Source organism: Embiotoca jacksoni, unplaced genomic scaffold (genome assembly GCF_022577435.1).
Source record: "Embiotoca jacksoni isolate LCO1_2020_lvr unplaced genomic scaffold, fEmbJac1.0.p SCAF_3, whole genome shotgun sequence".
Classification (NCBI taxonomy): domain Eukaryota; kingdom Metazoa; phylum Chordata; class Actinopteri; family Embiotocidae; genus Embiotoca; species Embiotoca jacksoni.
In genome coordinates this window covers 25,060,697-25,132,785 of record NW_027185381.1, presented here as the reverse complement: position 1 = coordinate 25,132,785, position 72,089 = coordinate 25,060,697, and the positions used below count along the sequence as shown (strand labels likewise).

Sequence of the window (72,089 nt, the reverse complement as noted above, 5' to 3'; positions counted from 1 at the left end):
CATGTGTTGTTGGATTTTTTTTTTTTTTTTTTTTAATTGCGCTTTTCATTGTGTCGCCATGGTGATCTGTAAAATCGATAATTTCTTTTTTAGGATTACTTAGCAAATTATGTTGCAGTTGTTTGGTTTTTTTTCCTGTTTTAAGAAGAATGTCATCACCAAAGTTGTGTTTTCTGTAGACGTTTTCTCCAACTTTTTTTTTTTTTTTTTTTTTTTTACAGGCCTTTTTCTTTTATTTTTTGACTTTTTCTTTTGCCTCTGTATCACGTGACTATTTTGTAAGAAACCACCTTTACAATAAAAAAAAACTTTAAATGTGCAATTCCTGTTGTTATTGAACTGGTTTTGTTAATGAATCTTAAACTTTTTTTTTTTTTTTTTTTGCATTTTAGACTTCAGTTTAGTTTAAGGAGGAAAAATACCAACAAACACAGAAAAGTCGGCGGGAATATCGCTGTTAAAAAGAAGTAAGAACACACGAAAAAAAATACCCGTCACACAAACAGATTTTTTTAAAACGGGTGAAATAAAGAAAAAAAAATAGAAGCAGAAATAAAGGTATATTTAATACACTGTATAAAGTGTATAAACGGTCTAAAGTGTAGCCTACTGGACATACAGTACGCAATAAGATATTACATTAGTCCTATTGATTTATCAGCCAATATTGTCCTATAACAGATACATCAGTATATGTGTGTATGTTGGCTGATATGAAAACTTGTGGGAATTTTTTCTGTTTTTTATTTATATATATATATATATATATATATATATCATTATTATATTCCCAGTGCAGTTCACTGTTTCAGTGCACTGATGTCATTTTGCACAACAAAGTTCATCAATAAAATGGAAAATATGAGGCCTCAATCACATATCTTTGTCACAGATGAAAATTTGATAGCTACATTTCGGGCAATATAACAAAACTTGATTTACTTCCTAATACTGGTATCAGCAGTATTGTCAGGCTCTAGTAAACAATCAAACAGTTGACAGCTGAAGTATATTAAGTGCAAAGAACCCAGATGCAGTGTACGAGTACAATTATATGTACAATGAATATTACGTTACAGTATGGGAGCAGTCACGTGATCATGGAGGAGTCCGCTTTTCTTTTTTGTGTGTTGTACTGACGGTTTCACGCCACTAGATGGAGACACAAGACCGGCTAAATCCTGTCAGTGATGATGTTTCGATATCTATCCTGGAAGTGAAATAAATATGTACCCTACCAGACTAAAGGGAATGCCTCGTTTTATCATCAGAAAATGGACATACTATACAATACCTATATAATCTATTGAAAGATGTATTGAAATATTTGCAGCTGACTTTAAGAAGAACAGTCAACATAAAAACAACAGAGATATCCTGATTTTTCTTTAGTTGTTTTTATGGACCGATGTAAAAAACAAAACAAAAAACAACAACACTACATTTCCCATAATGCAACTCACGTCTCGCCTCTTTTGCTGAACCTACATCAAATGCCCTTGCCTTCAAAAACCCACACCCTCGGCTCACACTGCACGCCCAACCTGACATATCCCAGATGACATCACTATGACAACAGCAGTCCAAAAATCCCCACACAATCGATTACTCAGCATCTTTTAAACACTACGCACTTCTGGTGACTCGTGAATATATATATATAAAAAAAAAAGTGGCCTTCCCCTTTAATAACCCAAACAAAAAGGCACAGGGGACCACAACGCAAGAATTGCACGTCGACTCGTAAACATAATAAACCGAAGACTAATATGTCGAAAGCTCCGCCTCCTTGTTTAAGCGACGAGACTTCCGAGTGTCACGAAGTCAGCCCACACATCACGGGTAAAGGATGCTCATGAATAATAGACGGCCAGATGAAGTACAACAGACGTTTTTAATCTACTGATGATCAATATTGAATGATGTTTTGCAGCCGCCGGGGGGCGGCGGCGGCGTTTCAGCTCGTACGGCGAGAGCGACAATTATTAGACGCGCTTTCGGCTTCAGATGTGATGCACGATAACGACTGCAGCCGCTTCTCCTTGGAAAAAATACAAACTAAACCAAAACCTCAGAGACCGGAAACCTTATCCGAGGATGAGCCTCCTGAAGCGAGTCAAGGACTTTTTGATAACACTGTTCAGATATTCAATAATTCAACCTTTTTGACCTTTCAAAAACTCGTGCTATTTTTTTTGTTGTATTTTTTATTTTATCTCATGAAAAATAGCGTATGTTGGGGTAATGGGTTGCTGCACAAATGTATGGAAAGCGATGCATAAGATATTGACTACGGGATGTTTAATCAAAGGGTGCTGATGAAATATCGAATTCACCACGGGAGGGGTGTGTGTGTGTGTGTGTGTGTGTGTGTGTGTGTGTGTGTGTGTGTGTGTGTGTGTGTGAGTACAGCGTATGGGAGGTTAAAACAGTGTTCTCTGAAGCAGATGAAATTACATATTTATAAGATTTCGTACACATGAAAGCTGGGGACCGACTGAGGACACTGCGCTTCCCCACCTTATACCGGAAACCTGACTGCACCAGGCATGTCAATCAAACCAGGACCCCCCCCCCCCTCCAGCTTTCTAGTACTTTCTAGCTTTAAAAAAAAAAAAAAAAAAAAAAAAACAGAAGTTCCCAAAACGTGAACTCATCCCTTTAACCAGCAATTAGTTAGAAGTGACCGTTATGCTTTAGAGTTTCTGAAACATGTTCTTTAAATCGTGCTTTAGTTGCCAGCTGTCGCCATCCACAATAAAAGTCATATAAAGAAGATTGCGTTTAATTCCGGATTGATTTTTGTGAAGAGACAGGCTGGTTTTGTTGTATTGTTTACAAGGTAAATAAGAAAAACAAAAACAAAAAAACAACAGAAACATGGTCAGAAAATCTACCCAAGAAAGTTTGGTATCCAATATTTGATGTTTTGATGCTCCATTCTGCACCGGAGAAGTCAGGAAGGGTTATGAATAGCAGTGTATATGTATATATACATATATATGTTTGTTTTTTGTGTGTGTATAAAACATGATGTGTAAAATATTGACAAAGTGCCATTTCTATTTTTCTGTATCTGTATGATCACAGGACGATGTGTCGTTGATGTGTGACTCATGTATGAGAGCGATTCATCACTAAATCACTTTGATTTAAAAAAAAAAAAAAAAAAAACACACCCACCTACATGCTATTCTTGGCATCACCATCGGAGCTCAGTAATAATAATATTAATAAGTATTATTATAATATAAATAATAATAAAACACCTATTTGTTTCTGTGCTCTGTTGTTCTGCATCCAATGTCTTTTTTTGTTTCTTTCAAACGCTCTCGACGTATTTAAGTTGTTTTAGATCACGTCTTGATATCTGACACTAACATTTAACTTTTAAAGTCTTGATTTAAACGGCTACATTATTGTGCTCATTTGTAGGTGATGTTTGACTTTAATCGTTGTTGACGAGGCTACTCTGTTTTTTTATTTAATGCTCATACATAGTGTCTTCTTTGTATGGGATAGTAGTAAAAAATACTGAATTTATCGATTATTGATCTATTTATTTACTTATTAAAGAGTATTTGCACGAGGACTTTTAGCATTGCTTTATTACGAATGTTAATTGATCCCTGATTATTTATTTATATATTTGCTTATATCACTTTTCTGCCACCTCTTCATTTGCTGTTTTTTTTTTTTCTTATAGGGATGAGAGGTAGCCGTGGCAACTGATTTGAATAACATTTGAATGTTACATGACAATAAACGTGACCATCACTTTTGCAGAGTGCACTGTGTTCAGATTTCGATGGCCATATTGCGTCATACCGTCACGTCTGGTTTTATATTTATTTTAATTTTATATGATTATTATACATCGGACGTGCTGCCATAAAGCATGCAAAGTCTACAATGCTTGCAGATATAAATGTTTCACTGCAATTAAGAGTACCAGTCGGTCCCCTGAACGCAACTGCGTCGAATCAGGTGTTTCTAATAGCACCGGAGGGCACGCGGCGGAGCGGCGCCGTCACTGACCGCGCGAGGAGCATTCAGGCACGCATTAACTGCGCCGGGAAAACCGGGAAACTTAAGTTATTTGCCGGTAAATTATCAAAGGTTCGGGCATAACTGGTCACTTACCGCAGGTCGACTCTCCTCTCAGCCTGTTTCCCGCGGCTTCCCGTTCAAACGGAGGGCAGCGGGCCAATCAGCCGTTTTAATACGCCCGAAGCGGTGCGCCGTTTTTGTGACGTCATCAGTACGTTTATTCAAAAATAATAATAATTTAAAAAAAAAAAACTGTTGCTGAAATTATACACGAATGAACAAGTGCTCAAGCACAGATGTCTGTTGTACGTAACATGAAATATACAGGTCAGGAATGTCCTAAAATACGCAGAAAAATCACCTGATTTTACATAATAATAATAATAATAATAAACTTTATTTGTATGGCATCTTTCATGCAAAGAAATGCAGCTCAAAGGGCTTTACAGCAAGAGAATTACATGCAGTGTTTCACATAAAAACAGATATAAAGGAACATTTAAAAAAAAAAAATACAGAAATGAGATGCATAAGATATGATTTTTTTTTTAATCATTAATCACTGTTTCACCTAATACCAGCGTTTCATCTTGCGTCTTTAACGCTCTCCTCCCACTTTTGCTCCGCCACGTCTGCTTCGTTCCCAACGGAAAAAACTGGGACACAGAAATAGTAAGATGACACAGCAAAAAAAAAAAAAAAAGAAGAAGAACATAGACCAGAAAATTAAAAATAGAACGTAAACATTTGAGGTTACGTAAACTCGACGCAGCGGATTCAACGCTGGTGAGAAACAAGTTGGATGAGAGTCGATGGAATATTGCAGCTTGCACTTTGAATGAGCTGCTATTACTCACAAGATGAGTTATTTATAAATGTATTTTTGCCAATATTATGAGAACATTTTGTGCTTCTGCTGTCACTTAAATACTTTTATGCTTTGATTAAAAAAATATTTTAAAAAAAGATTGTAGTGCTCAGAAAGTTACAGAATCATAAAACAAAAGTCTATGGACAGATGTTAAATAATGACAGATGAATTTAAAAAAGGCTGGAGTGGAATAATACAAAAATACTGGAGTCAAAATGAACATGCTTGTAATATTTAGCAGGTACGATCTTCACCGTCTTAGTTCACCGTCACTGATATCGTATTAAACACTGAAGTGCAGCGTGTGTGTCTTCGGTTGAGCTGTTATTTGGTAAAACCAGTGAATAATTTTTGCCCTGGTGACTAGAAATTCATCCCGTGGGGAACATGAATTTTTTTGTCGCAAATTGAGGGTAAATACGGGAAGTAATTGAGACGTCTTACTAAAAAAGACACAAATGAAGCCTCGTGATGGCAGAAAAGGAAGTGAGGGGATTAGTATGCATCCTCCCGGGACCATGACTGTAATTGTGTACAAATCTAATAGATAAGTAATCACTGACTTGCTGGTGCTGCCAGATATGGAGTCACCAAAGTTATGAGGATTCGACCTCTTGGCAGTCTTGATAGAAATTTCATGGCAGACCATCTCCAGCTGTTGTTGACACATATTTCACTAAGAGCCAAAACATACAAGTTGCATTAGGTGGGATCGTCAGCAAGATTCATCCTCTGGTGATCATGAATCTTCCACCCCAATTTCCAGTTAATCCACTAGGGGGCACTGTGTCAGTTTTTAGTTTCTTCAGGTTAAGAGTGATTGGATGGGTCCGGTTTAGGACTTTTACCCAGCAGATGAGTGTCTGAGTCCATTATAACACAATGTATGTTTTTTTTTTTTATAGTTTTATTTACAATAATTTCCCCAGGAAATCTTTTCCTAACACCAAGCAACTGTTTTTCTTTTCCGAACCTTAACCAAACCTGGTTTAGTCTAAGCTAAACCTTTATTTCCACGCCTTGACGAGGCCAAAACACGACACCGACACGGTACCACGTAGTGGACTGACAGGTGTGTTACACAATTTTGGCGGGAAATCAGGTTTGAATATCTGTATATATATTTTCAACTTAATCCGTTTGACAGCTGTTGAGATATTTCACGCTGAACCAAGCGCGAACAAATTCTCCTTATCAGGTCCATGCGGTGAAAAAAAAAAAGGTTCATCCTTAGAGTCTGATAAACATGTTAGAACATAAAGAACCTGCATATGTTTTGGACGGTGCAACTCTCATCATCCATCTTCATCTTCTGCAGCCGAGCGTTTTCTCCGAAGCTTTCGGCACCTTCGCGGAGCTTCATAATTCAGCTGTCAAGCTGAATTACTGACGAGGTTAGAGGACCGCAGTTTAACATGCGAATCCAACCCGCGATCCCCAGAGCAGCCCGTGTTCGAACAGCCGGTCTAGGCTCATACATGTAAGGGGATGTGAGGATTCCTTGAAGTCTCTGTTTTATTGAGGTGAGGGTGGAGGGGGCGGAGGAGGGGGGGGGGGGTAAATCTACAGGAGGCCTCTTATTTGATAAAAAAATAAAAAAAAAATAAAAAAAATCAAAGATGAATGTTTCCAAAAGAATGCTTTAGGGATGAAAACTCTAAAAGAAAACTTGGGCTACGTATTCATTTTAACTGAATTCATCCAACGTGTAAGAACCTGCTGAATGTAGGATATCATCGGTCAAAAAGTTAACTTAGTAAAATTGTGAGAAAATAATGAGGACAAAGTGGCATAAATCAATGCAGAAAAATATTTAGCGCTTTTACCACATCATGCTGCCAACATATCGTTCCCAATGTTTTTCTCGTACCAAGATATTTCTTTATTGATTTCCGTCCAGGAAAAAAAGAGAGTAGAGTTCAGCCACAAAGGCTGAATTGGTTTGTGAATTGGAGGTTGCGTTTCCGAACCTTTACGAGGCTTTGCGATAGCTTTCTTGAATGCGCATCGTTTCATTGCATTCAAGTTTGTGTTTAGTCCATCTTGGTGTCATTTTTTTGTGTTATATTATCACGTTATCTCACGTTTTCTGCATCTTTTTTTCCGCACCGAGATCTCAAACAAGTCCGTTAACTCGCTGCTCTGCCACGGGAACGAAGAGAATGGCTCTCGATAGCGGCACCATTAACCCGACCGAGCAAATTACAGGATGTGCACGTGTGCACGTGTTCGCCCCGATGCGGTTGCAGACTAAATTGACCTCGTTTGCTGCTCTTCCAAATAAGTGCTTCTTACTGGTGAGATGATCCCAGTACGACCATCCCATCCCATCATCCCTCCCTCCCCCCCCCCCCCCTCTTTTTCCCCCTCTTGTTCTTTCTGAGATCAAACACACACACACACACACACACACACACACACACACACACACACACTCAGTGGGAAATGTCTCCATTGAGATGAGATGGTGAAAAATGGGGCAACGTTTACCCTATTTTTCTGGCACCGAGGTTCCCGGTCACAACAGACGGTGTTCGTTCATTCAGTCACTTCTTAACAGTATCGCACACGCAAAAACAAAGAAATGTTAGTTTTTTGCTGGTTTTTGAGGTTAGTTCTAACTCTTAATCAAGCAACCAAGTTGAGCATTAACATTCACACAACCTTACGGGGGGGGACTGAGCCGCAAAAAAATGTCAAAACGCAATCCACTGAAATCCAGTGTTTAGACCGAGTCTGTGTCTCGTGTTTATTTATCGGGTTCGAGTCTCACGAGTAATTAAAAAGTTGAGCCGCTCCTTCGTCTGATTTCTGCTTGCTTGACCGACTGAATTAAACGGGTCTCTTGCCGGTTGAACGCGGTATCCTCCGTGATCTGTTTAAAACGGGAATGGGGGTGATAAACAGCACAAAGCAACAGCGTGTGGGAGTTTATTCAAATTAAAGCTGGAACCGAACACCTACATGTCCGCACGAGCAGAATCGACAACAGACCTGACTGTAACTAGTTACAAGTGTTTACGACGAGGGGCATCCAAATATGTCTCCGTGGTAACCTCTGTGAATCAAACTGCAGATGTATTATCATTTCAGGTGGATTTGTGGTGTACGTTAGAAGTATAGGCCCCTCGGGTGTTTGAATATCACCATGAAAGAAGAGCGAGAAAAACATTCACTTGGTACCGAGGAGGAGCTAGTTAGATTCAGGGCGTCGAAGGTCAAAGGTCAAGGTCGCTCTGAGCTCCCGTCCCCTGTCATCCGTCCGTCCAGTTCTTGGGAACCCAGTATGTTAAGAACGCTTCGAGGGAATTTCTTTAATATTGGCAAAACCATTCACCTCGTACCGACGATAAACTGTTACAATTTTGGTGGTCAAAGGTCAACGGTTGTCCCACCACACCGTACTTCACCAAACGTCTGGCGGGAATTTCCTCAAATGTGTCACAAATGTTTAATTCATCTGGGGGATGAACTGATAAGATTTTGGTGGTCAGAAAGGTCAAAGGTCACGGTCACTATGAGTTTACATCCGTTTCCCACAATGAACACGTCATCTCAGGAACGACGGAAGTTTCATTGCATCGATTCGAACAAATAATTGATTGGCCTCCACAACAGTACAGCACAGCTGGAGTACAGGTGTATTAATAATGGCCGCATTTCACTCCGGGGAGGTCCTGTTGTTACGCATGCTGGTTCCCTATCGGGACACTTCGTTGAACCGAGCCATTATTAATACACTGCTTGTTTTTTCTGATGAGGCGAGTCAAAATGCCCGTTATCAAAAATGATCCAGCAAAATATCTATAATGAAAGCAGCCGCAGCCCCGCCGGCATGTCTGAGGGTGAAGTTTAACATTTTAATATCAGTCCTGGATAGCAACTGAGTAAAGAAAAAAAAAAATTCAACCGACAAAATCCAGTTTAGCCCGCGGCAAAGCTTCCCGACCCGTCCTGGGACGGTGCGGGGGCTTTAGATGTTTTCATGAGGCTCGTCTCGTCTCCGAGCGCCCACAGCGGCCATCACGGGGCGAGAGTGGAGCGATCACACGAGGAACAAAACATCCGCAGAGCAACAGCACGCATCTCGCAAAAAGTGCTTCGCAGCAGTTTATTTTATTTATTTATTTTTTTCCAAATTGCCTCGGAGAGCTCGAGAGGGATAAATGAAGTGAACCAATACGCAGCCTGAAGACGCCTCACCGTTGGATCGTTTCACCGCCGCTTGTTGATAAGTCGAACCGCCTCCGAGACGCACTTCTTCCTGGTTGATGCCGCCGCGATCGGCCGCGTCAGCGTTCCCTCTGGTTCGAGCACTTTTCAGTTCCCTCTGCGCTTTTTGCTCGCTCTCAAATGGACGCGTCGTCCCTTTGTGTTCGTAACACAGGCAGAATATCGTCCCGAACGTCGCTTCAGACTCCACATCATCGCTGCTTTATAGTCTCCGTGTTGCCTCGGCGACTTCTCGTCTCGTTCCCGTCCTCCTTGTGTTGTTATAACTCTCCACCACAAGACAACGAGGGAGAAATCTTGCTGAACGGCTTCATATGTTTTTCCTTTTTTTTGCTTTTCTTCTGCTCAGCGATTTGGCACAAAGTAACGGACGACGAGGGTGTTGTCGCAGGTCAAGCTGCAAAGTGCCTCTTTCGGCACGGCTCGACAAAAAGGGCCTTTTTTTTTTGTTGTTGTTGTCCTTTCGGAAACATGGGTCGCTGTCGTAAACCGTGATGCCGATTCACAGCGACAACGAGGGGCAAAGCAGGAAGAGCATGTTTGAGTGCGTGTCCTAATGGTTTACTCTTTAATTGCACGGTAACGGCCTGTCCGTCACGCGTCGCGCTCTCTGCGTGTTATTGAACGATCAGGCTCCTTGTTCCTTCCTTTGTAATCCGGCAGACGGTTTAGCAACAGAACACCAAGAAAAATACTGACGGAGCAGCATATGTATGAAGGTGTTTCTGTGTCTTTATTGTGCAAGCAACAACAACAACAAAAAAAGACAGCGACAAATGTAAATATAGATTGTTTTTAATACCCTTTCCACGATTGTTGTAGTTTTTCGGTATGAGGATGAGTTGTTGATACCGAGGCAGATGAGTCTGCAGGCAGCCTTAAAGGTTATTCATCAAAAGCGGAGGTCAAGTCCTGATGAAGATTTCACCACCCGAATCCACACTCACGTAATTCAGCCTGGCACTTGAGAAAAGACACGAACACTACAAATCATCTCTGGTTCCTTTGCAAAATAGGTTCCCATTGTAGAAAGTGTGTGTGTGTGTGTGTGTGTGTGTGTGTGTGTGTGTGTGTGTCGTCTGGAGAATACTGATGATGTTGTGGTTGGAGCTGCCAGATTGTGCTGCAGCTGCTGGTAAAACTGGATCCGAGAGAGCGAAAATGAGACACCTGCAAAAAGATACATGAATGCGGGAGCGACAGAGGAAAGTGCAGAAGAGCAAAAAGCCAACGTGAACGTGGAGAAATAATATCAAATGTGCAAGGAGCTGCTCTTATGTGACAAATTCACAGAGATCGCAATTCATTTCGCTGATCGCATAATCGTCAGAATTCTCTGATTGACCCGTATTAAAAAAAACAGAATTTAAGTAACAGAAATACTACTATTACTAATATTCCCATCACTATTTCCACGTTGATTTCCAACATCTGAGGTTTGAACGATCAGCAACCCACATCTTGCCATCTTGCTAGTCCGGAGGGGTTTGGAGCCGGAAGCGACCATATTTGGACGAGCAAGCGAGCGGGTCTGACTCGATCTGATTGGAAACCCGGCGATACTACGTCCCGCCCACCGACAGCGGAAACCTGACTGCGCAGGCCTGTCAATCAAACAGACCCCGGCTTTTTGAGGCTTATTTTTCCAATTAATGACGGGATTATTTTCAGATGGACCGTCAGAACACTAATAAGAAGGAGGGACTTAATAATACAACACAATAAGAACTTTTGAAAAGGAAATGATTTACTTAAATTTCATGAGACGAGTCTACGGAGGCTTTTTGGAGCCGACCTCTTGTGGCACTCGGTGGTATTGCAGTTTAAGGCACTTTTGCACTGGCCTCATTTTTCAGACCCGGAAGCTACGAACACTTTTATACAGTCAACGGGTTTGACTCTTGTTGCAGCTCAGATGTTGCACCGGACACATTTTGATCGTTCATCCACATTAACATCATGGAACGGGTTGCAAAGCTAAACACCACAGCCAACCAATGGCCCCTCTTCTTCGTACAGTCTGTCTATTTGGGCATAAAATAAACAGATAAACATTTTAGCTGTACAACAATTGGTCACCATGAATGTCATTATCGTGACAGCTTCACTACATACAGCGTTTTAGTGTCTTTTAGCTACTTGCTGCGTTTTTTTTACGACCCGTAGTTTTACCGTTTCCCCTCGCTCTCCTCTTCCTTGTTTCTAGCAGCAGCAGGCAGCCATTTTAAGTAATAAACAAAAAAAAGCTACAACTAGCAGACGAAGTTAGCTAGCCATATGACGAAACTCGGAATATCGGACTTCGTCGGGAGAAAACTCGCCGATCGACTCGAGATGCGCCAATCACAGGTTGTTAAAAACAATGCCAACTGATGAAGCTTTATTGTTCCCAAACACCGGAGCAGCGGTCTCCGAGGAGCGCCGCCGGCGTACTCGCTCACGGACACGAAGGTTATTCCGCCCTTCTCGGGTCCGATCTCAGCAGCGCGGCACCACTGAAGGTGGGTACGTGTGTCACAAGCCCTTCGCAGGTCTTTCAATCACGGCGGCCCGTCCGGGGAGAGCTCGCAGCACAGGTGTGAAGAGGAAGGACAAAAAGGCCCGACGGGCGAATAGGTGCGCCGATATCCGTCTCGTTCAACCCCTCTCCGAAGCAATTCTCTCTCTCAGTCTCACACTCCACATAAATGAATCCACGATATATATATAGATATATATCTATATATATATAGAAATATTTATTAATAACATCTGAATGGACAATTTACACAGTCTGCCTTAGGTTTGTAATACATCTTGTGTTTTACAATATGATTAGTACCTCACAACAAAAGAGAGATTTTTTTTTTTTTTTAAATGACTCGGGGGGGGGGGGGATGCATGCATTGTACCTACAAACACAGAAGAAGAAGTTTTGTTATTTGTGAACAGTGTCCAATACAAAGACGTAAACAATACTGGTATTAAATTCTGGATTTCCAAAAAAACAAACACCGGCTTATTGAAACCAACCCGTCGGGATGTGGTCCCAATGGAAAGAAAAACGACAGGAAGTGTCGTTTCAATGGGATTCCAGCGCGGAAACATTCAGTTCACTCGTTTCACGGCAAAGGGGAGGACCGATCACTATCGACGACGCGGTTCAGAGCGATCACCTTCATTATATTCGCACTAAAACACAAACGGCAAAGCCCCGATCGAAAAAGGCACGAGGGATTACCCATTAGCTCCAGAAGAGTGATGTTAGCCGTGCTGCTACGTCTCCAATCACCGGGGGGGGGGGGGGGATAATTGTGGTTTACGACAACGAGGGTTTTATTTTTTTGTAGATTTGGCATCCGGGAACGTGGTGACATCACTTTATTCAGAATAGTTAGACCATTTCTTTTTGGTTAGGTAAATCAAATGTAAGCTTTAAAATTCACCTTTTTTTTTTTGTTTTCTCCTCAGACCTCGTGAGATCGACGGCGCGTGTCGATTAGTTGCACGTAATTTGATTTGTAACCCCTTAAAGTGACACTAATTGCTATTTCTATAACACATGTAATGTTGCCAGACGTAATGGAAAACGTCTTTAAAAAACAAATAACCACCTACAGTAACGCTGCTGGAGGTGGAAACATTTGCGGTCCAGATTTTTCCTGTTTGTTTTCACTGCTATCGTCTGCTTCATTTCCAGCAGCAGCAGCAGCAGGCAGCTGTTTCCAGTGTGGGGGGGGGGGGGGGGGGGGGGGGGGGGGGCTCCAAAAACTGTCTGAATGTGCTCCCTAACCACCATCAAATGGCACATTTACAATGTAAACAAGCATTTATCAGCAAAAGTACCAGATGTTTCCCAAAGGATGAATATATAAGTCAGAGCAGCAGGTGGAATGATCAATACAAAGGGACTGATGATAAGGTTGCTCCTCATCTGTTGTTTGTGGAAATAGGAAAAAAGTTTTGTGACACATCATTGTTTTGTTTCGAGCTTTTTCTGCTGCCTGCTGGCGGCAAAACAAGCTACAACCAAATAAAGAAATAGTTATATGCAATTTTATGATAATAAGCATACCGTGCATCACAGTTTCTTTTTTTTTTTCGAAACTTAAAAGAAGCACGGGCTCAAGGTTAGCCAATCTTGACTTTTTCTCAGGCTGACTTTGTGCCTTCAGAGCTTCTAATGAGAATCGTTACTGCGGTGAAATTGCAGCTATTTTGGTAAATTGCAAGCTCCTGCAAATATTCCAAACATTGGTGTTTTTTGCATAAAAAAAAAAAATGATATTATGATATTATGATCAGGTCATGGAGGGACTGATTATTACCAAATATTTTGTGCGCAAATTCTAGTTGTAAATACTATTTTATATTAATTGTCAGCTTGTATTTTGCGTTTACCTCAAACTAACTAAAAACTTAGCATAAGAGCACCCATTGGTTTCTTGGTTATTTCTTTTTGGTAATTTAATCATTTCAAGATATTGAATTACCGACGTGAATAATAAAATCTACAAAAATAAGACCCAAGTCGTAATGAACCGAAAGATCCACAATAAAGAATCGTTATTAAATTTGCCTCATAGGAGATGACTGGAAAATCCACTTATGACTCGTGTTTCTGACATTTTGACCACACCCTGTCAACAAAGTATGACAATTTAACATGCACTAAATAAAACACTTTATGTTCGCTCTCTCGGCTGTTTTACATGTCCTTGGAGCACGTCCTCTTCCGTTTGCTTCTTTACGGGAAGTGTTCCGCGACAAAGTCATCCAACTGAAGTGAAACCAAGGTGAACACCGAAAGTCTCCTTTGTTTCGTGTCTTCTCCGGCCGTGTGAACCGATGCATGACAGTTTTTTTTAATGTCCAACACAACAGTTAAATGTTCGAAAGAGCTGAAACTGCGTTGATCCGAACAGGGACCGCTAATTTCTGTAACTCACCTGGATTACTTCTTACGACGGAGCAAATACTTTGAAAGCTGATCGCTCACACAAATCGACAGTTACGCCTCCATGGGTTCGCCTGCAAATACATGATTTTGGTCCAAACTTCAGTTTACTAAAAGTGAAAAAAAAAAAAGCAGTTTTATCTATTAAGATAATCTCATCCTACACTCTCAATAGCGTCAGTAACAGCTCAACATGACAAATTAAAGAATCAAAGTAGTTCACTTGGAATGTAGTTAAGTGTTTTTTTTGTTGTTGTTGTTTTTTTTGTTTGTGAAGACACAAGAGGAAATAAGAAGTGGGGGATTAACCTTTGTAGCAGTCGTAGCACACAAGAACACCCGGTTCACTCTAATGACTCAGCTGTTAGTCACACCTTGTACTACCTGCAGGTCCATCGTCCATCGTTCTACCGACCTGAGGCTCTTTATGTCTGTGTGTGTGTGTGTGTGTGTGTGTGTGTGTGTGTGTGTGTGTGTGTGTGTGTGTGTGTGTGAGTGTGTGTGTGTGGGTGTGTGTGTGGTCACGGTGACGGTGGTGTCTTCAGGGAGTTGCTGGATCCTCTTTGGCTTCCGCTCACCGTCGCTCCCTGCCCGACCCACTGGACCACAACAAACAAAGAGAGTTGGTTAGTTACAGACAGATGTGGAACACATGTCTGGAAACCACAGTTTTGGTCTCAGGCTCTACTGCTGGTGACGGCTCGGGGGAGGGGGAGGGTAAGGGGGTGGATTTTCCATTGGGCGAAATTTGTGGCTGGTACCTGGTACTATGTTTGGTATCACCTACGTCGAGCTTCCAAACGAGCTCTGCCCGTACAAGCCGGTATCACAGCAAAGCGTGAAATAGACACGCCATGTCCGCTACGGAAAAGAAAAAAAAAACCCCGCTTAGACAGGCCAAAAGCGTGGCTATTTCACGTTTTGCTGTCGTGGACCAGCGTGTCCATTTCACGCTTTGCCTTGATGCTGGCTTGGGAAAACCTGGAGTCAGCTACTGTTCCAGCAGAGGAGAACTTGCTGGATCTTTAGCAGCATGTGACGGCTGGAAGTTTGGATTTCAAACTTGTGGTGAAAAGGAGCCTCGTTTTGAACGTGTCTGGGGGACCTTCATGAAAATCAACGAGTTTCTTGAAAAAACTGCCGTTTCTATTGTGGGTGCGCCTTTGACTTGGACAAGTGCGGCGGGGGTGGCGTGGTAGAAGTTGGCGGATAACGGACTGACAACACCCGACCCACATATCAAATGAGTCACACCGCTGAAAGTTCCGCGGCCTCAGATTTAACCCGGCTCAGCTCTATTCCAGTGTATTTAAAACCAGGGTAAATATGTACGAGCGGCTTATCGCTGCTTAAAGGCGGCCGAACCTGTCAGAAGAATCACGCACGGCCGCGGTGTCGTTTCAACCGTCTAGGAATTCTCTCTGAATAAATCTCGGATGTTCTGACAGTGATGCAATTAATCACCGTCAGAGCAGGAGAGACAGCGCCTCGTTCTCACCGACCGCGCGGAAACTGTCTAAACCGAATGCGCGTATCGAACTGTGTTTTACTTGTCATTCCCCGAATTAGTATTTTAAAGTGACGCAACATTACCGCTTACACCCCGACAGACGAGAGGGTGAATAAAACATGAGTCGTGCAAAATCTGCAAAAAACAGATTTCACCTCACAAGTAAATTAATTTAACATGATGGCTTTTATGAGAATGAGCTGGTTTTGCTTTTGAAATTTTCAGCTCTAAATGTCGAGTCTGAAGACAAATTAACACGTGTTCTTTGAAAAAGGGGCGAGAAAACATTAAACCTCTTACAAAATGCTACAAAATCAAAGGGAGTCTCTTTTTTTTTCTCTCTCTCTCTCTCTGAAACTGGATTTAAGATTTTGATCTGGTCCTCTTTGATCTGAATTTTAACCGCAGGCTGACAGCGCTGGCAACCGCGGCGATACGTTTCTCTTTTGTTTGTTTTTTTTCACCTGAGCCAGGCCAGCGAGACTGAAATAATAAATTTTAAAAAACGGAGATATGAGCTGGAAGTTGGCTCGGGAGCGCAGACGAACCTCGCTCGGTGAGTGCAGTGAGCCTCTCCGGGATTCAGACGCTCATTCGTGCGACAAAGTGGAGGCAACTGAGCTCTCGGCTTCCTTTACTTTCCACTCAATAGCATCAGAACTGGCTTGAAATGACTCGGGGGAATTCGAGCGCATGTTGTTGTTGTTGGTCATGGTTTTGGGGTATGTGTGTGTGTGTGTGTGTGTGTGTGTGTGTGTGTGTGTGTGTGTGTGTGTGTGTGTGTGTGTGTTTACAGCCTTGGCTAAAGAGATCAAGCCGGTGAATTATTGATGCTCGCAGTCTGTGGTTCAGGGGGTCAGCGAGGTTTACTCTGACACTTCAGAAAAAGCCCCGAAAGCCTGAAGTGGATAAGAACAAAAATGAAGTGTGTGTGTGTCGAAATGTGTGTGTAACAGACAGCTTGTTGAACATGTTTAATACGACTTTATTGAAATCTATTCATTTCTGCGTGTGACTATTTTATGCGCGCATACATATCGCCGCACGACTATATGTGTGTGTGCACATGTGTGACATATATCCAGTGGGTCGGTGTTCCCCCCCCCCCCCCGAGGCTCCTGTGTGGATCTTTTAAAGGAACACAAATAAGCCATTAGTTGGAACCTCAGACCCGACTGCTGTTGTCCAGAGCTGCTGCTAATGGCCTCAGACGAGAACTGTTCCTGGAGTTTCTGACAGAAACCCCATGCATATATATATATATATGTGTATATATATATATGTGTGTGTGTGTGTGTGTGTGTGTGTGTTAGTGCTTTACAAAATGGCCCGAGAGACAGTGAGCAAGAGAGTCTCCAACAGAATGAGCTTTTGAATTAACAACAGCAGTCCGATACCACCACACCAAAAATAGCGCAAATTTTCCATCTTTCGTCAAATCTTTAACGTTAAAGATTTGACGAAAGATGGAAAATTTGCGCTATTTTTGGTGATTTTTTTTTTTTGGTATTCACAATACCGCAGCACTGTAGTCACATGATTTGCCACAGCAGTCGTTCGTGGTGTCGCGACACTCCGAAACATCAAAGAATTAAAAGGTAAAGTGCTTCTTCGGCAAGACTTTACAATATTTTCTCATAGGCGACTATAATATTAAAACACCTGCATTTTCCTTCGGTGGATTTTTCATAATGAGTTGAAACTTCTCTGGTAAATAAAGCACGGTCCTTTCATCGTGAAACCTTTGGCTTAACTTTTCCGACCGTCGCTGATTTAATCTCAATAAATTACATCTGTTCTGCAGTTTGGTTTGTCAATTATTGCAGCTGAGGAAAAAATAAATTTGCGACGCGTTCATTAGAGATGGGTTAATGATATTCCCGGGGTCCCTCACATCTCCCCATAATGAGCTTAGCCAGACCTCCCGCGGTAAGAACTTAATGATGTCTGGAGAGAGCTTACGTCAACAGATCACGTGAACAGCGCTTTTCACAGCTACCTGCTAACCGCTACGTCAAACGTGTTAATAATCTCGAGTCAAAGTTGAAACGTCAAATGAGAAAAAAAATGAATAAATAAATAAAGGAGCCACGTGAGCTGGCGGATGTTTAATGCGCGTCTTGTTTGATGCTCGGCGTTACATTCACCCGGACAGCAATCTTTTTTTTTTTTTTTAAGGCGTTTCTTTCTTTCTTTTTTTTTTGTTCATCTTCTGACCGCTTCCTGTTGAATTTAGCTTTGACAACTCGACATGAATTTACATGAATCAATCCAGCATCTGTTTCAGCGCACTCTGGTTTTTTAATGAGTGTGGGCTGCGAGTTCAGAAATAGAAACAGCCCTCTCTCTCTCTCTGTGTGTGTGTGTGTGTGTGTGTGTGTGTGTGTGTGTGTGTGTGTGTGTGTGTGTGTGTGTGTGTGTGTCTTTCTCTGTAAGCTACGCGCCTCTGTTGTGATAATCACAGCAGAACAAGTCAAGTATACATCAGGGTTATGCAGTATTTTTTTGTTATGTAATTGTGTGTTGTTGTTGTTTTTGTTGTACCTCGAGCTAGAATACATAACATGAAAAATGAGACTAATTTAAAATTCACTTATCTGTTCTCAATTAGGACTCTTTTAAGATTAAAGTAGCTTTTTTTTACAGTCTATTCGGAGGAAATGCCTTATTAAAAGTGAGGCCTGCAATTCAGTGCTTCTTTAAGTATATTTTTACATCAACATTACAGTTCTTTTAGCTCGACAATCAGATTTAATTACCATTTTGCTTCACTTTAATCTCTTTGAAAGGCTGGATAAATCAGACCTGTTTGTGCTAATTTAGAGGTCAGTAATTGGGCTACTGCTTTCTTACATTTTAATATCAAAGCCAACATAGATAACAGATTATAGTTGGGTTTTTTTTGTATTTATACCGCATTAAGAGACAGCCAGTTAATAATTATGAATCTTTTTAACAGTGAAAGGTAACTCAACAGAAAAAACAATGCTGCCTTTGTGTTGATATACATCTTTTCTTCTTTTTTTTAGCCATGCTAACGGTATGGATGTCAGGATGGTCAGAACAGAAACATTCGGGGTACCCAGAGGATAAATCCCTCCGGTGACTTTTAATATAGCACCACATTGGTGTTTCACATTTTGTTTTGCCATATTGAGTGAAATGTCTCAACGGGTGCTGGATGGACGGCCGTGAAATATGGTTCAGACATGACGGTGCCAAGAGGAAACTACAGTTCAAGAACAGATCATGATCCCCTCAGGATCCACTTTAATGACTTTAATCATTTCTAATTTGACCTGTACTTTGGTGATGACCAAATACGGGCTGTCGTTCGTGTGTTTAATTAGTGTTTTATCGCGCTCACACAAGTTGAATTAAGTTGGGAATGTGTTGTAACATAGGCCATACCTCTATGAGCGGGTGCCAGTGCGCGATGGGTTTTCGCGGGTACGACAGCATTTCGCTCCAGTGGTCCCGCCCCAGACTCTCGGCCTCGTTGCCCACCCTGCACACTCCGATCACTTCGTTGTGTCCGACCCTGCAAGACAGCAAAGAAATAGCATCGGAAAAAAAAAAATCCACGATGTTTAAATTCTATTAGCAAATGAGCGACACCGTGAGCGATAAAAAGTAACCGACCGATCGTAGTCCATGACGGCTATGAGCAGGCTGATCTGGTCGATGTTCTCGGGAGGAACATCAAACACGATGGCTTCGTTGTACACCGGGTTCAGAGTGTTACGCTTGGTTGACGTCTTTCTCTTCTTTAGCCTGCGGCCCTCACACATCAGGGAGACCTTCACGTACGGATCTGGAACGAGGTAACGAGATACGATCAGCGGGGGGGGCGGGGGAGGGGGGCAGCTCAATATGCTGATGTGAAGAGCCATCAAACAAAATACTAAGAAAAACTAAGAATAATTACGCACTTGAACATCTGATTTTTTTGTTTTGTTTCATCGGACCCCCCTCACCTACGACCCCATGAAAACACTGCGTTGTCGGTCGGCACCCACCTGAAGCTCCAGTGATGTCCATGGCTTTGAGATTTCTGGCTTTGATCATTGTGATGGTGAGCCGGCCGGCCGTGGGGAGATAGCACAGCGAGAACATCAGCTCTCCGAGGTCCACATTGTCCTGTGAAGAAGTAGATTAAAGTTCTAAATCAGTGCTGCACGCTTTCACTTTCATGCCTCCGGCAAAATAAAAAGTAAAAAATTCACTTTTCAGAGTCACTACTGTCGTCGCAGATGGAAAATATCGCGTATATACTGAGTTCCAATTGATTCTCCACAACGCAACCCGATACTACGGCAAAAACTTAAAATAGACACGCCGGTCCACTATAGCAAAACGTGAGATAGCAACGGTTTGGGCTTTAGGGCGGGGAAGTTACACGCTTTCCTGAAGTAGACGAACATAAACCTACTGCATGTGTAGAGCCGTGTGATTTATAGGTTACTAAACAAGCACATGGTTGCGGGTTAGAAAACAAAAAGCAACTCAACCAAACACTTTGTCGCCTCATGGATTTGAACCTCGTCGTCCCGCACATCGGTCCCAGGCCAACAACACCGCGGAAAATAGTCCGTTATTGCCTCTGTCGCAGGACCTCGGTTACACGATTCCACGTCACATGACATTTACGTGCACGTCAGTTTCACGCTTTCAAAACGTGACTCTTTCACGTTTTGCTGCAGCGGACCGGCGTGTCTATTACACGCTTTGCCGCGATACTGGGTTGGATAATATCATGGGATCAGAGGGTTGTGAGATATATATACATATATATTCTAGATAATGAAAACCATAACAGCTGCCAGAAAGAAAATGAAAGAGATCAAACCAAACAAAAACTAATAGACATCAATTTTAAAGGAGATAAAACACCAAAACTGCTGCCCTGACAGATGGTTACTATGAGAGTGAGTGTAAGGCGCCTCGAACTTGTAATGTACTAAAACTTTAGTTCAGGTTTTACAATGAAAAACAAAACAGTCAACTAAAAGGCACATTATAATATTTTAAAGGAATCACGTGTTTTTACGCCTCAGATTCGGATCACGCCTGTGACACCACTTCCTAATTCGGATCGTCGCAACGTGCAGCGACAGCGTGAGTCCTCATTATACTTTTACATTTTCTGAGAAGCAACCTGGTGTTTTGATATTTGTTGCATCTCCAAATTGGTGCATGTCCACACTCGTGGAATCCACCATCACGTTTTAACTACACCTGTTTTCCAGGAAAAAACATCCCGCTTTCGCAACTTACATCCACGCACATGACAAAGTCGTTTTCCAATTAACACATCTGAAAATAACGTGCGATGGCGCGAAGGTGAGCGCTGCGTTTTACGAGAGCCCGAAGAGGTTTCTCACAGGCGGAAACTCGCAGCGAAGAGGTTTTAAAAGGTAAACTGCAACTGACTGACTCGCAGTCGATGCACGTTTTTCAGCGGACGCCGTTACAAACTCTTAATGCTTCCTGTCCGATCGCTCCGATTAATAAACAAGGATGTTAGTGATTTTGTATTTAGGATTTTGTCAGAAGCGACCAATTAGATAGAAAGCCTCATTAGAGGTCAGATGGAGCGGATTATGCTGGAAAATCGTTGTTTTCGCTCCGACATCAATGAGCGCTCCTTCTCATGCTGATTAAGATTAATTGGAGTCAGATTATACGGAGAGGCAACACACACACACACACACACACGCACACACACACACACACACACACACACACACACACGTAGACCCGCTTTGGAAGCGACTGCTCGGAGACTAAAAAAATCTACTGAAAATTCAATTAAACGAAATGAGTTGATTCATCACAGATGTCAACACCTGCCCGCCCGCTAGCGAAGGAAGGAACCAACCACACGCATACGTGGAAACACACGTACAAACGAGCCCGGTCCGGGCGCAGTCTGCGACATCCCGATGACTTGATTTATCACACGTGTTGCCGAGGCAAGATCCACCTCTGACACTGCATCATCACTGTCGCTTTGAGCCTCGGGGCGTTAATGATGTACGGATTATGACGTCTCCGAGGTGTAACACACACACACACACACACACACACACACACCGGCACAAGCACAGGAATCTACACACACACACACACACGGGGGCTGGCGTGTTGAGAGACGGTGGTTCAACAAGCCCTTCAGCTCTCCACAGATAATGTGATATCCTTCTCCCATCTCTCTCTCTCTCACACACACACACACACACACACACACACACACACACACACGCAGCTCACTTACGTTTTCAGACTATATAGAGTGTCGGTCACTACTCTTATGAGCACTCAAATCAAGCCCGCGGTCAGGATTATGGTCACTTGTGCACGGCCAATGAAATTAGACCGGTGCTCTGAAGCGCCCCAATAAAGCCGAGAGAAAGTGAGGACAGTCCATCTTCTCCAATTATAATACTCACACCTGCTCTCCCTCGGGAAGCGGCAGGCTCGATCTACGAGCCTCTCTCGCAGCGTCTTCTGGTAATCACGGGCTCGGCCCGACTCCTTCTCATTGCGCCTCCCTCTACGTTACTCTCTGTCTCTGCGTGACATGTCTGACATTGTTTCGCTCTGAAATGAACTGGAATACGGAAGACACATGATCCCCCGTTGATTCCACTCATGCACCAAAATGAACAGATGTGTTGCTTTGCATAGTCTGGTGTCACGGCGACACACCCGTCGGTCCACTACGGCGGATACACGATGTCCGCGTCAGCGTTGTGCCTCGCGGGTTCGAGGGAGGGAGGTCACGTGACGTAGTATAACGGGGGATATGAGTCAGAGTGGAGAACAGGTCGGAGGTGGTTGGAAGGAACGAACAGAACCGTTGTACGCACGATCAGCGTTTACGTCTGTAAGAAAAGGGAAATCGACATGGGTTTCTTTTTAAGGAACGCACATAACGTAATGCGTTTAAATTATGTAACGTTAAATAACATTAAAAATGTACTTATTTTTTTTCCCCAAACAATAATCTTTTCCTAACCATGATATTTAACAACTAACAGAAATGTTTACTGAAGAGAAAACTACGGGATTTTTTCTTACACAAAAGAATGCATAAAACGGCTGTTAAAATCCTAATTATACACGATTTTTATTCCCGTGAAGTTGATTTCGCTCTCACACAAACTCACCGCGAGCAGTTGTCATGTTTACTCAATGTTTCATGACGTGACTGAAACTGAAAAACACCATTCTTCGATTACTTATGACACTGAGGTTCTCACCGCGGGGCGTCGTATAAATGGTACACTTTATGGTTACCGTGTCCAGTTGGATTTCTTTTCCCCAAACTGATGAAATTAAACTGAAATTTTAAGTCCAACAAACCGGCGTTTTGTGTCCCGTCCTAATTACGCACTACAGTGAAGTTTGAGATTCAAGTAAAACAGTTGCAATTATTTTTTATTTGTTTTCTCATTTCAATAATGCAGTTTCAATTGAAATGAGCTGTATCAGTCTCACGAGGACGAGAAGAGGAAGCATTAGAGTTCATTCAGCTCACTTAAACACTGGGGATCGCGTTACATGAGAACAAATCAGCGGCACAATATATCTGCCTGGGTGAACATGGTGGAAGTAAATAAATCACTGCCGAGGCAGGAACTTTCACTATATAGATAAATTCGCCCTGGCAGAATCAGGTTAGGGCAAAAAGATCCTTCAGAACTTTCCGTGAAGAATAGGGAAACAGTTATGGACAAAACTCGACGGGCAGCGACTTTGTGTAAGTATAACGAGGCCTGAATATGTTGCAGCTTTCGAGGGAAATGACTCCAAATGTAGGAGTCCACCTCAATGTTACACGTGGCTCGATCTAATTTCAAAGTAAAAACCTCAAAGATTTTCATTTAGATAACTGTAATACTGTAATATAAGTTACGATTCAACAAGACGGTTGTCTGCGGCGACATTTCTGGGAAATAAAAATTGCTAGCGTTGCCCAGTTAGTAACGCATTTTCCATCGCCCGACAGCCCAGAAAGCGGGCAGAGCCAACGCAATGACCTCGCTCACCCACTTCCAACCAACAAACGTAACACAGGCGACACTGTTTCGGATCTCTGGGAAGCAAAGCGACGCTCACAAACATAGCTGCAATTGCGATTTGTCGCCACAGGCGGCACCAAAGAGAGCAAAACTGACATTTTTGAAATTGCAACTTTTTAGAGTGCATCTGTTGTTTTTCTATAATCTATATGGACAAAAGTACCAAAGAACTAGAGAGAAAACTGACCTGTAGAGAATCTGGAAGAGATTTAATTTTTTTTCTTGAAATTATATACTTAAAATTACTTCACACAGGAAAATGGGTCAATATCCTAACCTAGAAGCTTAACCAAGAAATTTTGGGTGCCTATACCGAACCAAACTAACCAGATGAAACGAAGATGAACTGTGCAATCTCATCGTAAACATTCAAGGATTGCGAGCCCTTAACTTAATGTTCTTATGGCGTCCGTGCTTGTTTGTCCCTGTAATATGTCCATTCATGACTCAATTGACCATAAGCATTTTAGAGAATCCCATTTATCACTTGGTCAATAAGGGCAAATGGGAGGGCAAGTGCTTGGTATACTGTACCATTTATCATTGTTGGGAAATGGGAACCTTCTTCACTAAATTTACAACACACACACACACACACACACTGTGAATGCACATTGTGACCCCATTCATCAGGGTCCTAATTATAGGCCAAGCAGACTCCCGTCGATAGAATCGACTGGCCCTCCAGGAGCTGCCGGTTACTGTGTCTCTGAGCTCTTCATTGTCTTTATTGTCCCAAAACAATCTTCAGCTAAGCAGAAGGAGGGCAGGAAGCGTGCATGTAACAACAAGACAAGATGTTGAAAAGCAAAATTGAACCTCCTCACTTGTCCATGTGAGGAGATTCAATTTTGCGAGACAAGAAGTACCTTCAAAATGATACACTACGGTGTGTCAGGTTAAAAGGAATTATGAAATGTCGATTAGCTTGAAATCAATGCACAAAAAACGATGTTGCTTTCTTACTGCACACTGATTGGGGGGGGATCTGAAGAGTTTCCTCTAATTTGTCAAGAAAACTAATCAATTTTGTTACAAGATTTGGCCATTTCAAACAGTAGAGTGTGTGATTGTTTTGTTCATCAAGAAACTCGGGTATTGTTTAAGTTCTTCCATGAAAACCTGCTGTTTTATAGCAGCGAGATTGACGATTCATAATTACATTTCCTATGACTTTTGGACTCCATAGAAACAATAACGGCAAAGGGGAGCCAGAATCCCACTGATATAAAACCGTCATTAGTGGAGCAGGATTCCTCCCTGAGCCGGCAGAGATATGTGAGGTTTCCAGTGGCAGATTTTAATTACTGTTGCAGTAATTAAATTCTCTCTGGTTTAACGGTGAGGTGTTGTAGCGTCAACATGAACATACAAGGAGTCTTGCCATAGTGAGCTCGAGGTTACAGTTTCTTAAAACTCACAAAAGGAATATGCTTATTGAAACTGTAAACACGAATCAACACGATACAAAGGAATTCATTACAGTTTGTTTGGTATTGTGACAGCACTCCTACGACTGACCTAATTGTATATATACCCCTACAGGACGAAACTAATTCGTTTTTCTATAAACACGTAAGTCAGAAATATGTATGCATTACAGTCCAGTGCATATGGCCGGGGATGGCTAGAGGTTTGTTTAGTGCCGGGAGCATGATTAATGCACACACATTGGAGGGAGTGGACCAGCACTAGGTCCCTTCCCTCTAATCCCAAGGGAGGTAACCTGGTTCTGCTGGGGGGACGGTATGGTATTTTTTAAAATACTTTAGACCTTCCTTACGGACGTAAAATGCTGAGACATTCACATGCACGTGCTAACGTGAATCCGATTCATCAGATTCAATTTCTAAAAATGCTTCGTCATTTGGTACCAAATTTCGATACCAAGGCCGCATCCACGCTATTATAGTTTTTGGTTTAAAATGCACAACTTTTGCTACGTTTACACTGGAGTAAATCATCATGAACGAGCCAATAGAGGATATTTTAAAACTGTAGCATCTACTAGTGGTTTGTGCGTGAGGCGTTTAGGGAACAGTAAATTGAAGTCTGTACTTCAGGAAAACGAAAGATTTGGAGTGTAATGTGCTGCGTTGTTTTCCTAGTATCGGAAATAGTATTATTCAGGAACTGGTATCAAAGTCAAGGTGTCAGTGCCAGTTTTCAAACATTTTTGAACGCTACCCAGCTCTAATCGCCACACAGGAAACCATGGTTACACCCGTATGCGAGGCTAAATTGGAGGTTAGAGAGGTATCAAGTTACAATGAATTGGACACGTTTTTTTCTGCACATTACAAATTTGACCTACAATGTGTTAATCAGTTACACTGCAAATTCCTAGAAAAAAAACACTTGAAATGGAGGATAGAATAAAGGCCAAAATATGCTGTAAGCCTATTCCAAAAAATATATATGCATCTTAAACTATGCAACAAAGAGGGCTTTGTTGAAGAGATAATATCCCAGAGTTGCTCAAACTAAACAGTTTGCTAAACTGGAGACGTCGAGTCGTGCACATTGATAATTTCAAGTCTGTGGTGGGTAAATGGATGATTGATAAGGGATTATATTTAGAAAGTGGATGCGTCTGACTTGGACACAGGAGACAGGACAGCTACACTTCACATGTTCGATGCCTCAGAAGAGGGTCTAACCCATTTAAAGTGACCTGGTTTAGCTGGGGATGCTGTTTTGAGTCTGGGCAATGTTAAAACAATATTAGCGAAGCGACAGGATCAGAGTGTTTGAAGAGATGGGAGAGTCGTCCCACTGGCTCTTCATATTAATGCAGTTAGCAAGACGCAAAACAGGTCCGAACTGGTTTAGTGCTGACCCAGCTCACGATCATTTGCTTGCTTTGAACTTAATTACTTGATGAGGAGCAGCTGTGTTGCCCATGTAAGTTTCAGAGCCTCACCCAGAAATCCGGCTGAGCAGTGGCCGCACTCCAGACACCAGGGGTAGCTTCCCAAATCGCCTTTTTTCTGATATGCCACGATTTCGAATCGTTTGGTAAAATTTGTACGGTCATCCTATCAAAATGCAAGCATCTTCACACATATGGTAATATGAGCACAAATATAAGTTTTCATAAACATCTAGAGATTTTAAATATATGTACTAAGGATACCTAAAAGTATTAAAGATAGGTGAAAAACTCCAAGTAGGTGTTACTGCTACAGTTTTTGGTTTACGTGTTGAAGATTAATCAATTTGTAAAAGATTTTAGTAGACCTACAGTTTCTAGAAGTGGCTTACTTTTTTCATGTCTACAGGAAAAAAGGGAACTTTGCATAAACATATGAGGGTTAATGTACGTGATTAATTTCAAAATTATATATTTTCTAGGCCAGAGTGTACATGTATCTTCTCAAAATTAGTTCCCCTCACTGTTAGCCTTGTAGTCAACTAACTTGAGCTCTGCAAGACAGCGCTTGAGTTAAATGTTAATGCTGGCGTGCCAACATGCTCACAATGAAAGTTGCTCATATTTTGTTGGTGTAAAGGCTATTATTATTGTGGTTTGGTGTGTTAGCATGCTAAATAGCACTCAACATAACGTTTTGCTCCGTTCAAATGGAACCCGTGGTCACAACATGTTACAACAAGTGGTGTGCCCCATATGCTCGGAAGAGCAACATTTTCCTCAGACTTAGGCTATTATCTGAGCTATGAAGATAAACTCTAAAATTACTATAAATTAGCTTAACATCCAACAAAAAATTAACTTCCATGACATCTGACATTTCCGTAAACGTCAGCAAACACGTCACAGCTGGTGAACTCGGGGCTTACAGAAAATGTCTAGTTCAGACCATGTCAGACCATGTCTGCAAGAGGTTGTAAACAAACAAAGCATGGAGGATGTTAGAAGTGACATCACTTGGCTGCTTGCCGCTGTGGTTATTTATTGCATGTTTGTAAAGTTGGTTTTTTTGTTTTTTTTTAAGTTAAATGTCTAACATGAATGCCTTTTCTGGTAATTATGTAAAACAAATTAACATTATATAGGCCTAAATATAACCAACGTATATCTATCTATCTATCTATCTATCTATCTATCTATCTATCTATCTATCTATCTATCTATATAAATAAAGATAATATAATTTCATTAAACATTTAATCATTCTTTTTTTTTGTGTGGCGTTTTTTCTTTTCCAATGACGATGTAAGCAGGGTGTGATGTCTCGATGGAGTGTCCCATTTTACTTTTTATACCATTTCAGCCCTCGTGGACTCAAACACTCAAACATTACAGCTGTGACTTCAGCTGAGTCAGTGAGGGTTCAGGGTTCAGGGTGGACATTGGGATTGGGCCTACAAATCTGAAGCTAATGGGATTGTGATTACCAAAGGAATGGACAGATTAAAATTTTGACTAGATAGAGGAACAGTCAGGATCAGCAGCAACTCAAACTTTGTGTAAATCCGTGAAGTCAAGAAAGAATTTGCAATTCATGTAAAGGTATATTAGACTCTGTGCAACAATTTTTGTGATATTAAGGGAATAATCAGCATAGATACAGCCACTATGACTGAAATGCAGTCACTATGAATAAGTTTCCCTGATAAGAAAAAACTGATTTTTTTTTTTTCACAAGGACACATTCAGCGGTTTTGATTACTCTGCCCGAGCAGTAAAACAAAAACAAAGCCAAAGAAACATTGATTAATTTTGGCACGTTTAAGAGTGCCGGGCTCGTTTCTTTATGTATATTACAGACACCAAAACTCATTGAAGGTTATATCCTGCCCATGACTCAGTTGTCTGCCTGACTCAACCTTCTTTTCTTTCAAACGGCCTTATTATGTTCACGATGTACATTTTGTATTAAAAGAATTAAACACGGCGTGATCTTTTACAAGGCTGAAGCACAATAAGAAATCAGCAAAGTGTCAAACCTATTATATTATTATAAATAAGCAGTCTGGTCTGAGTTAATCCCAGCCTGTATATTCTTGTTCCAGAAGCTTGCTATATGTGATCATGCTTCTAATCAGTGTATAACTTGATCCGAAACTGTTTGCCCATAAACAAGACAAAAAGAGTTTCTATCCCAGACTGCGGTCCTCACTCAGCGAGGCAGCCCAGCCATGAGGAATTCCCTGGCAAGAGGATCTAACTTCCTTACTGAGTCACTCAGTGTACCGACGCTGTGGATTTATCCGAGTGAATAATGTAATATAGACGCTGTATCTCTGTCAAACCAATCCCAGTCTTATGTCAGTGCAGATCTGGGTCACTAGCCCCAAGTGTTTCCCACAGATTTCATTAAACATTAACTGTGTCTAAGTATATTTCTGTGTTTCCGACTTTCGAAAACACTGATGATTTCCACTCGGAGGGGAAATGATATACAAAGTGCGTCGATATATTTCCTTCTCTCTGCTGTTTTAACGGGGATATACAGGATTTTTTTTAATTATTATTATTGTTTTAATGTCAAGTCTGTTGAGAGGACATGAGATTCATGGCTGGTACACACAGCAGGTTCAACGGGTTTGCAAATCTGCAAATGTAAAAACTTGCATTCTGCCCACTTGCTAACTTTTACCAACCTGCCATGGTACTGAGAGCAAATAATGGCGTGCTGTTAATAACAAATATGAAGAAGAGAAAGACAAGATATGAAAGAAATGGATTAAAGGTCTCACCGAGGTTACATATTGTATGTGCCGGCACAGTTTTGTCTCCCGGGGAAAGTCGGTAAGATCCAGGAAGTTGTCCACCACCACTTGGCCGATCAAATCGTGCCTAGAGAACCTGTCAAAGTCGTAGACGCTGAAGTGCAGCTTCCGGCTCGTGAGCTCGGTGTAGGCCACGGGGAAGAGAAACACCTCGTCGAACACTGGGTTGAGTGTCTTGCGGTGCACCTTGGTCTGGTGCTTGGTTTTGCGGTCGGGCAGCAGGTAGATCTTGACGTAAGGATCGGAGGTCCCTGAGAAGTCCTTGGCGGGAAGGTCCTGGGCCTTGTGGATCTTCACGATCAGCTGCTCCAGGTCGAAGTCGAACTTCAGGATGAAGTTTAGACACCCGCAGCTGTCGGGTCGACGGCCGTCTTCGGCGTCCACCGAGCGCTGCTTGTAGAGTTCCGGTTTGATGCTGCCCAAACCGGACAGAGACTCCTGGCGCTGGAACTGAGCAGGGTTGAAGTCAGGATTGGACAAGTTCATCTGACGGCGGATGGAGTTGTGCCTGTAGGAAAGCGGTTAAATGTTAAGACATATTAGATCGTTTAAACCATTCAGCTCATGTATCCTCGAAACTCGTCGTTGCTGGAGGGCAACTCCAGAAGCAACTGGTCCCGGTGCCAGATGAATTCTATGCTGTCAACTTCCTAATAAAGAACTGTGTGTGTCCATCTGCATTTAACCTGCCAACAACACCAAAAGGTTGGCCAGCGGCTTCGGGGGGGGGTTATTGTGTACTAACCGTACAGACGAGGTAGGCTCAGTAATCTGTCTCTGGACCCGGTCCCTGGCTAGAGTGTGGACCTGGTTTCTCTCCACCTTGGCCTGAGTCTCCAGCGGGATGTCCGGCGATGTGTGGCTGATCTTCAGGGCGGACTCCGGTACAACCACGGCCATGGGGGGCCCCGAAGGCTCCTTCACACAGCCATCCTCGCTGTACTCCCTTTCCTCGCCGTCCACCTGCACGGCACACATCAACGTTTACGTCACTATAGATACGATTATAGAAACCAGTGCCTCGGGAAGGCTGATTTTGACTTTCGAGTTTTAAGGCTGGAAGACTTGTTTGTTGATGTGCCTCAAATCTAAATTTGGTCCACACATTTGAATATGTAACGCAGCCTTCTTTTTACCATTTCAAATTAGGGATGAGATTCCTGGCCAACAATTTTGTTTAATGCAGCGTTATAAGGGAGCACCTTTCCTGGCAGGAACTAAATGACCTCTCCTGTCTGTACAATAATTATGAAGTTAGGGGCAGTCGGTTTGGCTAAGCATTGACCCAAAAGGAGTGAGAAACAGCTGGCCAATAAAGTTATGTCCAGCAACTTCTCTCACAAATCAGGTATTTGGGATAAAATGTGCCTTTACAGAAAAAAAAACACAAGTTTCCTATGTTTTTCACAGGAGATCACATCTATGACACGTGTCTACCGCATTTTGAAAAATATGATAACAGGAAAAATATGTCGAACAGTTTTTCACATGGAAATCTCCATGGGCTTCACACATTACACAATGAAAATGTTCTAAAACCACACGTTTCCCATGTGTTTTTTTGTAAGGGTGTCTCCACTGGAAAATGGTCAAATAAAGTACAACCATAACTTAAACAATGTGTATATAGAACATACTACAACAACAAAAAGGCTTGCTGTTTTAAAGCACAGCTGATGTAAGCGATGCACAAAGCAAATGGAGCTGCTGCTTAGAGCTCGAAATGTTTTTGTACGTTTTATTACCCAACTTTAACCTGACTGGATGTCTAATCTGCCAGAGTAATTTAAAAGGTCCTGCACATGGCGGGTTCACCGGGCAGTTAACAATCACTCAGCCAGAGTGATTGCGATCGTTGCTAAAGGCCCTGTACAGACTGTGGGGCGGAGAGACTCCTTTGAAAACCACAACAAACAGTAGTCGGGCATTAACAGACAAGCCAGTCTCACAGCAAAGCATCAAATAGATGTGCCGGTCCACTACAGCAAAACGTGAAATAGTCACACTTTGGGCTGTCTAGGCGTGGAAATTACACGTTTTCAAAGAGCGAATGTCATGTGACCAAAGTCCCGCAATAAGGGCAAGCAAAGACATTTTTCTGCAGTATTAGGAGGTAGGAGGGGTGGGATGACGAGGTTCGAATCCAGGAGATGACAATATTTTTGTGAAGCTCTTCTTTGTTTCCTTACCCCAACCACATTTTTATTTTTTCCTTAGCCCAACCATGTTTGTTTCCTAAACCCAAAAACATGTTTTAAGTTTCATTTTCCTGTAAATCACGTGGCTGTTTCATTCTTGAAAACGTGTAACTTTCACGCTTCATGTTTTGCTGCAGCGGATCGGCTTCACGTTATGCCGTGATACAGAGTTGCAACCGAAGATATTATTCTCACGAGTTATTATTGGGAATTGTTCAAGATTGCGCAACAATATACAGGCGCTGTAACTACAAAGTTGAATTCTGATCCGCTGATTTGTTGCACCCAATAGCCCTTTTTTTTCCCCCCCTCTTTACCTCTGTGAGGACGGGCTGTTGGTCTCCCCCCAGGAAGTGCGCCCCCTTGAGGACATCTGGGAGGAAGCGACCACTCAGCGGCACCCAGCACAGCTTCCATGACACAAAGAGGGAGACGCTGAAGAGGGCCAGACCACAGGCAGTCACCAGCAAGGACAACAGGCTCACCGATACATCTAGAGATGCAAGAGAGAAGAGGGGGGAGGCGGGGAGGGGTGGGGATTAGTGAACACAGATTTGCCCGTAAAAAAAAATGCTGGCACAGACGAACCATAGCTCCTCGGGGCGGACAGGCTGTGTGTTTATTCAGAATGCTAAATGAGATGGGAAAAAAGTATAACATCTTCTAACTGTAGGCAAAATAATGAAGAGAAAAAAAGAATTCCCCTGGATTATCCAACATATATCAACAGACAGCAATGTATTGCCTTGATCATGAGGTGCCTACATGCGGCATCAAAAAATAGCCTCCAACAGCAAAGATTGATCATCAGAGAGTCAGACTGATTTCACTGATTCAGGTTTAAAAGGGAGTTTGACAGAAAACTATCTTTTCTTGTCAAACCAGGTGAAAACCAGGTGATTTTGGATGTTTCAGCTCGATTGATTATCATTTTTATCTATTTGATGCATGTGACCCATCATTTTTGGTAACTGCAAATGATCCGATCAAGCCATTCAAACCTGAAACAATTCTCGACATGTGGGTCTGAGAAATGAGGCCCATGCGGAAGTGCCTTAAAGTGCAATACCACCAATGGACACTAGGCTCCCAAAAAGGCTCTGGCTCCATGGACTCTATTCAATTTCTCTCATGAAACACAAAGTCAATCTTTTTTTTTTTACATCATTACGGTGTCATTTGCAAAAGTCTCTCTTTCCTATTAGGTTTCCATCTGAAAATAATCCCATCATTATTTTGATATTAGGTTTAAAGAAGCTGTGTTTTTGGGGGCGTGTCTGTTTGATTGACAGGCCTGTGGTGCAGTCAGGTTTCTGCTATATGTGGGCAGGGCGTAACATCCTAAGGTTCCCAATTCGATTGCAGGTCGGAAGTCAGCAAGTCGGAATATTGCAATTCTGATGGGACATTTTTTAATATCAAATAAAAAAATTGACTGATTGTGAACAATCCGATAGGACACATCTATCGCACTGTGATTCCCGATTTATTTTCCATTTTGTTTGGAATGCAAATTCTTTGCGACCCATTTTATTCTCTGCACTTTGACGTCTTCGTGTATTTAGATACAGGAGAATTCTGTAATTGTAAGAGTTCCCGACTTTTCTAACTTGCACTTGCATTAACATTTCCTATAATTCACTATCAACTTTTGTTCAATTCAATTGATTTTATTTTTCTTTAAAAGCTTAGAATCACCAGGCAAAATAGTCCCACGACACTTTACAAATAAAAAAAAACAACATACAGCAAGCAAATCAAATAGTAAACAACCACACAAAATACATGATGTGCTTAATCTTTGGATGGAAAAGTAAAAAAAATAAAAGGTTGTATCCTGACACATCCTCTCTTACGGGAGTTTATTTCTCACTTTCCGTCTGTCCGAGACCAGACTCGAGGAACGATATTTGAGAAGTATTGCACACGAGTGTTGTTATCCATTAGCATAAGAGAGGTTTCTCCCTTTCGCTGCTCGCCGTAGAGTCAGACAGATAGTGCACGTTGATATCTCTTTTCCCGCGAAGCGGCCTTTCAGCCGAGCTCTTAGATGGTTTTGTTAGTCTGTCTGCTGAGATAAGATGCTTTAAAGAGAAAGAGTTTGAGAGATGACGCTGTTCTCTGGAACTCTTTCTTTCTTTCTTTCTTCCTTTGCTCGTCATTTCAAATCAGACTCAGACAGAAAAGACTGAATTTTTGAGCGTCCTTGCTCAGAACAATGCCTCTCAGACTCCCCAATATGTGACAATACCAACGATCCAGGGCGGCTTTTCCATCCCCTTATTTAACATTCTGCTGTGAAAGTGCGAAAGCAATGCAGACTTATTTCAATTTATTTTCTTAAACTTTCACTGAAACTATCTCTACATTCTAGTTTCTCAACAACTGGACTCATCATTTATAGATTCATCAAATATCCAACACTGTGCTCAAAGGATATTTTCTACAGAACTACAGGAGGACTGAAGCTGTACGGAATATTTTATGTAAAAAAAAATGTTTTGGACAAACTGCTAATTAAACACAGAGACATAAGAAACATAAACGGCTTTCCAGACAAACTAATGAGCAGATTGCACGTAATGTTTTTGGTATTTTGACCACTTTTGACACACTAAGTTGTTAAAACATCTGATTTAAAAATATTTAAGATGCCAATAATTCAGCACACAATAACCACATTGTCAAAAAAATTCAAAAATGTAAAACTTATGCCAATTTGTTAAAAAATAATACATGAAATCTCTTTAAATACTTTGAATACTTTACACTCAATCAATTATAAATCACCTCTATAACACAAACGAGGGTGAAGAGGTCTGAATTCTTTCACTGTAGACTCCTTTTATTGCAGCTTATTACTTATGCTATCCAAGTCAACGGAACTCCATGGAGACGCCACCTACATCGAGTCAAGGTATGGCGCCTGTAATTAATTACGCAAGATGTAGAGATTACAGTGCTGAATGGTCTCCATGGCAACGTCTCTCATTGGCTTCTGCAACAAAGCAGGTGGCTGCGAGCACGGATGCAAGCGCGCTCAGGATCTACTCTCAGGATCTATTTTATGCCCCATTAAATTTGTGTTTTTTGTGCACGTTGGACTTCTGGGTTACTGTGATGTCGTCACACATCAGGTGTCAAAGACCGACCGCAAACTATATAATGAACCTCTGGAAGAGGAGCAATACGTTGGTTTTTTTTCCTTTCTCTTGCTTGTCATAATTTAATAATAATGGAATATATGTATCTATCCTTTTACTTTTTCATGACCTTATTTCCTAATTTAAGTAATTGTTATCGTTTTTTTCTGTACGATATGATATCGAGTTCTTGTCGGCATTGTCTGTATATTAAAAATGTGTTCAATAAAGTTCACGGGGGGCGTGGGTGGAGGGGGGGGAGGAGCGACGACTGCAGCATCACATACTTTCATCATCGTTGGAAACATGTGTGAACATGTCAGCCCTCAGACACCAGTGCAGGAACCGTTCTGTGTTTCATCGTCGCATTGCAAAACAAAACTGATCTGATCTCACAGCTGCTGTGTGTTCGCAAGGAAAAGACTGGGGGTGCAAGGACTTTTACATAAAAATGAAAGTCCGTTACATTCAAGCCCCAGACAAGTTCAGACAATGCTAAAAACGAGGCTAAATAAGCCTGCCACCGCCACGTAAAAGTCTCTGTATTTTCACAGTATAGAGAGTTTAGCTCCATATGCTGACTTAGATGAGAGAAAACAAATTCAATCGCGCGTCTTCTCTCGACTTTCCACACGTTGTCAAATGTGTCGCTTTTATTTTGCAATAGGTTGATTTGAACGCTACCATCCTGAATAAATAAACGTTGCTATCGTATGATATCGCAATAAAGTAGGCAAAACCTAAAGGTGTTAAATGATGATAGGAACAGGAGCACAGTCAGCTCTATGGTTTGTGAAATGAGGCCGGTAGAACACAGTACTCTTGTGTGCAGCTCTGCACTGGGCACCAGCTGGGGTGAAGTGAAAGCACTAAAGAAATGATCTGTGTGTGTCCCGACACAGTGCAGGGCTTCTGTCCTCAGCTGGCACAAATAAAAAATAAAAAAATGCGTGCAGCTTTCTCCATTTTGCTCCGGCTTTGATGTGCTAAAAAGTTGATGCATTTGTTTCAATATTTCAATATAGCGGCTTTTTTTTTTGTATCTAAATTGAATTACAGCTCAGAATATCAATATTTCTTTCCTCATATCAACTTCGTTTGCATTCAAAGCTCACCAGCTTTCCTTTGAAACCAACTTCCTTCTAAATATTTGAGTCCCAAAATTAAATATTGAAAACACTATTGCTTCTTGTGTGATAATTTTGGCTTTGAAAATGAGTAAAACAGCCCAGAAAACCCATTATCTTCATTCGATTACCTTTGTTTCGGCAGTTTTCGAAACCGCAGGGTGTCTTCGCTTTTCAAGTGCAATCAAGGCACCGAGGACTAAACTCCATACAGCTGGTGGAAGTTAATTTGATTCAGGAGCGCCATTAATCAGTAGGCTCACTCACTAAAGGAAGTCGACAATTATAATTAAAAAAGGTCAGGAAGGTTTTGATTAGTATAATTGTCTGTGGTGTGGTTGGTTGTTTTTTGTGAATATGCATGACGAAAAAAAATAGAGATTCTTATACTAACTGGAATATAAGTGGTGGCTTACATCAAAGCTGAATTGGACAGTAAAGCAGTACAATTACAATTATGGAAATTATTCTTGCCAACCTAGAAGCTTTCCATTATTTGTTGGGTTTCCAGTTTACATTAAAAAAAAAAATACCCTGACTCAAAACTAGCCAATTTACTATGTGGTATTTATTTGTCCCGTGCCCTTTGTACTTTTACAAACCATTTCTCTTGAAAAGGTTTCAAAAGACGATTGTCCAGAAAATTAGCTAATAGGCCTGCAAGAGTAATCATGTTAAAATCTCAAATCATTACTGTATGTGATCTCAATTTTAAATGACAAATATTCTGCCGCATTTTAATTCAGGACATAAGCTTCATCAAAAACAAGCGCTCTGACTTTCTCCCTCAAAAAATGTCATTGCGGATACCGACAGTAAAGTAAACCCAGTGAGAGTGTGTGAGAGACACACACAAAACAACAAAGCTCAGAAAAAAAATACTGGTTCAAAGGTTAAATAACAGACGGAAAAAAAACTGAGGCAAATGTTTGTGATTTATGAAGCTTGAAACAGAGAATTTCCATTCTGTTGAGTGGAGTTAAAATACAGGTGTGCTGCCGAGTTCTGCTCCGTTGAGAATTACATGCATCTTGCAGGACGGTGCACAATTTAAGGAAAGATTACTAGACATTGTAATGATTTGATGTTTTGATATGATGTCATCTTCTCTGTCAGGTTAATTAATGATGATAAATGATCTGAAGGTTGTAGTTTTTGAACATCTAGAATCATCCGTTTTTTATTAGCCTCAGTTGAGGAATTTCATTGATACGATTTATCTGAAATTTAAAAGCTTATTCTAAATTGATCTCAAAATTTATATTATTAAAATTTTGACTAGAATATCTTATATTCTATGTCATACACCTTTGTACTTCTTGTTTAGTTGTCCTATGTATCAGGCAGCTATAGTAGCTAAGCAGGTTTGTGTGATCCTATATATTTCCTTTTAAAACCAGAACTATACAAATCTCGTCAGGATCATTTTATCATGAAGATCTGCTAATTATCAACGGCTGTCATTTCTGCTTCCTTCAACTTCTGCTTCAAACCAAAAACCTACTGTGTCGAATAAACTATTCACATTATACAATAGGTGCCATTCATGAATAGATCCAAGGTCATTTTTCCATAATACATTATTAGTATGGTAAGTGTACAGCATATCCGGCTGGTTCTGAATGAGCTCAATGCAATTTCACTCTCTTCATAAAAAATATGAAATTATGAAATCAAAATGATTTGTTTGAGGTTGTTAGAATGAATTGCTCATGCAACATTCAAATGGTCAATTCTGCAAATATGTAGGTTTGGTGTTTGCACAAAGTTTGTCTGCAAACAACATTGCAGAGCATCTTGTCCTTGATGTTCTCAAAACTCTTTTGTGTGTCAGTGTTTGAGCAAAAATCTATTTAGTTTCTTCCTGTTTTGTTATTTCTTTGATGCTCAAAAGAGAAATGCTTTTCTAATCTTTATGTACATTTAATCAAAAATAAGACACAATTCATCTTCACAAATCCTACCAGTTATTGCACAGAAAAGACCTGACATAAGCAACACATTCCAGATGCTAAAATCTCCCCACCAAGAAGACCATCGGTAGAGGAAATCAGAGTCTGATTTTTAGTGTCCAACAATGCAAATGGATTGTCCTGATAGAACCTCCTGCCTCTGAAGAAAATCAGGCTTAGAAGCCCGAAGTGAACAGACCCACAGATGGCTGCTTTTATTGATTTGGAACTAAATCTCCTTTTGATGAAGCGCTGTGTAAATCAACAACATGCTCTAGGCTGGCTGATTATCCAGAAAGGCTTCTTTGTATTGAACCTTCAGAAAAGGTGATGCAGAAAGAGAGCCTGCAGCATGAAACTGTGAAAGTGTCCGGCTGGTTCCACATGTTTAATTTAGCGTGCCCTCACTCTCACACATTCAGTCACACCATCACACTTGTCAGGGTAAGGAGAGTTTTCCAAGCAGGGATAAGGATTTATTCATTAAAATGTGTGTGCGTGACAGAAAAATCCCCTTCTCTTCACAGACTCATCATTCGGTTAAATCAAATGCACAGACGTCCCACACCTCCTGCTGGAATCAGTGGGACTTACTCGATAAATCAAAGCTCAGACCTTTTAATAGCACAAGATAAAAAAGTCATAGGGCCAATACATTCATGAGGGTTCATCTTCAGAGCACCATGAATTTTATTCACCCATCCATCCATCCATCCATTTCTTCCGCAAATCCGTGGTTAGGTAACAGTCGAAGCTAACTCCGGGGGGGGAGGAATCCCAAAGCATTCCCAGGCCTAATGAGATATGTAATCCCTGCAGCATGTTCCGGATCTCCCCCGGTGTCTTCTATCAGTTAGACCTGTGCTCCCTCCGGATATCGGTGCACCCTTACCCCATCTCGAAGGCTGCAGAGGAAGCTCATTTCAGCCGCTACCACCAAAAACCTCGTGAACATACATGGGGGCCGGTACATAGATCGACTAGTTAAATCCAAAGCGATGCCTTCTGAGCTCAGCTCCCTCATCACCAAAATGGTCCGGTACCGGGCCTGCCTCACCGCTGACGCCGAACTGATCCGCCTGACGATCCGTTCTGCCCTTACTCGTCAACAAGACCCCCGCGATACTTCTACGAACTCTTTCACTCGGGGAAGGAACTACAGTACATCCAAGTACGGACGGAAATATTACAAGAAAATATTAACCTCATGTTGGTTCTGAATGAAGCTAACAGATATTAAGATCACCAAAATCAACAAGCTTCGTGCTCTGGGGCCAATTCATGTATAAAATGAATGGTAATCAATCTAATTGCTTAAGTGGTGCACTGATGTTGGCAACCCAAGAGCAGTGCCAGTGGCAGGAGGAACACGCCTGTTACCCGTTTGATAATTGCAAGTCCTCACCACCGGCCAACAGTCAACAGGCACATATTCACTGATCACACACGCACACAATTGTCCCGTGGTCATGCCATGTTTTGTTGTGCGCCATCGAGGCACAGGAAGGGAATACACGTCAGCCCGCTGATTGATGAATTAGTCTTGTGTCCCGTGTGTGTTCTCAATTCCCCGGTGCTCTTTCTTCTTCTTTCCTTCTCTTCGTCACTGTCTCATTCATTTTGCACTCGGCCTCCATTATCATCAGGCGTTCGTGCGCTTCCCCGGAACGCAGGCCCGGCTTTGCAGATTGCTGTCGGGGGAATTTTTTTTGATAAATTCACATCCAAAAGGGGTTTGTGAAACGCCAACAAAGTCTTCCAACAATCTCAACTGATTACATTTGGGATTTTCTAAAATACTGTATGTCCATGTCAGACAGACATTTTCTCCAAATGTATTCACTTTTGTTTTAAAGAAGAGGTAGATCTGTATACCCAACGGAAATCTTTTTGAAACAATTTGTGAGGAAGGAGTCACACATTTGGCTCTCTGCAGTCCACCAGAGGCAAAAAGGTATGTGAACTTACGACAGGCATCATTTATCAACTGTTCATACACAGTTCTTTGCATAAACTCTTCAGCCTGACAACTTGATAATACGTTTGAATGCCGGTTTTTATGCACAGATTTTAAAGGTCTTTCTATGTTTGAACAATGAGGCCCCGGGAGTTTAAAATGACTTCCTTAGACTGAGGGAGTCAAAAAACGTTTGACACCAATAAAGACCAGCAGATTTCTGAAAAGGCGGTATGAAGTACTGGTCTAAAATAAAAAATGAGGCCATCCTTCACCTGAAGGCAGAATTGTATTAAGGGATTTTCAGAGTCTGGAGGAGATCGTTTGAAGCTAAAGAAGACTGCAAGATTTCAAAAAAACACACGTGTCTGGAAAAAAATTGAGGTTTGTGAAAAGAGGTTTGTGAAACTTGAAAAATCGACAATAACTGCAAGAATGTGACGGAATTACTGATTATTGTGCCTAATAACAATCTCTGATTTCACACTACTCCTGAATAGCCGCCGAATGTTCATGAATCATGTGCTGCTGAATCGTATAAACGCCGACTACGCTCTGTGGTACCTTTTGCTGCCTATTATTAGCTCTATACATCATGATAATAATCACGCAGTCCGGCGTGTCTTACTTTTGCCGTTTCAGTGCGGTATCATCCTCCGTGGTCGCGGGCATCAGGTGTGATGAGTGGCTACCGAGGACCCCGTGCCTCTGAAGAAGGTTCATTACCGGCACATCACTCTCAATGAGTTTATTCCTGTTTACTATCCAGCCCACCTATGCAGATAATAACCTGCAATTAAACTACTGTATCAATGTAAACATCACCGGAAGAGCACGCGTAATTATTTTTTCCGTCCCACGCACAAGTTTTATATCTCCATGTAAATGCCCATAAGTATCTGACACAATTACAGGAGTAGAGACGCCATGGTGCACTTTTGTTGAGGGGGATTGTGTGTTCGTCTTTAAAAGGTATCACTTTGGATTTTATACGGAAACACCTTCACATTCCACTTCATAAATTTTGTAATACAAGATGGTCAAACTGAACCCATGGCTTCGATTAAACTACAAATTACATCATTTAAAAAGCCGACTTTGAAAGAATGAACCATACCACACACACACCACGTTCCAGGAGAGTATAATATTTATAAAATGACGCAGCCTCCAGGTTAATACTATTATTAAGCAGAGGGATCCAATGATTATGACCGATTTATTGTTTTCTGCAGAGCTTAGTGCTTGCCGCTGTCAGAGGGCGCGCCTCACCCCTGAGCCATCTCATTAAAACCTTCTATGTACAGTAGAACCTTCCTCCGGGGAGCCTGGCAACTGAGTACAGTTCAATAAACTGCAGCATCCGAGTCAGCAGCGGGTCAATAAATGACAATACTTGAGGTGAAAGGTCCTGGGAGAGTGGGTCTGAAGGGAGGATAAAAATCCCGGAAAATACTTTTAGAGGGCAAAGTGGGGAAAAATAGTTTTCATCCTAGAAGGAGATTCAAGAGAACTTTGAACTTTGTGGGCAAGTGAATTTTAAATTGGGATAAGAGAGCAGCCATCAACTTTATTGTGCTCATTCAAGAACATCACCAGAGGCTCAAGAGATTTCTAAACCAAATACCCGATAATCTTATGTTGCCTGGCAACGATACCTCGAAAATGCAATCAAGGGTGTAATGAAACCTAACCAATTTCTCCCAGCATTTAATCAATCTTTCGTCTTGGAGATCAAGAAATGAGAGTGCTCCTCTGCATTTCAACTTCAGTTGAACATTGTTCCCGCGACTGTGAATTGTAATTCATCTCCTCTGGTTTAGAGTGTGGGAATATGAGATAATCAAGTTTCATTCAGTTGTTTGCCACAAAAAAAAAAAAGAAGTCATATTAGGTCTCTGCATGCTGTTAGCGACGTGTTTGAGAATGAAAAGTCTGTGAAATGTAAACGGTCTGACCAGCATCTGCTTGCACCATCTGTTCATATATTCATACTTAAACTAGTTACGATGTGTGGAAATGTAAAAATCGAATCGGATTATACCACACAAACTAGTTCTTATGTATTGATAAGTTGTTAAATATTTCACACCCAGTAACAGGTGGAACTGTTGCACAAATACTTCGCTGGCTAACAAAGTTAACATTACGAGGGGCAATCAAAAAATTCAGAGGCTTCTCCTGCCGTGCATGAACGGTAAGCAGCACCGTGACGTACATGGAGCACGGACAAGCTATAACCTTTGTGAGTAAGTATTCAAAGTTTTGTCGCTTGATCAACATCAGCACCTGCGTTACACACATTTTTATAACCTACTGATCTGGACGCATCTGCGATTTGAACACGGATCTGAAACATCAAACTTTTGTGTACAAATTTTGGGGAACGGAAAGAACTCGCAATGGATCTAAATCTGGTGAGTTGAGGTGGTGGGGAGCAACGATTGTCCCAATTGCAACCTAATTGCAGCTGCGTCACAGTACAGGTCAATTTGTGCCGAATGTTTTCCCTCAGGCGCCTCAGAACGTCACAGTAGAACTCGCTGTTGACAGTCTGACCCTGTGGGGACGAATTCGTGGTGCACCAACCTTGCTCATGTCAAAGAGGAAATGCAAATACCACTCAAAACACCTCGCCCCGACTCAATGTTTCATTACTGCAGGCTCACAGAAGCATTTCAAGGGGTCACCATTGCCGAGTTTGACGCAAAATATAAAGTGCATTTCAAATGCTGATTTTTTTTATTTTTTATTGCCCCATCCATTTTATCATTCTTCCGTTAACACAAACCAGCAATTTCTCTGTCCACCAAAACTTTCCCATCCAACCACTCAACTTCCACACTCGAATTGTCCTTCAGTAACCTCTGATCTCCAGAATCTCCACACCTGCTCACACACCTGCTGCCAATTCTCTCATTATCCTCTCACCAGCTGAGATTCTATTCCTGTACCTGTCTACCTGCCGGTCAGTAGGCCTTATTATCACCATCTCTATGAATAAAATCTCCGAACTCACCCTGCTTGCCTTATTGTCCGGCATTTGGGTTCTATTTCCAGTTGTCACATAAAGTTGTGACATGCTAGCTCGATTCACCACCGTTGAAGTAAGCCACGAGGTAACACCAGTCAGCTTATTTTAGTTAGATGAAGCTTTTGTCATGATTCATGGACTAATTGACACTTTTTGAATTCAAATGGAGGTGTATTTAATGCGTACACGAGTCCATATGAACGGCCCCCCTGCATGTGGTATTCACAATGTCAAAACTAAATATTTTCTGTTGTACTAATCAGTAGTTGACTAAAACTACGTACAAACTTCTAAATGGATTTCAGAATAGTTGTTGTGAACTCCACCCCAGCAAAACATCCAAACCAGCCAAAATCTGAAAAAAGTTTCTCTCGAGTCCATTTCCAACCCTTTTCTACAGCGAAAACTGTGTTCTGTGGAGATGTTTGTGGGAGTCCCCATATAATTTGGGTGAATTTGCATTTGATTTGCATGAATAAAGCTGCGGAGGAAGCCCAGAGATAATCAGACTTATCAGAATGAGTAGGCTATATTATCTTCCTCACACAATGGCGGCTAAATGTTTTGGGAGCTTGCACTTTAATGAAGCACTTAAACGTACTTATTAGTATTAAATCTGTTCCGTAGAGAAACACAGAGGGAGCAAAGCTGGAAACCACCTGGAGAAAAGAGACAGCAGTAAATGCTTTTGCATTGTATTACAATAATTTTACCATTCCACATCAGTTGCATAAACCAAGAGAGGTTTAGCAGCTTGTTTTGGGAAATCATTGACCTAAAACCATAACATGAACATATTTAAGTATTTTTAATTTTTTTTTTTTTTTTTTTTTTAAGTCTTTTAATAATATACTAATAATAATAATAATAAAAATAATAATGATCTTACGGACAGAAAGGAGAAAAAAATGTTTTTTTTACATGCTTGGAAGGGAAGTGTGAGGCGAAGGGTGTTCAGTTGGTTGCAATCTGCAATTTCACCTCTAGATGCCACTAAATCATACGTGCTGCTATAAAAAAAAAAATGCCAGTTTAGTAAATATGTAGCCCTTTGATTTTTCGTAAGGTGTTTTACAGAGCCCAACTTCACCAAGTGCCAGAGAAGAGTGAAGTTGACCATTAATTCACGTGGAGATTTTCATATTTCTATGTTTTCTGGAGACGTTATGTTTTTGGTTCGTCTGTCCGTCTTCAAATTTGGCAAAAACATTCCCATCGACCCAATCTCATGAGCAATATCTCGAGAACGCTTAAAAGGAAAGTCTTCAAATTTGGCACAAATGTTCACTTGGCTTCACCAATCCAGTGATTACATTTTTGGTGGTCAGAGGTCATGGTCACTTGTGAATGCAATATCTCAGGATTGCCTCAGGGGACCTTTTTCAAATTTGGCACAAACATTCACTTGGACTCAAGGATGAGGTGAATATATTTTGGTGATTAAAGGTCAGAGGTCAAGGTCAATATGACCACATGTCCATCCTCTCCTTCAGTCCCATTTTTGTGAATGCGATATCTCTGCCTCGAGGGAATTTCTTAAAACTTGGCACAGACTTTAACTTTGGTGGTCGAAGGTAACTGTGATCTCGCTAAACATATGGTTGGCCATAACTCAATAAATATCTCAAAATACTCAAAATTCCAATAGGATCAAATCATTATTATTAGTTTTTCTATTATTCAACACTAAAACTGAGGAGCAAAAGGGAAGATTATGACCACATTTCATATCTATGACAGATACTAAATTAGTGACATCACCCTTGTCATTAATTTCCATTTGCAAATTATGGTGATTTTATATATCTTCTGTGCTGTCAGGGTTGAGGTTGTGCGTGAAGCGTTACCGTTTTAGAATTTACAGCTTCTTTGCAGCAACATCTACATGAGTTTGGACAGATATGCGCGTAAACTACAATTTTGAGTGTTAAGCGGAAGCATGCAACTGCTCGGCGGTAATTCTATTTTTTCATTTAGGGTTTGGAAACTCGACATATATATTGTTTACGTCAAAATTGCTTGCCTGTATTTGCGAAAAATTTGTGATGAGGTTATTAGCAAGGAGACACCCACCCACCAACCATTTCTCACAGGTGTATAACAACTATACAGTTATTAGGATGGCTGGTGCGGTAGACGTGATCCCTCACTGGCTTCCCACTGGCAAACAAGGGCAACTGTGTTCTTTAAAAAGTTATTTAAGGGCATTTATTAATCCGTAATCAACTCCAGCCTTTCCTTTTGCATGTGATTTTCAAAATAAGAAACAAAAACAAATGCTAAATGGCCTACTGTAACACCGACCGTACATGTAATTCAAGATTCACTGGTTAAGATATGAATCGTGCACTGACAAGTGAATCAAAAAGCACACGCCAAGGTGTCACGCGGGCCCATTATGGGCCTCTTACGGCGCCGGCAGAAAGACAAACTCCTCCAGCGGCTCTATTTTGGACCGCGACACCACTTGTTCGGGTCCCCGGCTGGACGGGGGGGGGGGGGGGCTTTCAAAACTGTGACACTGCCCAAAACAAAATGCGAAAAACCCCCAAAACTTTTAGCGTCTGAGAGAAAAACGAAAAAAAAAAAGTTGCGTCTTTCCCACGATGCTCGAAGGGGGCAGTTGTGTGTGGGATGGAGCTGTGTTCGTGCATTTAGAGCAGTCTAATACAAGAGGAAGTGGGTCACAGCTCCTCAGGGGAACCCACTCTGGTAGCTTCATCATACATGTTTAATGACGGATTGTAAGCATGTTTAAAAGGCTGCGGCTATCTGCAATAAGCCGACATGCATGTAAACACGCGCATGCAGTGAGGAGGGGAGAAAAAAAAAAAAATCGTAAACATGTGTATGTACACTGTAGATCGTATATGCACGGTTAACGTAGTCGGATACATGCGCTGATGTGCACGTGTGCACTCTACGAAACAGCAGAGTAGAGGCAGCTTTATGGGATTGTACATAAATTTTAAAACTCTGATTTTGTGGTGTTTTTTAGGAGCCTTCTTTTAATAGTATGCCAGCGAATTTGATGTTTGACCTAAAATAGAAATAAAAGCCCTTTTCTTTTTTTTCTTTTTTTTTTTTTTTTAAAGATAATTGACTTTAAGCTCCTCCTCCTCCTCATCCTCACATGCAAAGCTCTTAATGGGCTCCGACCGACTTACATCTCTAACTCTCTGGTTGACTATGTGCCTTCCAGAACACTGAGATCATCTGACGCTGCTGGTTTATTGGAGGTTCCCGCAAAGCAGCCGAATGAAAATTGGGGATTCAGCTTTTGTCAGGTTCTGCTCCGAAGCCGTGGAACAAACTACCTGTTAGACATCAGGGAAGCCGGCTAAGTAAATACTTAAAACACATATCTTTACTTTAGCCTTTAACTAGCTACTCCTGAAGCTCTCTTGCAGGTTGAACTACAGCGCCTTTAAAATGCATGTTGCTTTATTCTAGATTTTTTTTTTTTTTTATGTTTCATTTTATGCATTTTATCTGTTGTTAAGCATTTTATTTCTTTACAAAAATGTTAGAATAATCCTTTATATGTGAAACACTGCGTGTAATTTCCTTGCTGTAAAGCACTTTGAGCTGGATGCATTGTAGGAAGGGTCCTATACAAATAAAGTTTATTATTATTATTATTATTATTATTATTATTATTGAAGTTGCAGGTGGATTTTCAGGTGTTTTTTTGGGCAAATTCCTTCTGACTGTTTTTAACTGCAATCCTGAGGAAAATTTCAGCCATTTCCACAAGTCGTTGTCTTTCGATTGCTGATTTTTCTTTGTGTTTTTTGCTGAAGCTCAATCTGCACACTGGAAGTTGTGGGGAATATCGGGTGGGGCTTCCTCTTCCTCCCTCTCTCTCTCTCTCACTCTGTCTCTCTCCAGAGTGAAAGAAAAAGAGAAATCTAACCAGCACTCCCATTCAGTCTGAGCGTAAGAAGAGACGACGGATGCTGCAAACACACACATATCTGAAATGCTTTCTGGATTCTGCTGGTGCTAATGGATGCAAGCAACAAGTTCACAGTTCACACTTCTTTTTTCCACATTTGCATTTGCAGTGAACTGGGAGCATAGTGAAACACAATGTGGTGTTTGTTAATGCAACTAGCAGGGTTTTTTTTTCTTTTTCTTTCCAGACTGACCACTGAGGCACAAGTGTAAATGAATCTTATAAATTTATGCACACACCACTTAATTGCATAGATGCAATCGGTTTATGAAAGCAAAATGATAATAAATTCAAATAAAAGTTAGATGTTAGTATTTCTCTTAAATTCTCGATGAACTTCAAAAGAAACTGTATGCCAGCCGAAGGCTTCACCTCCTTTTGAGGATTAAAAAGTCTGTTCAGTGCTTTTTCTAAAAACGAAAATAAAAACTCCTCTTAATCAGCCCCTGGAGCTCAAAACATAGAATATCAATTTAAGCATGCTGCCATGGTTACGTTGCTAAAAATACAAAACTTTAGTCTCCTTTTAAACTCTCAGAGAAGAAGAACTGACGGGAGCCTGACCTGAGTCCGTGTAACGCGGTCTGGCCAAGTCCCTGAAGTAGTAGACGAAATCCAGGCAGTTGTCGTCCTGCACCTCTCCCTTGGAGCACAGGTCGGACAGCAGCTCCAGCGCCTTTCGACAAATCTCATCCTCTCTTTCTGCAGGCATTGCCCTCCAGCATCCTCCTGACTGGTCGGCCACTCCGGCTGATCCACCACCTCTCTCTTTCTTTCTTTCACACACACACACACACACTCACTCGCAAGCCCTCTGCCAGCGCAAAGACGCACGAGAAGCACCACAGACGGCTACACCCGTGGATAGCTCCGGCGCGCTCGTCGCATCCAACGAAATCCACTCAAACCGGAGTTTTTTTTTTTTTTTTTTTTAGTTGGTTTTTAAGTAAAAGTAGAAGGTTTTAGCAACGATCAGAAGTTTTCACGGGTTTAAAAAAAAAATAAAAAAATCCTCTTTTGCGTGTTTTCTTTTTTTTTTTTTTTGCTCAGCATTGAAATACCGGCTCCAAACCAGAACCAGCGCGCAGATCTCGCTCTCTTCCTCCTCCTGCTCCTGCTCCTCCTCCTACTCTTCCCCCCCCTCCCCCCTCCCCCCGCTTTGCTTTCTCTTCTTTCCTTTATTCTATTTCTTTTCCTCTATCTCCTGCTCCGCGATGCTGCTGAATCACTACACTTGTGAGCCTTCGGGCTTCGGCAGTCCTTGAATGAATGCTCGGCTTTCACTGGGCGCTCAATTATTTCTCAATGCACTGGGATGCGAAGAGACGGACAGGAAGTTCTGCCTTCATCAACACCCCCCCCCCCCACACACACACACACACACACCACCACCACCACCCCCACCCCCCTGCCATCCAACGCATCAGCCTTCCCACCGCAGAGCAGAGCAGAGATTCTGCGCCTTTGTTTCCTGGAAGACGAAAATGTCAAGGAAAATCACAGCTCTCACTCTTTTGTTTACTGAGTCAAATCAAATATCTGATTCCTCTCGCCAGGTAAACACGAGTAATGGGGTTATAGCCCCCCCCATCCCCCATGTGCTCCCCGGTAAAGCAGATGTTCAAAGGGGCCCCAAACACTTGAGAAGGGCCCCCCTCGCGTGCACGAGTCTGACCTTTACCGATACAAGTAATGAAGGCAGAGAAATGACAGATAAATGTCACATTAAGGCCCCTGGTGAAGGAGCTCATAAAGGCCTCCCTGCCTCCGTCCCTCCGTGTCTTTGTGTGCGTGTGTTGGTGAAAGTATTAGCGGGGGACCTTTAAGCACGGCAACAAAAACAGCGACGTACAGTGAAACTTTTGCTGCATTTGTTGACAGTTTCAGCCGCATATTTATGAAGCCGGTCACCGAACTGATGGCAAAATAAGTGAACGACACCTCGAGACAGAACGACGGGAAGAGAGGAAGCTAAAAACAATACGAGACTTTATTAATCCCAAGGCCGGAAGTTCAGGTGTTAAAGCAGAAAGAAATATGAATTAAAAAAATAGATAAAAGTACAATAAAATACGACGTGATACGATGGCGAGCGATTAACATATGGAAATGTAGAGCAAAGAGAAATGTGTCGGTGTCTCACGTGTTGCTGTTTTACGGCCGGATGGCTGACGGCACAAACGAACGCCTGAAACCCTCTGTCTCGCACCTGGTGGAGGACGAGTCCAGCTGATCGCAAGAAGGGACGTGAAGAAGAAGAAGAAGAAGAAGCCCGGGACGGACCTGATTTCGTGCCTCATCTTCGTCCAGACTGACCCGTGAACTCGTGGTTACAACGTGGGAAGTCGTTTGCACCGCAGGTCTTGGCGTTCAACCGTGTTTAGTCGTAAAAAAAAAAAAAATAGACGACCAGGATGGCGTCTAGAAGCCATGGAGGCTAACAATTTAGCGTGCTAGCAGGGAGGGCGGGGGAGGGAGGTAACGTAATGTAGAAAAGATTTCAACTCTCATCCGAAAGGCGTCTTCGCATCTTACTGAAGAAATCCAGTTTCCTTTGGATAAAACGTAGACCGACTGTGACCTGCGCGACTGAGAACCTTTACAGACACGTGGGAATTGTTAAATTGTCGGGTTCCCGTCTCAAGAGCCCTGAGATGACTTATGACGTGTTTTTGGCGCTACTTCCAAAATCTGCTTACTCTGCTCCACCACGCCAAGCAATCCAGCCTCCCAGAGGGATCCGTCCTATCGTCCACATCCAATACGGGATGTGTTTAATCACTAAAAAACAATTCACTCAAAACTGTATTTCTTCGATTAAAAAATGGTTATTCACTCCTTTTTGAAGTATCCTCAGTGAGCCACTCGGCCGCTCTGATTGGCTGATGTTTCTTTTCACCCCTAGATGAACTTCTCAGAGGAAGCGACTGCAGCTCCCCCCCCCTTACCTCAATAATAATGATTAATATTTGACATGGTACACACGCTACTGAGTATGACGCATATTCTAAACAAAAATGAAATTGTTTACTCGGAAACAGTTTTATCTGAAAACATATTTTAAAACACTTTCGACGAGGGAGGGCACCTTGTAGTCTGGTAATGAAAGAATCGGGGAAAATTGACCCCGACATTTACTGCCTCTCTTTAGCAGATCCACAAAGGACTCATCAGAGATGTGATTCATGAAGCTGACCAACTACAATGGATGAAAACCGAATGATTTCCTCTGTCGGAAAGAAAATGTTTTATTTTCTCAGAGATCAATTGACACATTATGTTGACAGACAGGATATACCGCAGAGCACAATTGATGCTGACATGTCCTTGTAAAGCGGAGATGAGAGCGCAGCTGCTTTTTCGAAGTGCTCCCGTGTGACACCACTCAACCTTTGATTTTTTTTTTTTTTTTTTTTTTTTTTTTTGTGCAAACGCGGAGTCATGTGGCGTTTTCTTTCAATGCTAAATACCTGTTTGCCACACGGGTTCTGTAAAACTGCTGTCATGCCACCGAAGCGAATGGTCAAGATGTTTTTTTTTTCTGTTTGTGAGCCGGATGATGTAATCCTGCGAGCTCTTAGTGGTCGGCGGCTCCAAAATATCAGAACAGAATAAAATGTTTTTAAAAAGCCAGCTCCTGTGCACAATGATGTTTCGGCTCTTGTGTGTGTGTGTGTGTGTGTGTGTGTGTGTGTGTGTGTGTGTGGGAGTGTGCGCGTGGGCACCTCGGCTCGCCGAGTTTGTTCGCATCCCCGTACACGTGTGCGTGTTATTTCTCAAAGCGCGCGTCTCGGCAAGCCTTTCTTCACGTTCGGGTGAGGGCGCGCACAGCGGACACGTCGGCGCACCTGCGCGTCCGTCGCCCTGTGGGATTTGGGGTCGGAGTTTGATTTAGCGTCGATTCGGGGGGATTCAGCCGGGGCTCGCAGCCAGCCCAGCTGCCTCGCAGGAACAGGAGGGCATCTGTTCAGCCTACACACCAGTCGCTCTGTTCTTAAAGGCTTCTGGCGGAGCAGCATCTACATATGAAGCGCCAACCGAGGTTAACGGCGTGTTACTATCATTCATCTCCCGGCTGTAGGCTTTAACCTTTACACGTCCGCTGGAGTTTGTTCGAGATTACCGGTGACGGAAGAAAAAAAAACACAAAATCCTAAATGAATCGGGATGAATGTGATGATGTGAACAAATGATGTGAACTCGTAGGAATAGTTGTAGCAATATCTGTGAAGTCATTAGATAGGGGTTTTGTTGCATTTAGGGTTACACGTGTCAGTTAAATTCCTGACAAAAACCTGACAAACAAATTCCCCATGAAACACCATCACCAAACTCATTCAGTTGGTTTTGCGAAGGGAAAATGTTCCAAAAAAATACAAAACATTTTTCTAATAAACCATGAGACAAATACAGCATGTCTTAAAAAGAGAAAAATTAGATTGTACAAAGACCAAAAAAAATTTGACTTTTTGCCGCAATCTTGCAACCATGATTGTACTGAAGATTTTCTCACATATGTCCCGAGTAATTTTCCCTCCACAACAGCAGGTGGCGCCGCTTTCTCTGTTTGTCGGTGAATCGTAAAGCGTTTGTAAAACAAAATGGACCAAAGATTTTGAGGGGAAAAAAACTGAGGAAAAAGGCGAGGAACCAAAGACCAAAAGAATTTTCAAAGTAAAGCGTCTGAGGATCCTGCACCTGTTGCAGAACTCCTCACAAAAACATTGGAGGAAGTACCAATATACTGCTGTTGGATGTTTACTGTGTATGTTAAACAAAGGGCCCAAAAACGTCAATTTTTGGGTAAAAAAAACAAAATTCAGCTGCAGATAATTTGGCAGGAGCTGCTTTTAAAATGTGACGGTTAGACAAGTCTACCCCGAGTACTACGCCAGTAAGAGTACCGACATGCAAGAGTACTATAACTTAGTGTACTTAGGTTAAGTACACCATGTTGAACACATCCACTGTTTTGTTTGTTTGTTTGGTTTTGGCAGCAATTTAACTCAAAACAAAAAAACAAAACAAAAAAAAAATCCAAATTTGGGTCACATGAGTGTAGCAGAGTGGAGCTGACACGGGGCCCATAAGTGGTGCTATTAAGAGGCTTAGTGAGGCGAACAATCCCCAAAATAGTCATGAAAAAATGATGCCGAAGCTGTTCGGAAATTACGATTGTCATGCAACAGCCAACAGAGGTTACTTTCGTGTGTGTGTGCAAGCGAGAGAAACGGCTGGAAAGACTGATTCATTTACACCACACGAGCTTGAAATCCACTTTACCTGTCCGTACGGTTGGTTTGGCGTCGAGAGCCTAGCGGCGGGTGGAGGGAGAGGAACAAAGAGGTTCAGGTTTGGGAGGTTCAGGTTTCATTGTTTCATGCCTTTACGGAGTGCGGTGCTTTTATTTTGACACCTGTACTTACGGAGGAAGCAGGAAGTAGGAAGTAGTGCAGGAAGCATGGTGATACCGTGCGGCCTCCAATGTTCAATCCAAAACTCGTTACTCACCTAGTGGTCGACCATGTGAATGTTAAATCGCAATTTGAAGAGATCTGACTACACCTGACATCCATTTCATGGCCACTCCCAGGAAACGATATAACCCCGCCCCCTCTTGGCCTGCAGAGCCTCTTTCCCTCCAAACACACAAGGCTCTGTAAGTGAAAATGGAACTTTAATTCCACCTGTTATTTTGTTGTATTTATTCAATATTTCATGTGTTTTAAATGTCTTTATTATGACTTATGTTTGTTACCTTTAAAGAAGATGGGAAAAACCAAGTTTATGGATGCGTTAACTTTTGGCGTTTTCTTTTCTAGTTTCACTCCGATTCAATTTTGTCGGCTTATTTTTGCATGAAGTCATTAAAGGAGCCAACACGCTCGCATTCCCGGCTCTAGTTTGGCTGGCCGATTATCTACGTTAACACTTTGACAGTGAAATTAGCCTCAGTTCTTTGTGGCATTAATTCCCACTAAATGTTGGAAAACCTTTTATTTGAGGTTTTGCCATCACGTAATTACTGCAGACTCGTCAGCTGCCGGTTTCTCATTCTACCGCATCTCAAAGGGATTCCTCTACAGAGGCCACTGAAAGACAATGAACTCGTTGTCATGTTCATTAAAAAACTAGTTGTCACATTATGAAAGTATTCATTAAAAGATGCTTGACTAGAGCCGTGAAGCTAAGAAGAACAATATAAAGTACATTTTATTTTAGTTTTGCACCTAATCTTACCAATAGGGATTAAAGCCTGTCCTCCGGTGTGAACACTGATTGTGTATAAAAGTGGACGTAGCTTCCGGGTCTGAAAAAGTCAAACTAGTCCCATAAAATTTGAAGTCAATACATTTTTTCCACCAGTTATCTCGATGTTGTTCGCTAAAGTCGCTCCTTCTTATTCGTTTTCTGGCGGTCCATCTGAAAATAATCCAGTCATTAATTAAAAGTTGTGTTTTTTGGGGGGCGCGTCTGTTTTGATTGACAGGCCTGTGGTGCAGTCAGGTTACAGCTATTGGTGGGACGTAGTATCGTCCGGTTTCCAATCCCATCGAGTCAGATCCACCGCTTGTCCTCTTTTTCATGATGTGTTGATGCCTTCACTTGCAGTGCAAAAGCTAAAAAAAAAAAAAAAACACGATGACATAGTTTGGGCAAAAAAGTTGCTTTTTTAGCTGCGTAACATTCCCACTCTGTGAAAGTACTCGTAACAAAAAATTAACAATTTGAAAATACATACTGACGAGTAAATTAATAATGCCCCTACTGTGTGAAGTGTGGTTGCGCTGTCGTGCACCTAATTGGAATTTATGTTGATAATCGTTCACGGCCTCTGTGGCAGCATTACTCACTGATTTCAGATTATTATTGTCTTTAATTAATGGAGAAAATAATCAGCAGATGAATCCATACAGAAAAGAATAATTAAATGCAGTTGTGTTTTAATCGATACTGTGTCACATAACCAGAAGACGCCACTTAACAGTCAAACGGAGCTACAAGAATCCATGGAGGAGAGTCCACATGAGATGATGGTGCAGGGTGGTGGGGGTGGTGGTGGGGGGAGTGGGTGGAGATTAAAGTGGTCCCCGAGCAGCTGTCAATCACCCACACAGTTAATGAACCTACAAAACCTCAACACAGACCGAGAAGGCAAACACTGCCAGCCATCTTCAGCTCTTTCTGTGTGTGTGTGTGTGTGTGTGTGTGTGTGTGTGTGTGTGTGTGCTTTATATCACCTCCCATAAAGAAAATCAATGCCACACCTCTGGTGGGGGGGGGGGGGGGGGCACAACTATCTGCCCAATCTGCATAGAGCCATGTAGTCTCAAACACCCTGCAGTCAGATAATTTATTTAAAACTTCTGTGTCAGATCAATTTCATGACACGGAGTTTGAAAACGGTTTCTTCCGACTACTACTGTGGGTGGACGGAAACGTGGACGTTTTCTCCTGTTTTTTTTTCTTGGGATTTTTTTTCTTCTGCTTTCACACTTTATTTGTCCGATTTCTTATTTTCCGTCAGGGTTGCCAAGGAAAATTTAATGCAAGGGTCAAAAGGAGGGGAGAAAAACAGGAAGAGAGGCAGCCAGGCGATTGGGGGGGTTGGAGGAAAAAAGGAGCTGAAAGGAGAGAAACAGTGAGAAGCAGAAGTCGAGGCGCTCAGTCAACAAACAAATCGGTCTTTGAAGGCCTTGGCATTTGACAGCTGGATGTGCGACGGGAAAGGGAAAGATCTGAGGTAATTCACTTTTTACAATGGAGATGGAGTAGTCTGAGACGACCCTTGAACCTTTTCAAACAATCTATCAGTCTGCAGCTTTTATCCGCATCACACCTGACATCAACACATTCCTCTTTAAAACCACTTTTTAATAAAAAAATTAAAAAAAAAAAAAAGTTCCGTTTTTTTCATCGGGCCACAGCCAGGAAAACTTTTAATTTTAGCATCGTGAGTCATTTTCATGCTTGTTTTTCAAATTTGACATCACCAGCTGATATAACAGAATAAATATTCAACCTACACACAAGCGCACTTGAGATGGCCGTGGCGCTAAAGAGGTTGGTTGACAGTTTAGCTGCACAAAAATGTGATGTATTAAAAAGCCTCTTTCTGTTTTAGCCATACAGTGAGTTAACCTCTTAAACGGGGGTCTCCAACCTTTTTCCCCTATGAAAGCTACTTTGACAAAGTGAAAGAGTCCAAAAATATTGTATTTATGTTATTTACCTCGTTTCTTTACGGCTCAGTGTGACAGTTTCTGCGCCGTTTTTCAGGCGCGTCGAAGGTCGCAGTTTATGTCCTCTGATCTCTGTGTGTTTCGTGGAGGGCGGAGCTTAGGGGGAGATTTTCCACTCGCTCATCGATCGCGTAACAGCGTCGTTCTCTCGGACAGGTTAAAAAATAAATAAATGTACTTGGGCAGCCCGCACAAACAAGTGTATTTTTGTGAAAAGCTGCATATTGTTTGAACCTGCCGTGATCTACTTGACTAATATATTAAATTCATATTGCTCATAACTTTTTCAAACTGTGATATTAACACACTGTGACAAACACCAAAAAATGTGTATGGCATTTCCAAAACTTTAAAATTATTTGCAGATGTCAGAAAAATTTGCGTTTTTTTATTTTTTTATTTCATGAATATTTCTCAGTGAAGACTGATGTATTTCATGTTCATACTGTCTTATCTAGTTCACAAACCTGCTGGAATGAGATACAGACACACACTTGTGGTTATTTCAACTTGCTTACCCTGCAACGTGTTCAACACTCCCCTGTTTTGTGGCTGAGTGTGGATGGATGGAAGGATGGAAGAATGGATGGAAGGATGGATGAATGAGGCCTCTGCAGTGTTTTTGTGGGAGTTTTTCAGCTGATTCTGGACAAACTAAAGACTTTTAGAACATCCGTCAGGTTTTGGAAGTCAGTGTTTTGCCACAGCAGCTGTATGCCAATGTTTACCGGGTGAGCTCGCTTTCCAAGCTGGAAAGTTGTCCTGGAAAACCCGCTGTGCGTTTTGTGGGAGCAGGGTCGAAGCATCTGAGGATAAAACTGACACTCGGAAGGTTATTTTGACAGTTGTACCGTTAGAAGTGCATATTGCCTCTGCGTCTGGTTATACATTTAAACGATCTGATTCATGAACAGCTCTCCTGTAGTTTTCTGGCCATCATAAATGATAAATTAGGCCTCAAAAGGCCGTATGTTTTGGGAACGTGTCTGTTTGATTGACTGGTCTGTGACAGCCCAGCTCGTACAAATAGAGTTACTTCTGGGTCCAAAATTTGGCGATGGTCGAAATATCGAACTCTACGTTTCGGAACGGCATCACTTTTGACTGCCACGTGATACCAACGGGGCGAAGTGGGCAACTGTCCAAGGGCCCCAGAGCTCCAGGGATGAGGGCCTTGAGAAGGGTCCTGCTGTATTTCCCAATGCCATTGTTGACCTCCAGGTGAGTGAGGCTTAAAAGCTCTCAGAAATTACATTTCTTTTTCCGCTAAGTTTTAAAAGTAAATGTATTTTGAAGTACACATTTTGCTGCCCAAATTATGTTTTCTAGTTTCCACTATTGCAGAACAATATGAACGCAGAGCAACCAATGAATGAATATCATATTTATCCCCTCACAGCGCTTTCAATAAGTATCGAAAAAGATCGTGGTCTGAAAACTGACTTGAGCGACGAGGCATGACGCTTACTTTATTAACATTTCACTGAAAGGGAAATCACTTCCTGACCTCAACCAAAGTGCTTTTATAGCTTGAAACTAACCGCACGAGGGACTCCGGTTCCCAACATAATACCGAACATAATCCCGGCAGCAATGACATTTCCCTCATTACGAAACTGGTAAAACAAATTTGTTGGAAATAAAAAATACTTTCTAGGAGACGGGGGTCACTAGGGAGACCTTTATTAGATAGAAGCGGTAGAGAGATGACAAGTAATAAGGAAAAGAGATGCAACAAAGGTCCCCAGGTGAACTCAAAACTGGGGACAGTATTGTTCATGGTGAGCATCTTAACCCCGATGCTATTCGGTTTGGTCAGGACTCAATAAATGGTAGGTCTTAAGTAGGGATGCTATCTTCAAATCTGTTTTAAGTCTTTTAAATATGCTAATTTGGTAAATATGCTAAAAACAAAAAACAAAATCCAAAATAATGTGTTTAATTACAATTCTACACAGCTTGTCTGAGGTCTGGTAGTATTCCAGCATTAGAAATCTGTGCTATACAGAAGGTTGCTCAGGGCCCGGAAGCTCAGTTTTGCCCTAAAGGTCCTCCGAGTAAGTTAATCGCGATGCTCTACATAATGGGTAAACCGACTAATGAGTAAAATAAGTTCACTTTGTTTCAATAAATTTGATTTATCAGAAAGCTAGGACATACCTTTTTAATGGGGCTGAAAACCGAAAACGAGCTGTGCAAATGTCAAAAGTGTAATTTGTTATCGATCTGTATGTTTCTCTCAGGGAAGAGAAAAGGGTCAAGGAAATGGGAATGCTTTTTTAGAAGCTGGAGTTTTTATGGCCTGGTAGCTCTATCTAGGGAAACCCTGCTGATGGAGAGGTGATTAGTTTTATATTACATTGAGAATTGTTGAGAGCAGCAACAACAGTCATTTATTTGAAATAAACAAGAAAAACGAACTGGTCAGTGAGGATTAACAGCAGCAGCAGCTACTCTGACTAAGCAGATAGTTAAATTTATGAACATGATGCTACCAACAAAACTTAAGAAACATATATATGGCTGTATCTCTATCTTTGAGAGTAGTTTTTAACTGCTTCCAATTAATGCAAATGAAATAATCGCAAGTCTTCAAATATCTGCAAATAGTTGCATGATGTGAATTGGACTGCACGTTTTAAAACTGCCGACTACAATCAGCTTTTGTTGATTTCATTAGAATAGTTCACAGAATTTTCGGCATTGTGAACGTTATGAACCATAAAATGATTGTGTCAGTTGAAACAGCTTAATAATTTAACGCAGATTAAGTGAGCTAGGAGTCTAGGAGTATGATTCCCGCTTCATGTGCGAGAGGCCCCAGGTTAGAATCCCGGAAGAGCCCCCAATTCATGTCATATCCCTGGTCTTGAGGAAGCAGACACATTACATGGTTGAGAACCTCCCCACTCATACTGCTCTCAAGAAGGGTCAGCAGCACAAAAACCTAACTAAATTAAACACATTTTTGTTTTATTTGAGGATGGAGGAATAAAAAGTTACAGCCATCACAACCTATATAACTTTTCTCAGTAAGAAAGCCATCAGAATATTAAAAGTCACAATAGCATCTGTGTAGCTAAAATTTTGAAAGGCTGCATTAGAGAGATAGCGGTGGGGCCGTGACCGAACACGAGTCTGTGTTTTCATCTATTAAACATAAGATGGCAGGCTGGCTTCTCACAGGAACTCCTCACTGTTTTTATTTTTTTTTCTCATGTGGCAGAGCCTGCTTTTCAAACATTAACAACTTAAAGGCCCAGATAAGGAGCACCACCATTTGTGTTGTTGCACACATTTGACACAAACATGGAAACAGGCATACAGAAATAGACCAGAATGAAGCTTTTGTTGAGCCTCTCACCACTTTTTCTTGTTTTTTCCGTGTATCACAGATAAAAAATGCCTTCAGCTTTCAACAAATCTTCTTGATCTTTAGAGCAACTGCACACCTCTGCAACTGCAGTAATTTTAGAACAAAGCATTGCTTAACTGTTGGAGCCAATATGTAGCTTTTACACTGGTAAATTGTTTTTGTTGTGTCATTCATTAAAGAACCACAAAATATAACTATTACTGTATGTCAGCTTTATCAAAGTAGTTGTAGGTCCCTCATTTGAAAATAAAAACTGCTTATGTGGCTTTGACCAATTAAAACAAAAACGCTAACATTTCTATTTCAACCCAATATCACAGCAAAGTGTGTAATACACACGCCACGTGTGACAGACGTCATGTGACAAACGTCAGTTAACAGAGGTAATGAGACAAAGTACAAAGACCACTGAAGTCCATGGAAGTAGGTACGAGGGGAGGCTTGGTGTCTTATGCTGCGTTTAAATGGGTTCGTATTTACCATGTACGTGAGAAGAGTCCATATGAACGGCCCCCCTCCTGTGGTATTCAAGACTCAAAATTTTCTATAAGTTCACCGGTTAGGACGTGTTTGCTGACGTTTATGGAAATATCAGCAGTCATGGAATTTCATTTTTTGTTGGAAGTTAAGCTAATATATTGTATTTTTAGCCCTGCATTCCATTACCCGCCTTTTAGCTTGCTAAATTGTTAGCCCATGTGGCTTCTAAATGACATTTTATGTTGCCGTTGCCTAGCAACAGTGCTTTTATGACCAACCACTTGAACGCCAAGCATGCGATGCACACGACTTCCCATGTTGTACTTTCTGGAAGGTGGTAAAGGATATTTTGGGGGAAGTTTAAATCCTGACCCAAACCACGTGATTTTTCCATAACCCCAACCAAAGTTATTTTTTTTCCTAACCACTTGGGTTTTCGCATAGTTTTGTTTTCCTAAATCACCTGGCACTAATTTGTTTCACGAGGCAAATATGTGACACTGATACGGTTCCCTTTAGTGGACAGGTGTGTGTATTACACACTTTGCCGTGATACCGGTTTGCCTATTTTGTCGTTTATGTATGAGGACTCCTGTCCTGGCTCTTCATCCTTCAGCAGATGATTTGATGTATTATTTGTGCACAGCCAACTGTCAAGTGTCAACACATTTAATATATTAATATTAATATATTAAATATTCATCGCTCTCCATTTTTCTGTTTTCCCCTACTTCAGGGGCACGACACCTCAGTCACTGAAGGGTTAGTGATTACAAAGATTATATTTAACTTGATTGTGAAAAACATTTGTCTCACGGGGCTGTTGAAATTGCTTTCGGATTTTTTTTTTGTAAACAAACCTGTTAAAACTTGTCGGTGTCACTAGGTCGTGTGTTTTTGTTTCCCTTTGTTTCCATTGTTTCACTCTCACTTGCTATTTTATGTTATTCATCACTGTTGTTTATCGTTTCAGGTATTTCCAAATGGGTTCATATTTACCGCGTAAGCGAGAAGAGTCCTCTCTTGTGATATTCTTTTCCTGGAAAGCTTCTAAAACAGGAGCGGAGACCGATCTAACCTAGTACAGCTGCAAAAAACCAAAACGTTGAGCTCAAAGAGGCTAAAACCCTCGTTTGACCTCTGACATTTCTTTTGTTCACGTGAAAATGTTAATTTTGTACCCCTTAACATTCAGCCCACTTTCACTAAATATCAAAAAGCTTCGAAGCATTTTGCGAGTCCCTTTCTTTTCTGCAGCAGACCATAATGACACAAGATTAACCAACCGGCTCTTCCTCACGAAAGTATCAGCTCCACGTCTCGCAATGCAGAGCACAAAATTATTGAGCATGTGGTCCCTCACTGAGAAACAGAGTCAATAAATTGACCATGTACATACATACACACTGCTGTTCTGTGCCATCTTCCTCTTCAGTTCCTGGGTTAGTATTACACTAAAGTGCTGTACACCACATTAATGCTCTTGGTCAGCAATGGCATATTAAATTATTAAAGGCTAGATCAACAGCAAATTACAAAACAGGAGAAAACCGTTGCACTGGATCTTTTTAAAGATCATTTTCATACATGTTTTTGCGATTGGCCTTTAGTAGCAACACGTTTGTACCCTGCGTGATTCCATACATATTAAGGGAAATACTGTTTTCGACAAACATAGACAAACGTTAACAGAGACCTCTCCACATCTTAGATTAATATAAAAAAAAACTTTGCGAATTCAAGCCTTAAAAAGACATAAGGCTTCCTTTTAAACTGTGAAAAAACGTGCTGATGATTAATTAATCTTTTTTGACCTACACACTACAAGCAGTCACAGTCTATGGTGAGCTTGGCTATAAAAGTGGCCTGAATTTATTTTTTTTTTTTTTAATGTAAAAACAGAATATTCAAATCTTATGACTTTGTGTTAGCAAGCTGTTGTGCAACACATTCAGTAGACACAGAACAACATTACCTTTCAGTTGGAGTTATGTTTACGGCTGCCTGATGATTGCAAGTTAAAACACTTGCTCACTTTTTAGCTCTGTTTTGGTCTCCACCAAAGAAAAATAAGTGCTGCTTAAAGCTTCTAAATGCATGAAACTGTGTTGAGTAGCAATTCGCTTAGTTTGCCGTCAAGCTAAATGAATGAAAAACTTCGGCTTTATGGAAAGTCCCTGATTATATTTGCTGTGGCTGGAAATGAGGTCACTGAGACCGGTGAGAGTGAGTAAGCACCAGAAAACTAAAACAATGAGCTGAAAGAGGCCACACAGACCGGTGAGGTGATGTCAGGTCTGTTGGTCAAGACAAGCATCTCCTTCTGAATTGAATCCATTTTAAGTATAAAAATCTGAATTCGGGGAGATTCAAAAGGTAGCTTCTTTGATTATTAAAAGTTAATGTGAGAAAAAAAAAAAGGTAAAACATCTTTTGTAGAGATCTTCAGGAGGCAGAGGGTCATCCTGTCTACATGAGATGACCTTCAGCGCGATCATAAGCCATCCATGCCTCCTTTTATCCCCTCAGCCCACTGACTGATCTGGACAATAACCACAGCATGCCCATTCAATAACTATTGAATAACTTTTTTTTTACCAAGCATTTTATTGTTGAGTAACTGCACTGGAAATAAAAGAGACGGGACTTAAAATTCAGCCCAATAAAACAATATTAGAGTATTCATTAGAAACAGATGAAATCCTTTTTATAATTTAAGCGTTTCTGGAAAAAGCTTTGGGCCATCCGGACATTAGCTCCAGCATCTGACACACCCTGTGAATTGAAAGGATCTTTTTTTTTATGGCCTGGAGTGAATTTATAATGTAATCTGGGCAGGATTTGAATTAGATTTTCCTATTAGCCATTCCCCGACCGAACCAAGACATCTGCCTTGAATCTCGCCTAATACAATAGAATTATCTCCGAGTCAGTCGATGTCTTCCTGTCCCATCCTTTCTCTTAAGACCAGCTCTCCTTTGTGATCTCCTCCTCCTCAACCTGAATGCGCTTCTTTTCATCAGGTCTTGATACCTCACTGTACTGGATGCATTAGCTTTTGTGGATAATAATGAGGGGAATATTTAGTGGAGCAGATTTTGCTATATATAGATCACACGAAAACTGTGGATGGTCTAACGCCTCCTGAACAACAAAGCCCTTTTAACTTTTCCGTTGCTGTCAGTTTGCGCCATCAGGGATCTACGTGAAAAGTATTTTGTCTGTTTCTCTCATTGAATGAAATGTAGTCCTCTTAAATACATTTCAATTTAAACTGTTTCTCTTTTGGTATGTAAACATTAAATTAAGGATTCAGTAAATGTTCTGCCACTAATGATGTTCCCCTCATGTAAAAAAAACACACAAGACCACAAGTCAAGGCCTTTTAAACCAATTAAATGTAAAAAAAAAAACACAAAAAAACAGCATGTACACGTGTAGGATAATGATTCTCTTCCTTTATCTAAAAAGTACTTTCTTGCTGCCTTCAAATGGGGTTGTGTTTATTTCGTTAATGAAAAAGAGTCCGTATCAACGCCCCCTCTTTGTGGTATTTACAAAATCGAAAGCCCCAAGTTCACGAGTTTTGACGTGTTTGCTGATATTTACTAAAATGGTGGTGGCTATGGAAGTTCAATTTTCGGTGCACGTGAAGCTAATAAATAGTCATTTTAATTATGCAAAAAACATTGATGTTCCAACGGTCTCATCTTCTCCCTCCATCATCGTGTCTTTGCATTTCCTGCATTCTGTTAGCCACCTGCCAGCTTGCGAGCCTCAGTGGCTTCTAGACGCCCTCCATGTTGCCGTTGCCTAGCAGCAGCAGATTTAAAAAAGAATAAAGAACACAGTAGTTGCTGTATCCCTTGCTCATGCGTACCCGACAATTTCCCGTTTACTTTTTTGTTATTTTAATGCCTCAGAAGAAGTGGTTTAATGTCAAATCTGGGATTGTTATGCAGGCAGACACCGGAGTTCTGGCCTGACTTTATTACATTCTCCTGTAAAGAATTCTGTATAGTCAGAAACTTTTCAAACACCTCTTTCAGAGTTATCCTCAAACAGAGAGAAAGTCATCCTGTCCATGTGAGATGACCTTCAAAGCAATCATAAGCCCATCCAGATCTCCCTTTTATCCTCTAAGCCTGCAGATTGAGTTGGACAGTAGCCACATGATATCCAGTCAATAGATATTGAGCTAACTTTCTGCCACCTTTCTGGTGTTGCGGTTGCAATGGAGGAGGGGGAGGAGGGGGGGGAAGTAGGGCTGGTTATTGTTCAAAAAAAGTGGTACTTTAACTTTAATTCCTGTTCCTAAACTATACTGCTGTCAATGGCAATTTTATAAAACCCATTTTAAGAAAAAGGAAAAGTTACACCACATATTACAGTAAAACGATTTTCATCAATTCAATCAATGTTTTCATGCGGTTTAGAGGGGGAGAGTGTAGCCGAGGTGGTTTTCTGTAGCCACAATTAACAGATGTCCCCTAAATACCTCACATGGAAACTATTGCTAGACTCTGCAGTTTACTGATGTTCCCACATGGGTACTCTACAAAAACTGTTTGCAATATTATTTTTTTAAAAAAATAAGGTTAATAAGGTAAACTCAAAACAGAAATCTGGGAGCCAAACTAAAGCAAAAAGCTGGAAGATGCTCGTGGTTTGGTGGAAGTGTGGTGTTTTTGAAATTAGAGTAGCTCTAAATTAGAGTAGCTCTAAACAAAAACAAAAAAGTACCTTTCCCACCAATAGCTTTCAATTTTAAATTACTGTTTGCTTTTTAAGTATTTGGAAAATTGGATATTTTATTCAGTGAGTTGTTCAAATTGCAGAAATTAAAATTTTCACTGTTTGACATAACTCATCTGATTTTCAATGTTATATTTTCTAATAAATCTTTGATTAGAGCTACTTTTTTATTTTAAAAAAATCTTTCCAGAATTAAGACAGATAACATATAAGCATTCAATATTTAAATACAGTTACACACTAAAAGAAAGTGAAGCAGTTAATGTTTGCTCAAGACATCGTTAGGTCCTAATGTTCCTATAAATGTTCTTTGAAAGAGATCTCGTCACGTACGTTTCATATATCCTTACACAGTAATCTATTGTTGGGTATGCTTGGCTTTAGGCACATTACCCTGAAAGAATAAAGAGAACAAGTTGCACATTTTCAAATCTGTTTTTTTCTAAAAACATACCAAAAAAAACAAAAGACAAAAAACATCTGTTGTGTGATTTTCTCCCACTGAAACTCTCTACAGGGATCAATGGCTACACCTGGATGCACACAGCACACTTCAGCGAGCCGCATTCCCCGCTGATTGCATGTTTGTTTGTCCTTGAATGAATGAGAGCATTTGCTTATTAGCAGGGTGTGGTTTCCTGCGTATCCACAGTGGAAATGAACTCTTAGCAGTAGCACTTTACTGGGAGTGCTGCGATGGACAGGAGATACAGTAGCGGACCTTTGTTTGGAGCTCTGGTGTATTCAAGAAATGTCAACGTATGGGTTTGTTTGCCTTTGTGTTGCTATTTATACATTGGCCTGCCAATTGATCCAACAGTCCAACAGACTAGCTGCATATTTTTTTCTCTATATAAGAGACTGCTAAGTAAAATTGTTGTATAAGTTGATTATCTACTCTTGAATATAATGTACTTGCTCTTACATCAAGTGGATGCAAGTGAAGGTAGTGCATGTCTGCTCAGGCGTATGATGCAATTATGAAAACAGATATTATCTCGTACAAACATATTCCCTGATTGCTGCTTTAATTAGCTTAACATAGTGGAAAGAAGTCTCAACGTACACTCAGATAATACTTTGATCGAGATATCACAGGTTACCTCCTGTATACACTGTATAGGGTGATTAAGAATCATTAAAATCAGCGCTGGCTATTATATATGAAAATATGATAGGCTCCTTGAAAAAGGTTACATTGCTGCAACCAAATCTGATAAGAAATTCTGACTTTATTGGCAGGTAAACACGAAGATGATGGAACCAAAAATGCAAATAGAAATATTTTGTTTTCACAAGAAAAATCGTCATCATTAATTTTGTTACATTTGTTGGCCAAGTACGTTTATACTTAGAAGAAAGCGATCTAGAAACAGAAAATAAGTCTGAAAAAGGTTACAAAAACAGGCGACTGTCCTCTCTCAAAAGATATAAGAATTAGCCAAGCGGCAAGTAACGTAAAGCCCTCTAGTGGTTGTAGAAAGTATGACTCTAGGCTGTCTGGAGCAAAGCAGGAAGTAGTGGGATGCTGTTATTGAGCAACAAAGCCCACACAGGGAGGAAGTCGGGGTGGTAGGATGGGTCAACCAAGCATCTGGCTTTAACATGGGAGACCACTGGTATTGTATCAATATACAATTTTTATCTGCTTAAATTTCAGTCAAACAGTTCCAGTTTTTACAAAATGGCGCAGTAATTCCTTGGTCCAGAAGATGAAAGTCAATCAGAAGGTACGTTCGCGTTTTTATTTTTTTGTATTTTACGAAGCTAATGTCAAAGCCAATTTCAGAGAAGAGCTGTACAACTGAAAAACCTCCTCATACGCGCAAACTACTTTTATCTGAAACATTATTCCTGCATCGACACCGTACCATTACTATTATGAAAGTAGCATGGTTAGCATTGTCAGTATGAGCATGTTGGCAGACTTATGTTTGCTAAAAGCACTGCTGTGTCCATATACAGCCTCAGAGAGCCAGAGTTATGAACAATAACCTAGTGTTCTCAAATGCCACAAGCTCACTCAGTAATGTTGTTATTTTTTGGAGAAATGATGGTCATAACTACAAAAATAAGATTGAAGTTTAGATAAGCAATAATTTATTTTTGCAGTTTTCAGGAACTCTCAGGGTGCAAGTCAGTGTTCGGGACGAATATGAGGGGGGGTATTCAGTTCCCAATTAGATGTCCAACCATGAAAGCAACCTTTTTCTTTTGCAAAAAGGAGTTGTTTTGTCTCCCACAATGTGATTTGTGGCGTGAGAAAAAACTGAAAAGGTCACTCGGTGATGCGCTGGTTTACGTGTCGCTGTTTGTACCTGTGTGTCTGTACTGTCTATGCTGTGACCTTACCATTGCATTCCGTCATCCATACACCCCATACACCTCACTCCAGTCTCTATGGCAACTAATTTTCCTCATCAGCACAGGGACAGTGGACTTTCTCCTTTTCCTTCAGAGGTCCACCGTGACAGAACACAAATACCTTTCAATCATCATCCAAAATTTACAATCGAGCCCTCGTTATGTTTTGCCAGTTTTTTCTGTTTCATTTGATTCATTTTTGTTTGTTAAAACTTTTTTCTTTTTTCTTTCTTACTTTCCACTTGGTGATTTCGGCACTGCTCCGTCTCTGCACTTTCTAAAATTAATAGCCGTCTGATATAATCCTGTCCAGTCCTAATGCACGTCTGATGTCTCCTGTGCTTTTAGAGCCTGCTCCCAGTAGAGCCCCCGACTGGAGGTGTTGCCTCAAATCGTCTCACATTTGGGTGAAATGGATAGAGAAAACAAGGGTGGGTGAGGTGTGGTAACATTGCTTACCAGAGGATCATGTAAAACTCACAGAAGCGGGCATGATGGAAATTCCCTTGCTTAGCAAGATGATTTAAATGCATTTGCCGACTCCACTTTTTTAGACACGGCTTTTCATTTACTCAGACTGCTCGCTGTTCGAGACAGTAAAAAAAGAAAAATGTTAAAAAGTCGTGACTAAACGAGGTAACGAGCGTGAAATGTGATGTAAGCGCCATGGAAGATGTTGTGACTACAGGTGCCAGACGTTCGATTTGCAATGCGGAGAACCGCAGTGTTGAGACTTTACAAAAAAAGGGTGCAGTGACCAAAACACATCAAGCTAATGGCAGTCTTCGGGGGGAGGGGAGGGGGGCTAACTGATGTAGAAAATGGCAAATAAAAGGTTAGGACAATAGTGTTTCGATTAATGATTTTTGAACACATTTCATTTCAGCACCGCGGACAGCTCCCAAAGCCGAGAGATTTTCTTTTCCCCGAATAAGACCTCGCAGGCAGACTTCGTGCACACGATGCCTCCTTTCCAAATAAGTTTTTGAATAATATATAGTTAAATAGGGTGACATATGATTAAAGTTCTTTTCGTCTGTTCCATTATTTACTCTATCGCTGTGTCTGAGATAACTGTTGATTGGGTGGAAATATTAATCTATGAAGACAAATTATCCCATTGGTGACTTTTTTTTTGGACAAGCAACTAATGAGTCGCGTCTCGAACAAAGTTTGTGCCTTTATTCGACCAATGCCTGGTGTAAACAACTGTTTCTAAGAAAGTCTTTATTTTTGTAGTTGAAATACCTTGAGTAACTAATTATTCTGGAGATTAGGGAGCTCACTCGTAGCATTTCTTTTCTCAACACCATGTCAGTAAATGAGCTTTGCTGACTTTGCAGTCTCCGGCTTGAATTTCACAATATTTGCTAACATTTGTACAACTGTGCGTGCATCTAGCTCTACCACCACCGATTGGTCCGCCTTTCCAAGTGGCCGAGTAAACTTTAATGCAAACAGGGTTTTTCAGACAATCATCACACTGAAGACTGAAGCTGAGACTTTTTTTTTTTTTTTTAACTGAAAACTGCAGCCCACTACAGCTGGAAACAAGGTAAATGGAGCTTTGAGACAAAACAGTACAGTTTGCAGGCCATAAACACAAAAAACAAGTATGAAGACGCTGGAGCATTGCATACAGTGTGCAGCTGAGATGAACTGTTGCCACCATAAGTGCCCCATTTTATACATCATCATTCAATCCATTATTAATATATAAACATCAATCAGTGTGGTTTTAAATATTCACTACTTTTTTTTTAATCAATATTGTCATTTCATGTGAAACTAAGTAGATTGGCAAAAGATTTTTTTTTTTTAAATTTTTTTTTTTAACTACATTAAAAACTTCATACATACCTTTAACCAAAAATATTGCAGTATGTTACAAGTCAGAAATAATTCCATCTGATTGAGAGTTTATCCTCCGGGAGGCAGAGAGCCACGAGGTCGAAGAGAGTTCAAGCAAAAGTGGTCTCAACATTTGTACGGAGAGAAAATGAAGAAGTGGAAACGTCTTCAAATCTTTTGGGATTTCTGCTTTATTGGTTAATTTAAATGAAGAGAAAACAGGAGAAGCAGGAGATGGTATACGTTGCGTCTGAAACCTAATGTGGTCTCACGTGGCAAAGTTATACTTAATATTCTTGCTTGCAGTTGTTCAGAAAGGTTCTCTTTGAAGGTTTAACCTACTTATGGTATTATTATGTCTGGTCTAATTACATCCTTACAAGGTTTGTCATTTTTAAAAAAAAATTTTTTTAGGTATTTATTACTTGTATGCGAAACATAACCTAACTAGCAAATGCAAATGTAGAAGAGACTAATTTCCTTGGATAAAAGGAGGAATGGGAAGTGAGCTAACAGTAAATTGGACCTGTATTAAACCTAATTAATTTCTATACCTGGGGGGGTGACATGGCATTCACCTTGGCACGCTGCAGCAGGGAAGCGTCCTGGTAATGAAATTTTTAAGAGTGGAACCGCGGGAAGTCAGACGACCCACGGAGAAAGAGAGAGAGACAGATGAAGTAGAAAGAGTGAGGGATAATGGAGAAGGGAAGGTTAGGGAGCAGTTGTGAAATGATGTTAAGAACAAGGGGAGCTTTGGCACACAGCAGATATCGCCATATTAACTGGGAAAGATTAGGTGACGTACAGAATACGAAGAAGTGAGTAACGAGGACGGGGATAATAAGGAGAAATGAGAATAATATCTACTGCCACGCTAGCTGCTGTGTGAGGTCGTGCTGCCTTGTGTTAAGGTTCAACATGTTAACATGTCCACTAATGGCTAATGGCAACGTGCGGATGTTTAGCAGGTGTAATGTTTACCACGTTCATCATCGTATTAGCACTGAACCCCTAATGAAGCTGAGGTGAAATGATGGAAATGTCAATTTGAAAATGTTTTTGGATGAAAGGTAGTGGACAGTTTTGACTTCTTTTTTTTTTTCTGTGCACGAATACCTCTATCAGATTTGAAGAAACTCTTTGCAAAATGTGTTAAGATATTTCACGCAAAATGGTAAGTAATAGTCAGGGAAAACAGCTTATTAACATGTTATTTTTCACATTTTTATGCACCACTAAAACCAAAGTGTAAAAAAACAGCAACCAGTTGTGGCTTTATGGGTGTTAATTTGTTTTATTTTCTGGAGTTTTGTCCAAGAAATTGTTCCACACATAAACCCACATAAAATCGCAACTTGTTTTTACACTGGCCGGTCTTTGCCATACAGTCATACAAGTTGTTGTGATCTTTACAAAATATCAAGGTATTTATTTAAGGAATATCTAAACAAGGATTTACTGCGATCCTCTGGGGACCATGAATAAAAGCTACATGAAATCATGGCAATCCAATCAAGTTTTTTTTTGGTGTGGACCAAAATTTCAGTGTGACTAACCAACATAAACTGTTCGCATTTATAAATTCTAAAAGGCCTGTCTGGTTCTGCGCTCACATGCAATTAAAAAGTTTCATATCACGGAAGGTTGTACATTCATACTAGTTTTATCTCGACCAGTTTCTCTATGTTATTGATCAGAAAGTGACTGCTTGTATTGGTGGTGGATGAGTCGCTTCACAAATCTTCAGAATAACGTTTAAAAATTTTGTTTTTTACAAAAAACAAAAATTGAATGAGTTAATTGAAATGTGAGTAAAGAAATAATTACAAAAAAGGATCATGAATGTGATTTAAAAAAAAAAAAAAATGTTTTTGCACTTTCAGTCCTCCACAGTGTTCAGTCTCAGCTGTATCCAGGTGGAACCTGTCTGCGCTGGCTGGCATTAAAACCTCATCATCTGCCAAACACAAAGACGGGAAGGAAAGGTCAAGAGACAGAGGGTGGCGGGGAAGCTGGCATCAGTCACTCAATCACTCAAACACACATGCAGGACATGCACATGGAAGCGCACACGCACACACGCTACTGCACAGCACATAAACACGTACAGTAAATGTAAACACATTCACAAAAGTACATATAGATGGAAACAAAGATCAGTCATATCCATATGAATACATACAGTACGTAGAAAAGCAGAGTAAATATGAGCAAACATACTATAAACATACCTATGTCTTACATAAATACAGATTCATGGATACACACACACACACAAAGCTCCTGGGATTAGTCCTGTCAGTCCAGAATGCGAGCCCAGTCAGATGGCTTGCTGAGACTCTATGGATATTTTATAGGACTCCTCCGCAAATTGAAATGAATTTTTCATGAGGTTACATATCATTGTGTGTCAATGTGTAGTCAGGGTGTGTGTGTGTGTGTGTGTGTGTGTGTGTGTGTGTGTGTGTGTGTGTGTGTGTGTGTGTGTGTGTGTGTGTGTGTGTGTGTGTGTGTGTGTGTGTGTGTGTGTGTGTCTGTGCGTGTGTGTGTCCACATGTGCTTGTAGTCCACAGCCGGCAAGATTGTAAAGCTGCGGTGAAAAGAAATCTGGTCACTTTAATCAAGGGAAAATCTTGACCTTAACTTTACCTCAGGTACTGAACTCATGAAAAATTTCTTCAGTCATGTTATCCATTATTTTCCATATGTGCTTCCCATACCTCTCCATCCAAGTTGTCAACCAAACTTTTATTTCTCTCCCCTTTTGTTTTTTTTCTGTGCAAATTGTACTAAATAAAACTAAATGTTTGGTTTTGGTACAAGAACACACTAGTGTAAAAAAAAAATAATCGGTGCAGTTCGGTGGAAATATTTCTGATACGTGTGGTTTGTCTGGTCTTTGTTGGTTTTAGTTTGTCTTGAGGTTTGCGTCGAGCTGAAGTCGAATTACATTTGGAGGGTTTGTGAACTCTGAAGCCAACTGCGTGCCGGCTGTTTGTTAAACCGCTTTGTGTCTCATTTTTGGATATTTGATTTGTGAGTGGGGATAACTTGGTGGTTGTTGGAAGGCCTCTTTGACATCACTTGGATGAGTCATTAACTAAAGCTTAAGAATCAATTACTTGTAGCTGCAGAGTAATTACTAACACAGTGTAATTACTTTTTTTTAGTGGGTGCACTTGGTTCCATTTTTCATGCAACTTGCACACCAATATAAGGGGGATGGTGAGATGAATTAGATAAATAATGCGAGGTGGCAGAGTAAACATATTACTTCTTCGTAGCCTAATATTTCATCTCTTTTACTAAATGTTCGAATCATTCTTATTTTTCTTGTGAGACAGTGGACAGCAGGTCTTTTAAGATTTTTCAAAAATGAAACAGTTTGAAAAAGGAAATCGCATACAATTTGGAGTCACTGGGAGATATTGTTTTGTTTTAAAGGGATATAAGCCAAATAAACTTGGAAACCACGGCAGCAGAGTGCATTTCTGATCATGGACCGGGTCCTTGTTATTACCGCTGCACCCCACAGAGGATTTAGCGGCGGGCTATAATTACAGACCACAGGTAAAGAGGCAAAAAGGGGGGTGGGGGGGGGAATAGGAAATGATGAGGACAGCTCCTATGTCACAGCATGTGGTGGTATTCCTGCTGTGCTGTGGCTCCATCTCATGGTAGAGGCCTGCTATAACATCAGAGTCATGACGGAGCATAAACTTTTCATAGAATTTTGCCTCCTGAGTGTGTTCATGTCTTATACTCTATTATCCGGATTTCGCATGCAGCTCACACTCCAAGCAGAGCTCTGTGTTTAATACGCACCAGATTGAAGGGAAACTGCCAACACCAGAATGAAAACCAGATGTTGTGTGTCATCATAAAAAAAGCACAAGAAACAGGCCCAGGTGGCTATAAAAAAAAAAAAGGAGCACCAGATGGAGATAAAAGTTGTCAAAAACCAGCTGCCGTCCAAGAATAATCTATAATGGTAGTGACAGTTTTTGGATTTAAATCTGTCAAAATATCATCCGGATTATCAGCAGTGGTACTATGATTTGTAACCGCACAGTTACAGAGTCAGATATCTGTTTATAGTATTTCATAAAGTAACTGCATCACCATTCAATCTGGTATCACGACAAAGCGTGAAATAGACACGCTTTGCCCTGTTTCGGCGTGACAGTTAACATGTTTTGGAAGCGTGAAAATTAAACGTACGTAAATGTCATGTGATGCCGAGGCAACAAAGGATATTTTTTGG

General features: G+C 41.1%; 1 protein-coding gene across 1 annotated transcript; it reads right to left on the bottom strand.

Moving 5' to 3' along the window:
• Window positions 1–12,882: 12,882 nt before the first annotated feature.
• On the bottom strand, window positions 12,883–47,903 carry syt9b (synaptotagmin IXb). The gene is made up of 8 exons (XM_069161940.1): window positions 47,318–47,903; window positions 31,900–32,075; window positions 30,130–30,347; window positions 29,352–29,892; window positions 19,620–19,740; window positions 19,243–19,414; window positions 19,012–19,141; window positions 12,883–14,689 (listed from the first exon to the last, which is right to left on the bottom strand). The coding sequence occupies exons 1-8, from the start codon at window positions 47,463–47,465 to the stop codon at window positions 14,612–14,614; spliced, it is 1,584 nt and encodes a 527-aa protein (XP_069018041.1). The 5' UTR covers window positions 47,466–47,903; the 3' UTR covers window positions 12,883–14,611.
• Window positions 47,904–72,089: the final 24,186 nt, after the last annotated feature.

Bases quoted from the DNA above. Each gene is read 5' to 3' on its own strand.
- syt9b (XM_069161940.1), bottom strand. From the start codon at position 47,465: ATGCCTGCAGAAAGAGAGGATGAGATTTGTCGAAAGGCGCTGGAGCTG. The intron at 32,076-47,317 runs GTCAGGCTCCCG...TTGCATCTCTAG, and splicing joins ACCGCGTTACACGGACTCAG to ATGTATCGGTGAGCCTGTTG. The intron at 19,415-19,619 runs GTGGGTGCCGAC...ACCTCGTTCCAG, and splicing joins GGACATCACTGGAGCTTCAG to ATCCGTACGTGAAGGTCTCC.